General features: G+C 38.9%; 1 protein-coding gene, 1 long non-coding RNA gene and 1 other non-coding gene across 4 annotated transcripts; 2 read left to right on the top strand and 1 right to left on the bottom strand.

Annotated features, from left to right (window-relative positions):
* Nucleotides 1-1,961: 1,961 nt before the first annotated feature.
* Nucleotides 1,962-7,575, bottom strand: LOC130933416 (uncharacterized). 2 transcript variants are annotated; one of them, XR_009067706.1, is made up of 7 exons: nt 7,232-7,575; nt 6,488-6,679; nt 5,664-5,711; nt 5,314-5,447; nt 4,461-4,547; nt 2,388-3,518; nt 1,968-1,998 (listed from the first exon to the last, which is right to left on the bottom strand). It is a non-coding gene; the product is annotated as an uncharacterized LOC130933416 (long non-coding RNA). The 2 variants fall into 2 exon arrangements; XR_009067705.1 differs by having other exon boundaries at nt 1,962-3,518.
* An 11,595-nt stretch (nt 7,576-19,170) lies between these two features.
* LOC130934146 (uncharacterized) lies at nt 19,171-20,776 on the top strand. The gene is made up of 2 exons (XM_057863734.1): nt 19,171-20,655; nt 20,765-20,776. The coding sequence occupies exons 1-2, from the start codon at nt 19,171-19,173 to the stop codon at nt 20,774-20,776; spliced, it is 1,497 nt and encodes a 498-aa protein (XP_057719717.1).
* A 24,784-nt stretch (nt 20,777-45,560) lies between these two features.
* On the top strand, nt 45,561-45,668 carry LOC130937665 (small nucleolar RNA R71). Its single transcript, XR_009068872.1, has one exon. It is a non-coding gene; the product is annotated as a small nucleolar RNA R71 (small nucleolar RNA).
* Nucleotides 45,669-72,089: the final 26,421 nt, after the last annotated feature.

Raw genomic sequence — 72,089 nt, 5'->3', positions numbered from 1 at the left:
TATTAATAATTGTTATTTTTAATTTGAAAAAGTAGTGATATATATAAAAATCTATTATACAGTATATAAGACTATTTCATTTTTTATTTATAGAGGCCAAAATAATTTTATTGTTTTTCTAGCTGGTATTAGAAAATTTTACTTAAATATAAAAGTTATTATATTTATATATTTAAATAAATGTTACACTCTATTACTTTTATAGAATCCAAAAAAATTAAAATTTTAATAAAAATAATTTATATTATAATTAGACAAATAACGTTTATTAATTAAGTAATATTTAGTTATATTATTAGATCCTAGTATATAGTCTGTGATAGAGTAAGTCATATACTTAATCTACTTTATTATATTTATATATAGTTTATTTATAAAAAGATTGGTATATATTTATTGAAAGGATTAATTTATTTATTATACAAAAAGATTAAGTGATTAATCTCTTTTGTTATGTTGATGTTTAATTCGATTAAAAATGATAATCTTTAATCATTATGTAAATGTGAAATTAACTATTTAAACTATTTTTTTGGTATATTTCTTATCCTTGGTGTCATTTGTTTTATAAATATATTTTATTTTTCGGTTTCTTAATCTATGTACAAAATAACTTATATATGATTGGGTTATATAATTATATTTATTTAATCATATAAATAAATTCTAATATTTTTTTATTAATTGTTTTAATGATTCGAAAATTCTAAAAACTTATTACGGAAGCAAATATTTTTTTAAACAGTCAAAATGTCAAGATTTCTTATTACTATAGTTGACAAAAATTTGTATTTTAAAATATTATTAATATAAATATACAAATATGAAAAACCACCCAATTAATCTTTTGCATTTTTACTATGAGTCAATGCAAAATTCAGTAAATTTATTTATGGCAGAGTACTCATTTATTATTACTGTAATTAAAATAGTAAAATATAATCAATTAAAATTGTTTTCCCTCACTTCCTTTATTAATATAGTTAAGAATAGTAAATAAAATAAAAAAGAAAAAAATTATGGTTAGATGCATCTTTATCATTTTATTTTTATTTTTGAATTAAATTACTAATCATTATTTATATCATTGCATTATTTTTATTGAAGCATCCACATATTTTGCATTTTAATTATATTAAGCATAAACAATTCAATTGTAGTGGTCTACTATTTGAATCAATCATCCAATAACTTAATTTCTTGGCTAAATCATTGATCACATTACTATATAAGTATCTAAGTATAATCAACCCAAATTTTTATATGCAAGAACAAATATAAAATATATATCGCAAGATATTTTTCGTGAATTTTTTCTTAGCATAAATATTTCGAAGAGCCTTCTCTTCTTTGAGAGGAATTTTTTGTAAAAAATAAAATTAGGTGAAGAAATTTTTTATTAAATTTAGACTAAAAATATGCATTATACATTATATATATTTTGTCAATTTTTTTGGTCAAAAAATAAACTTCACTTTTCTAACTCAATGTATTCTTGAGTGAACCTATTCCACTCATTCCTTTGAACATTCTTTCATGTTTAAACTTAAACTCTCTTACTATGACTTCCAAAATAAGCCTAACCCATTCTTGTAACCAACTCCTAAAGTCAAAGTGCTCTAATCACTCATGTAGTTATTTTGATTCCCTCTTCTCCTATATGTGTATTTAAAAGGGGTATTTTCTTCATGTCCTCAATTTTTTGGCTGATGGGGTGTTAGCTTGAAGAATGTGGCATTGTCTTAGAAGATAGATATGAAGGTGAAGGTGAAGATATAATACCAAAAACAGACAAACATCACAATTAACAATATTTGTTAGTGCAAGCAAAGAGATGCCAAAGAAACTCCACTGGTTTTGAACAATCCAAGAATCTCCAAACTAAAGTACATATTTTATATGGCTTTGCCAAATTTCATTTGAAAAAAAAAAAAAAAAAAACAAAAGTTTAAACACCTAATTTTGTCCTCGATTTCCTCTGCACAAATGCATCCCTCACTGTTAAATAAAAAAATATATTAATCATCACATATATATACATGTTTTGCTGGTTCAACTCGTCTTTTTCTTGCAAGTTAACGAATTATCTCATGAGTTTTAACTTGTTTTAATGACTCTAATTATAGGCAAAAGCATACATATAAACAACTTAAAATGGTTGATCATAATAGATACTATTTTACTGGTCAAAATAAAAAATCTAAGGCAAACTAAAGAGTGATAACATCTTAAAAAATAGTTAGAAGTTAAAAAATTTGAGTATATCATATCATGACATAACTGATGTTGTCCCTGTATCAATTGTTTAACATGATATTACTTATCTCAACGGTATTACTTAAGTGTTGAATGAGACAATAAAGTTGTGCAGTCAAGTTAAGCCATACCTTATTAATGTTTGAAGTTGTAAAATTCATTCATTATATCTCTAAACCAATCAAAGCAGTTTTGCTCTCTTCTAATAAAATATATGCTTCAAATGGATCCTTTCTTAAGCTATTGTATCATCTGAAACCGCTTTATCACAAATATAAAATATCAAAATTTTGGTGTTTATTTAATGGAAAAGATGATCTTCAAATTGAGTTTTAGTACTATGCAGTATAACATAAAAAAAAAATAGAAAGCAGACTACATATATAAAAGCCCCAACATGATCAATGTGTAGTAGCTACATATTTTCGAATGCTAATGAAAGTGGTGGGTGCAACACCAAAGCCAATCAGTAGACAGTATCACAATGTCATACTTTACATGGTCTTGAGAAGTGGAACCAAAAGGACCATATATACATAATTTTGGACCATGAACTGATCTCTTTATGGTATAATGGAGATATATCACATTCTTGAGGTCCATCCTCAGTTTGAAAATAATCTTGACTTTATATTTTTTTACAATTGAATAAAAAATTGAATAAAAAAATTGAGGACATATCAAAATATAAAAAAAGTACAAAAACAAAAGAACAATGCTCATCAACACCATGTAAGCAAGTACCTTGAGAATAAATCGACATAAGGTAGATATCTAACTAAAAGAAAAATGAGAAAAAAACAAAGAATGAGGTGTTAATTAAAGTGTGTTCAAAGTCATCCCTGAAGAAATTAGCCTTTTCTTAATTGGAAAAGTCACTAATTTTTTTTCCAGGAAAAGCACAATGTTTCTTTAAACCGTTGGAGCTTGTAGCATATTTAGTCGGAAAGTTGCACCAGATTTTCTTCAAAATCCTAATAATAGCTATTGTTCAAATACAGATTTTCTTGTTTTAGGAGGCAAAACAAATTTTCATTGAAAATTACTTGATAGATACTTCTTAGGAACACTAAAATATATTTCTAGTGAAGGAAATGGAATGTATGCATTTAAATTTTACCTCGCATATGTATGCTTTTAAAGGTTGGAAGTATTCCAAAGTGCTCGTGGAAATTGAGATCCAAAAGCATTATTACCTTATAAGTTTGCCAGGACTTTCAAGCCATCATGAGCAAGCTGCATTGGAATTCCCTCACTAATCCCTAAAATCACAATGAAACCATCTCATCAAAACATCATATGTTTAAGCTGCAAACAAAAAATAAACTGCTCCTGCTCATCAAAATTCAATTTAATTAAACCAAAATCTTTTCTAGTTCTTATCAATGCTTTTAAATGATGAAATATATATTTTTCAAATTTATTGGATGATACAAAAATGCCAGCAATTGACATTTTAGACAATGAAGAATAAAGAAAAGAAAAAAAAAACAACAAAGGTCGACTGTTTGAACTTTATTTTCTTTCTTAATTTCATGTTCTAATCTCTTTTTAATAAATATTTTTTTTAAGTCACAAACTTACAGGAGGAATAGAAATTGCTTCAAAGGTTATATATAAATTTAACAAAACAATAAGTTCATAGTTGCGCTTCTGTCTAGTAGCCATTGCCACAAAATTGAAGTTTGAATGAAGGAAAGCGTTGCAGCCGCAGTGGTTTGTTCATTGGTTAGCTGGGAATTGGGTTCTTCACTTCTTCCTACATTCTTATAGCTTCTGGGTCCTGCTTAATTGGTTGTTTTTGAAGTTTATCTTTATTTATAATTATCGTAATAATTAAAATTAATTTTTTACACGTTTAAAGAGAAAAGTAAAAGACAAATGTATAGAAAAAAACAAAATGTATTAATAAAATACTATAGAAATCCATAGAAGACGAAGAATATCAAGAAAAAAATAGCAAGATAGCAATTAAGAAAAATAAATTTATCCAAAATAGCTCAGGCAACAGTTATTTAATATGGCTAAAAAATTTGTGAACAATATTTTCTAATGTATTTGCACACAAAAACAACTTTTTTCAAATTTTGGATATAAACACCTCTACTAATGAAATACAATTAATTTTATGAAGAAAAAGTGAGAACAATTTTAAACAAAACAAAGGAACCCCTTTAAAGTCCATTTGAATTATAATCACTTACCTTAAGAAGAAGAGCATTACACACATACCCTAGTACTGCTTTCTCAATGCGTTTTGCATTAGACATCAAGAGATCATCTCCAACTAACTGCACAACATTGTAATGAGTGAAAATCATTCAAATAATGTTCCTTATAAATAACATCTCAATGGTAAGAAAAATATTTAATAATCTGAATTTTGAGCACAGCAGAACAGTTTTAGTTCTCACAAAGCATAAAAAGCATTTCAACCAAATTGGATCATTCATTAGTTCTGACTAAGAAACCTATACAAACAGCCACAACTTGGCACTACAATGATGTAGTGGATACTGAAAGGGTATCAAATTCTAAAGTTTACATGTTTACTCACTGAATCGAATTTGAGTTGAATTTTAACATTGTTAGCATTAGCTTGTCATTTGTCTTCATATAAGCATTTAGAATTCCACCCAGTTTAAGAATCATATTCATTGTTGAAGAGTTTCAATTTTTCAAAGAGCAAGCTAGTGCTGTAATCCAGGAAACATAGGATGATAATAAAAAAGCTCACATACTGTTTCAGATAAAAAAAAAATCATCCTCCCAACCCATATCTTATTGGTACAATTATGATAGAAACATATATACTGAAACTTGTTTAAGAAATGTTTGTATTTCTCTTCTTTCAGCATTTTTTCTAAGTGCCTAAACCTAAACTAACTGTATCTGCATTAGTCATCACCAAGACCCAGCATAATGAACAATTTAGTTCAGCTCACCAAAATTGTAAAAGACCACAATGCTACCTACCTAATACATATATGAGACCAAGAAGTAACTCAAAAATTAAATTGCCGCTGAAAATAACAGATTGGCAAAAGATAATCCTACCAATATATCTCCTACCCAAACTGAAACAGAGTTTCAGTAGTATGTGTATCCCAAAAGTTTCCCATTAATACAGAACACGCTCCCATTAATTCACCTCCAATGTTATTAAGTGAAACTGGAAGGGTATGCGCGATCTGTAGGAGAACAAATTTTAACCAAATGAAGAACAAATTTAAAAGATGAAAAACTGATCAACTACACAGAAATCTTAAATTAGTTGTACAACACAAACACAAAACCGTGAAAAAATTATCTCACAGAATTTTTTTTGCATTACTTAATGATCTTCATTGCTCCAAAATTATCTGTTATAGAATGTCCAAAACAGGAAAAAATATAAGAAGAAAAACCTGAAGAATTTTAAGTATGAGGAACACTCCCTCCTCCACTTACACTCCCTGCCAAAAATAATTATCGGATCAACTATGAGGGGAAAAAGAAAAGAAAAAAGGAAGCAGATTATACAAAAATATATAATTTTTAAAAAATAATTCAACTTTGGAGATCTATTGAAAGGAAATAAATTTTTACTCAGAAGTGTTAGATATAGCAAATTATGCAGTTAGCAAAATATTTTTGACGTCAATCATAATCTTCATAGTTCATAATAAAGAGAAATCAAGAACATTTCCATTTGATCAAGTAATGACAACAAAAGTGATTAAAAGCAAGAAATGCCTAAAACACATAAAAATCATGCTTAAGACAATATCATAAAATTCTATAAGCAAATCATAAAATTCTATTACTATTTTATATTTTCCAAAAGCCAAACAATAGAATTCAAGAAAAACATATTAAGCTAATAAAATCAAATAAGAAAAAACTAACACAACTCATGAGTTGCATTCCTCAGTGATACCTACTAAACCCAGTGCTGGTATGAGTAGATCATATTTAATTCAGATTCCAACATGCTAACGTATGTATGATGAATCTGATCAAAATCTTGAAGCTGTACAGCCTTAGCAATTTCTTTATGATTTTTCTCGTCCTACTTTCTCTTTCTTTCTTTATGCCGGTGAACATTCCATAAGGAGAAAAGGGAAATTACATCCATTTACCAAAGGTAAGAAACCGAAAAGAATACTCAATATATATCATAGTATATATCATCACATAATAATAATATATATGGAAGCATAGAAAATAGTAAGACAAAGAAACGTGATACCTTTTAGCTGTTGCACAATATTTTAAGTTTGCTTTCTTATTTTGGAAGTTCAGCCTCATCCTTAGTCAGAGCTAATTTTGCTTTTTCAAATTCTTCCTTGTAAAGCTTGACACTGTCTTGATATGTAGCAGTCTTCTTTTTCATCGTATCCCAAACAGCTTTCCCAGTCTTCCAGCAGGTATTTGAGGCAGACTATACATTACAACAATGGAGTAAAAATAAAAAAGTGAGACAATGATAATGAAAAAAAACGAAACTCCAGTGAAAAAAGTGAGATAATCATAATCACTCTTATAATTGCTCCATTGAAACTCCAGTGTATTTGTTCCAATAGTTTTCTTAGATCAGGATTGTCTTGTTCCAATAGTTTTACAACAACTACAGCACCCTTAGCTCCAGCATTTGATGCAATTGAGTGGATAGGTGCTTGGATAATTTCTCAAAACAATTAATGATAAAGTGATCAAATAAAAGAATATACTTCTCCTTATCAACCCCACAGAGGCAAATAAGAGAGATTCTGATCTCAGGCTTCAACCCCACAGAAGGCGTTCATACCACACAAATTTATTCTTCCCCTGTTGTTCTTTTTTGGTAGAGAGACCAAAAATTGCACAAAAATTCATTACACACTTATAATCTAAATTACAATTGGAGAAGTTGCAAACTTTTTGCAGCACAAACAAAAATTCCAGGAAACCAAAAAGAAAAAGATAGGAAAGGAACATGAAGGATTTTAAGTACCTCATTTCTAGTTGAACCGAAACCACTCTCGTCAACCTCAGGGTCCAAATCCCCTATGTACAACAACGTCGTAATGATGACATTCGCAGCACCTGCTGCCCGGCTGCAAAGGAGCGGTTGTGATGCGGTTCTACAGTGGACGTGGGTTCGTCAGCACCCTCTTCTCCTTCTCCCTCCGTCGTGTTTTCTTTTCTGCTTCGTTCTGTTTTTCTCTCTCTCACCCTTAACCCTTCTTCGTTGCTGGAGGAAGTCTTTATTCTGCCAACGCCACCTATTCCATGCCAAATATTGCATTTCTGTATCTCTTCTCATTGAAGAAACAAACATATATATGAGGATGAAATAGAAAGTAGAAACAATGATTTTAAAAGTGATAGACAGCTGGAAGTGGAACAAAATGGTTTTGAATTTGAACTTCATTGAAGTTCCGCCCAATACTCTTCTATATTACAAAATTTTTAATTTTTATTATTTTATTAATTTTTGTTGTTTTACCACTTGTCAAACATTTAACCTATACACTTGTCATTATATGAGATTCAATACTTGTCAAGTAAAGACCACAACTACACTCCTATTATATATTAATAGAAATATTAATAGATAGATAGATACAAATGTCTAATTTTTCATCTTTATATATCTTACTCTGTCATTTATCTGATACCTAACATATAAGTTTCTAAATAATCAGACCTTTGTAATTTGAAGGAAAACTAATTCCATTGAAAGATTAATGTTCAATCATAAATCTTCAATTAGATATTCATATCAATATGGTAATAAAAAAAGTTATCTGAATTAAATCTTAAAACAGTACTAAATTTTTTTAAACCATACGTCTTTGAATAATCTTGCAGTTTCACCATGAATTCCAAGCTCTAACGAATGTGTGCGAGTATTAAACAATTTCAGTTGCCGGTATAATATTTACTGTTAAATCTTGATCAACATCTTCACTATAATAATTTTTTTATATATCAAGAAAATAGTAGCCAGTATATGCGAAGGATTTGAAAAACAACGTGAATAACTATATCTAAACCCATGCACGATGATTAATAAACCCAAACGGTTTGTGTTGTATTTGTATCACAAATTTTTTTTTGATTTTTTATGGTATTTCCAAACCAACAGATCAAAAACTAATTTATCGCAAATATAAGCTTTCATTTAGGGCTTGCTGCTCGCCAATAAATTACTTGTATCATAATTTTGAAATAAATGATACGGTAAGCAAAGGAGGCCCATATAGGCTCAGTTGGAGCCGACAGGAGGGTGGTATAAGTAGCGTGCGCGTGGAACTTCGTCTCTTCATCTCTTCATAGACGCCGTTGAATTATAAAAAAAACCTATCATCCTTGTCGTCTTTTTCATTTCCGAGGTCTCTTCCGATTCACTTCATTTTTTTTTCAGTCTTTTTCTTCTCTTCTTTTATTTTTCTTTTCCTTCAATATTTGTGTTGAAAAGATATAATTTTTCTGGTACATTATTTTTGTGCTCTATGGTGATAATGCCCAATGATGCAAATCTCAAAAATCAAAATGTAATGAGACAGTTATGCCGTGGTTTTAAGTTCATCGATGACCTTCCCCATCTCTCTCTCTCTCTCTCTCTCTCTCTCTCTCTCTCTCTCTCTCTTACTTTCTTTCTTTCTTTTAAATGTATACATACATACATACACACTCAAAGTTGGTGGTGGTGGTGTTGATGGTGATGGTCGTGGTGGTAGTTGTGGTGGACGCAGCTGTAGTAGTGATGACCATGAGCATGATCACAACAACAATCATACATTGTTGGAAGGCTTTTGATGAACGCCGCTGGCTTAGTAACTGTCTCTGATTATTTCGTTATAAGTAATGAGATCTGAGGGCATTTCCTACCTCTTGTTTTCTATGGCAAACCCTTTTTTGGCTTTTTGTTTCCGAAATAATATTGATTGACGCATGCAACGACAGCTTATCTACCTTTACTTTCACTGCATTATTGATCCAAATGCGCAAACTATAATATTATGATGTTTTGATTAATTTTTTTATTGTTATTTTGGTACTACTTGGATATTTGAACCCTATGGTTTCATGTAATCTAAATGGGGGGTTCTTGACCGTCATGCAATTCCAAGTAGCTTTTGTTTTGTTTGCATTTGCCTCATAGTTCAATCAATGACAACAATAGTTTGATGGTTAAACTTCTGTGACCCAAGTAGCGTAGGACTATGTGAGGGGTTTTGTGTGGTTTTATATGATGCTCTTATTTTCTTACATTACTGAGAACTGAAATTTCCTTTATTTTTAAAATTCTTTCAACTGAAATTTGTGGCAATTATTTTTCTACTTCCCAATGATGAAAGAAAAACACAGTTGAAATGCTACAAGGTTTTGTTCATAACCCGAGCAGCACCATCTCTCTCTCTCTCTCTCTCTCTCTCTCTCTCTCTCTCTGTTTATGTGTATGTGTCTGTGTGTGTGTTTGTTTATGTATATATATATATCCATCTTCGATATGCTGCTTGAAGGCTGTGAATGAAACCAGCTGCAAAAGCTGTAGATGATTTGTCATTTGTAGCTAACTATGGAATCTGAGGGCTCTGTATTCACTTTTGATGGCTAAGTTGCTACATAAAAATTGATTTCATTTTGCAAGTCCGATGAGAAATTCTGTATCCTGCCCAATGATGGAACACATTTTCTAATGAGCGGTTGCACTGATTTGTTCATAACTGGTGTGCACCACCATCTTCACCATCATCACCACCATCATCCTCAGTCTCAGTCTCAGTCTCAGTCTCATCGCAACCTTCTGCCCTCTTTGTCTCTCTGTCATTCTCTTTCTCTCTGTGTGGGTGTAGACGGTGCACGGAGATATGGATAAAGCATGCTGCAAACGCCGTATATGAATTTTCTTGTAGCTATGAGATCTGAGGGAATCTGTAGGTTCAAAATATTTTCCTTGAAATAGCCTTTATAGAATAAATTTTTCATGTATGCTGTGTGAATTGCTTGAATAAATGATAGTGTAAACAAGCTTGGATTACTATTGAGTACTTCAGTTGCATATTCTATAGTTTTAGTTTGCTGCTTCTTTTTTTGTGCGGGATAGTATAAATATGTTCCTGCTGTATTATTCTCTTTGTAGCAGAATGGATCCTTTTATATGTTGTTTTACAAAATGTAAAGGCTATATTTTGCTGTCATTTGAGTCTTTTTTATGTGCCCAGTGATGAATGCCTATTGTAAGCTGGAACTTGAACATAATTCAAAGCCTTTTCATCCCTTCTGCCTTTTTTTCCCACTGCCATCTTGCAAAATATGCTGCTACTTCTACTACTACTTCTTCTTCTTCTTCTTCTTCTTCTTCTATAGCAGTTGTTGGTGTTGTTGCAATCTTCTTCCTCCTCCTCCTCCTCTTGTCGCTCGTTCTCTTATTATTATTATTGTTATTGTTATTAGATAATGAGAAATGACAGTGGGAAAAAGATGGTGGAGGCAGGCGGTGATCACTGCCTTAATGGATGTTAACGATTTCTGAGGGCACTGTTCGTGTTCATGGTTCTTTTATTTTTTTAAAAAAATATAATTTTCCTGGTACAATATATTTATAGGTTCAAAGACGATGGTTCATGATGATGCCCAATGATGCACATGTCAAAAATATAGAGACAGTTATGCTGTGATTTTAAGTTCATCACTTTCCTTCCCCTATCTCTCTTCCTCTATCTCTCTCTCTCTCAAATGCATATACACACACACGCACTAAATTTGGTGTTGGTGCTGGTGCTTGCGATGATGATGATGATGATGAAAACTTCTATTCTGGAGGGGTTTTGATGAACGTCACTGGCTCAGTAACTGCCTTTGATTATTTATATATACTATGAGATCTGAGGGCATTTCTCTCTAGTTTTTACTCATAAATTTTTCCAATCGTTGTACCGAACTTTTACACCTTGTTTTCGATCTATAGTTTATGTACTTGGTTCAGGTCTTGTTTCCTTGGAAAAAATTAGGTTCTTTTTTCACAATTAAAACCTTTCTTTTGAAAATTGATGCATGCCGTGCATGGTCAAATTGCCTTTAGTTTGTTTGCATTTCATGTGGAAATTTTATAAAGTTATATCTTCTCCATTTAACTATTTTGCTTTAAGGAAAAATAAACATTTTTAATGTATCTTATCTTATTTTGTGGCAGGGAAGAGAGAAGAGGGGGGGGGGGGGGGGGCGGGGTGGAGTTGAGGAATTTTATGGTTCTACATGAAAATTTGATCCATATAAATCTACAATTCCAAGCTGCTTTAGTTCTGTTTGCGGTTGCCTGCTGCATAGTTCAATGACTATGTGAGGTGGTTTATGTGGCTTATTATGATTTTTGGTGCACTTGAATTTTCGTTTACTTACCTTAGTAGCTTAAACTTCCAATCATTTTACCGTGATTCTTTATGTAAAACTGTTTTGAAATAGAGGACTGAAAAGTTGTGCTTTTACTCTCTGAGGTGAAATAGTGTAACCGATAGCAAATTAATTGTTTTAAACTTATGCTCCACGATGGAAAAATCCACTATTGAATGTCTACATGGTGTTGTTCATAACTCGAGCTGCTTAATTCTCTCCCTCTCTCTCAGATACTTGCTTACTCTCTCTGTGCGTAGATTGATAGATTATAGATAGATAAATATATTATATCTCTTCCAATGGTGCTTGAAGCCTGTGAATCAAAACCGCTGCAATAGCTGTAGATGAATAATGGATTGTAATTAACTATGAACCTGAGGGCTCTGGATACAATATTTCTGTCTAAGTATCTTCGTAATTTAATTTTTGGTGCTCTATATTTTTTTATAAGTTATGGATTTGGGATATTTTGGTTAGCATTTCAACAGTGTATTGTGTTAGCCCCAAATTTATCTTTAATGCTTCTACATGCATTAAATTAATAATTCTCTACTCTGCCCAATGATGGAGGAAATTGGCTAATGAGCGGCTGCACAGCTTAATTCATAACCGGATGTGCGCAACCATCACTACAGCCATCTCCACTGCCACCTCTATCATCATCATGGCTATCTTCTACCCTCTCTCTCTCTCTCTCTCTCTCTAATGCAAATATATACACACACTCACTCAAATGTTGGCGCGGTGGTGGTTGCAGTTGAAACGGTGATGTCAAAGATGACAACGATCAGAATCTTGTTGGTAAGGCTTTTGATGCACACCACTGGCTTAGTAGCTGTCTATGATCATTAAAATTTTGTAAGCCATGAGATCTGAGGGCACTCTACATTTTTGCCCTATTATACATGGAAATTTAGGTGAAATGGTTTATTTGGTTTTGATATGATGCAGTGACTTAAATATTGCGTTAATTATCTTAGTGGCTTAAATTATTTAGTGTTTAACTTTGATTATGCATCAAAACCAAGAAAATTTAGATTTAACGGCTAAACTGAAACATTGCCCGATGATGGAACAAACACTACTGAGAGGTCACGTGATGGTTTTGTTCATAACTGGATCCTGCATCACTCTCTCTTCCTCTCACTCAGTCACTTAATCCGATTCTGTGGGGTGTGTGTGTGCGCGCACGCATATGCCGCACGTGTGTGTGTGTGTGTATATATCTCAATTATTATGTATCTTCCAGATGGTGCTTGAAGGCTATGAATGAAACCGATGGAAAAAAGCAATCGTTTATTTGTAGTTAAGTATTAAACCAGAGGGCTGTGTATTCATTTTTTCTGGTTAAGTGGCTGTATAATTGAAGGTTCTGTTTTGCTAGCTATCTCTTTGTTATTGATTTCATTTCTTGTTACTTTGCAAGGACAGTATTTATTAATATTATTATTATTGTTGTTGTTATTGTTGTTGTTATTGAGCGAAAGTCATGTGTATGTCTATCCTTCTATTTTACACTTCATTTTTTATTTTGACATTGTTTGTCCTCCTGCCCAGTGACAGAACAAACAACAAACTGACTACTGAATGGTTTCATGGCTTTGTTTATAACTGGATGTGAACCACCACCACCTTTCTCTGCATCGTCATCATGATCCTCACTGCTGGTTGTAAATTGTGCACAAAGGATGTGGATAAAGCTTGCTGCAAAAGCTGTATATGAATTTGCTCTTAGGCCATGAAATCCGAGGGTTGTGTTCTATTTTTATCTCACCTCCCCACCACCCGAAAATTAACTGGATGCAAAATCATTTTCCTAAAGAGCCTTCGTGAGACCAGATTATCAGAAAATTGAGCATTGCTCTTGTGACTTATTTTTCCTTACTCTGATCTGAACATGGCTGGATGCATTGTTTTTGTTCCTTTTTTGGAACTGCTCATTTGCATAGTTATTAGTCCTTTTTTGGCCATGGCCTTGTGCTTATACAGTCAATATTCCATAACATTAGCTTGTTTATCTAATATGCTTATACCGCATTTCTGAATTAGTGGTTTATGCTGTGTGGATGCTTAAATAAGCAATAGTTTCAAACTTGGACTACTACTGAGTAATTCAGATGCATCAGCTATAGTTAAAAGTTTGACGATGCAGCATTTGTTCCTAACCATTCCCATGTCACCTGTCTGATGAAATAAGCTACACCGCAGCAGTGGTCTAATTGTAATGCAATTATTATTCTTATTTTGATAGGAATAAAATGACAAATAAATTCGTGAGGAGTTATATTTTGTATAAATTAGCATTTAAAAAAAAAAGTATTAATAAAGTTTTTCAAGATAACAAGTGTGGACAATTTGAAAGTAGTGTGATTACATTTGCTATTTTGGGGGATTTTATTAATACTTTTTTTATGTTTAAGGACAAATCTATGTAAATCCTCATAGTTTAATTGTCACCTTATTCTTTGGATAGCATTGGATTGTAATGGAATTATTGCTCAACAACAAATTTCAATTTGGCCATCCCTATGTAGAATTGCATTTGATTTTAAATAAAATAATCTTGCGGTAGTTACATATGGGTAGAAACATAACAATAAATGCTAATGCTTGAATAACTAGAGGGCAGAGGCATTCTTGTCAAACTTAATGATTGAAGAGCCTGTGTCTTGTGACAATATTTTCTTTGGCCATGCGTGAACTTGCAGTATAAAAAAGAATGCCCATAACAATATAAGGGTGCTGATCAAAAGTTTACAATGATAGAATATTACATTAGCGATTTATAAATTATTTGTTCATTGAAATTTTTCTGTTAGAAATCTTAAGGCAATGATTAGCATAACTCAAAAAAAGAAATATGTTGAAAATAATATAGCCATTATTATTTATTTATCAACAAATTTTGAGTATATTACAATAATCTTTTTGCTATACAAATTTTAAGGAGACAGAAAGAATTTTATATTAAAAAAAAAGTTTTGCGGCAAATGAAACAGTCATGTGGCTTTATAATCATTATTAGGACAACAAATTGATGCTTAAACTCTTAAGTAATATTTAGAGTACAATTGTTCCAGAAATGCTTCGTGTCTTCATCTGATTAATTTAAGGAATAATGTCTGAAGAGTGAAGAAGATGGGTATGTTAAGTGTTTTTGTCTTGCATAAGTTTCTAATTAGGTAGATATTGACTTTAACAATAAACTGTGGCTATATATTCATCCTATTTCTTCTTCCGATTAACAAGGTCTTAAAAAAATGGAAGACATACAACAATGCAAGTGGGTGATCAGTCTATAAAAAATGCACCATATGCCTGTGGGATACACCTTTTGAAAAATATATCTAATAATGTGCATTGTAAATTTAATTAACATGTGGCTTAAGAATACAAGTTAAAATTCTTAATTAAAAAATTATTTATAAGAATATAAAATTTAATTTTCAATGTATTTGTTGTGGTTATTAAAATAAAAAATTAAAAATTTTTTACTTACTAATAATAATCTTAATTCTTAAGACACATGTGTTTATTAAATATTTAAAAATAACAAGTTTTTATTAAATCTCAAATATCAAAAAAGTTATTGATTTGGCTATTACTTTATAACTCTTTTTTTACGGCTTTGTTTTTAATGGAGGGTGGGATATTAAGTTTCTCGTCTAACTCAAGGTGTAGTAAAGTGGAGACAAAAGTTCATATTATTTGAGATTGTGTGAAAATTTCTCCTATTTGATACGAACCTAAAAAGTGATAACTCTTTTTTATTGGATTGGTGTTTCCCTATTTTTACCAGAATCATATAAAGTTGTTACTGATTTTGATTTTAATGTGACATCTTAGGTTGTTTTTTTGTCCCATATAGCTAGAACGGTAAATATGGTAGCTAATATGTTGACAAAAAAAGTGTTTTAGTATATTCAAAATAATCCTTTGTAATAAGTATGAAAGAATACAAACTCAAAACCAAAGTAATGCTCAAATCAGGGGTTAGAACTTAGAAGTTCGAATCACAGGTACGCGCAACAACGACCAGAATGATAAAGTAGAACAAAAATTGAATGAACGTTGTTTTGGCACAAAATGGGAAAAAGTCAAAATTGCAAATTCGAGAATTGAAGTGAGTTTGTCCAAGTCTATTCGAGTTCATTTAAATCCATCCAAAAATAAATTTAATGTCGAGTCAATTTGATTCTATTACCTAAAAACGTAAACTCAAAATATTCTATGAATTAACTTGAGAGTTTGACAACCATATTTGAATAGACATAATGATCCCTTTCTCTATGTCCCATAGAACAAATATAAATAAAACAAATAAATACAACGAAAGCTGGGAAAATTAAATTAGAAACTACCCCAACTAATCCATTTAAATTAGTTATGAAGTAATAAACATATAACAACTTAATAAACCTTGCATGATCAAAATTTGCTTAGTTTTTCTATTTTTCTCTATAATAATCTTTCATTATCTTTATGACATAGTAATTAATTAGGTTCTTTAGCGTAATTTTTATTTCGTAATATAATTGAAAGTTAAAATATGATATAAAAGTGAAAAAACAATATTTTTATTATTATTTTTATTTTTTACAAAAATTTAAAATATTAAAAATATATAAGTTAAATATGACAATAATTTTAATTTTTAATCTAGTACTTTTTTAAAAAGCGAATCTAACTCTTTTACCGGAGTCTAATTATTTTCTTCACTCGTTCATACAACTAACATATATATAATTTAATTTTTATAATTAAATTATTAATATAAAAATATTTTATAAAATTAATTAATTATATATTATAATTTATTTTCAAATATATTATCCAAAAAAAATTAAATACATAAATTTGATCGAATCACTGTATAAAACATTTTTATATGTATATCACATATCGTAATATATATTTGCATTAGAGTACCTACATGCTCAAAAAAAAGACGAACCATATAGCATATTAGCATATATATCTGTATAGAACGCAGCATACTGTAATAACTACAGAAGTATATATAGGGTGTGATAAAGTATGTATTACATATACATAGAATAATTAAATAATTGACAGAGTTACGAGACGTGAGCACAGAATTAGAAGAAGCTTCTTGCTTGCATATGATGGAGTAGCTGAGCCATGCATGAATCTCATCATGCATATCCATCTACCGTTGTTGATGATGCCTTCATATTTAGACGCACTTCAATTCTTTCGGTTATGATAGATATAGTGTGTGTATATATATGGAGAAGCAAAGGAGGCCTTCTCATACATAATAAAAAATTCATGAAATGCCGAATATATATTCTTATACATAATAGTTGATTAATAATTAATTTTTAGTATATATATGACATAATTAAAAATAAAAATTAATCACTATATATTTTATATTTTTAAATATATTCTGTATTTTTATATTGAGATATTTTATTCAAATAATTCATTTATATATTTAGATATATAAAAAAATCTATCATTAAATATTAATTACTCATATAAAACATATATTAGAATATAAAATATATATTAAAAATAAATTAAACATATTTATATATAAATATATAATAGTTACGTTTTGATGTATACATAATATTAAATATTATTAGAAATATAACTATTTATATATATATATATATATATATATATATATATATTTATTTATCAGTTTAAAATTTTAAAAAAATAATATCATAATATAATATCATAACTTTTTTTATGATAAAAAAATTTAGAATTTAATTTTTATTAAATTTTGAAAAAAGAAATACATAATTGAAAAAAAAAGAAAAACATGGACAAAAAATTCAAACAAACCCGAAAACCACTCTTACTCGTATTTTTTGCTGTAGAAATATGTAGTGAAAAGCTAGCAGGCTATGCACATGGTTTGATGAGATAGGAAGTAGTGGACACTACGTATATAGAAGAAGAGCCACCCTCTATAATTTGCCCCCCTTATTAATTTAATCTCGTTATTAGGGTGTTCATGAATCGGATTCGATGTGAATATCTGCGGTGTTTATTCGAATTTAATTCAAAAATTACAGATACATATAGATCTGATTCGTAAGGCTATCGAATCGGATCTAATCGGATCCACACACACTAATTAGATCAGATTACGAATTTTGTGTTGACATCTGCATATCCGATTCGCTACAAAAATAAAAAAATAAAAAAATAAATATTTTTTTATATTTTATTTCAACTAATAATTATCATATATATTGTATTATTTTAATTTATTATTTAAAAAAATATGTTTAATATTATTTTAAGAATATACATATTTAAAAAAATAAAAAAATAAAATTTATTGATTTTTTTAATAAAAATAAACTTTTAAAAATATTTTTGTGTTTTGCGGATATATTCGATATCCGATCCGATCAGATCGGATCCAAACTTAAAATATGCAGATATGAGATCCAATCCAATAATTCAAGTGCGAATCGAATCGAAATTTTGAGTATATCCAATTCGATTCTATCCCCATTCACCCTTATTCATTATATTAGCTTTAAATGTATGCAATATGGGATAAACTAAAGTTAGCTCAAACTACCCTACTATTGGAGTAGTTAGAATTTTAAGAGTTCCAAAAGTACTTTTCTAAACAATTAACGGAAAAGATTCTTTATTTAAATTGATATTAAATTAGTACTAAAATATTACACCTTTCTTTATTACTGCCTAACTTTTGGTAGAGTATGATCGTTCTTAAGTACAAATAAATTTATAATTAAATCCAAAGTATATGAATATCAGGCCCGCATATTGAATGTGTGTGTTGCATTGGTTAATTAAGTAATATTATATTTTTATTTAAAGATAATCAATAAGAGAAATCCGTCAAATAAAACAAAAAAATAAATATAATTAAAATAAAAAAGTTTGTGCAGAGATTACTTAAACTAACTACTAAAATTATATTTTGTTATGGCCTGGCCCAAGATCTCCACGGGTCAACCCGGCCCGAGCTCCACCCGACTCGGTTACGCGCCCTCCAACCGACCCGGACACGCGTCCCGTACGGCTCACACGCAGCTATGGGGCAGCGTCCTTGAGAAAATGGGCCTGTCCCCTTAAGGGGCCCACTACTGACATGTATATAAGGGGAAGACTGGCTCTTCCCCCGAGGTAGGTCACCTTTTCTCCTATCATTTTCTCCCGCCTGCACACTAGCTGACTAGAGCGTCGGAGTGTCTTTGCAGGTGGCACCCCCCTTTTTCCTTCACAACGGGAGCTCGGTTACGTGGCAAATTCGAGCTTGGCACAACCGCGAGTGAGGCGTCCTCACCCCATCCCATAACCACCCGACCTATCCGGCAACCGACCACCGAACATTGGCGCCGTCTGTGGGGACAGACCTCAATGGATGTTGTGCCGGGTCCCGGAGACCAAGGCTGAGGAGCCGGAGCGGAAGGGGCGGCCTCTGTCGCCTCACTAAGAGGACGACGAAGGTCCCCCCGACAACACACTGAACAACACACGAGGACGCGACCCTTCGGAGGAACGGGCGGCGACAGCGCCATAATAATGCAAGAGCTACGTCATAGGGTCCAGAACTTGGAGCGGCAATTGGCCGACCAGGAGCGTGACGGACGAACTACCGATCCCAGCTACACCCCATCCTCCGAAAGCCAAGAAAGAGACTCCTACCGAAGCCATTTGCGACGCACCTCCGCATCCCGAACAGAAGCGGAGAGCACCCGGGAAGAATCCCCGATTCCGAAGAGATGGAATGACACGATAATCTACTCCCGAGGCAGGGAAACGCGCCGCACAACACGAGATCGCGAAGACGGGAGGTCCAACAGGACACGACAACCTGTAATAATGGGCACCACCCCATTCCACCGATCCATCCTCGAAGTCCGGTTGCCGAAGCACTTCGACAAACCAACGGACATGAGGTACGATGGAACTCAAGACCCTCTAGAACACCTCACGGCCTTTGAAGCGAGGATGAATCTAGAGGGAGTAGGGGACGAGGTGAGGTGCCGAGCTTTCCCGGTAACCCTCGCGGGACCCGCGATCAGATGGTTTAACGGCCTCCCGCAAGGGTCCATCTACGGGTTTTCAGACATCAGTCGTGCATTCCTGGCCCAGTTTACAACACGAATAGCAAAGGCAAAGCACCCAATCAACCTTCTGGGGGTAACCCAGAGACAGGGAGAACTGACCAGAAAATACCTAGATCGGTTCAACGACGAATGCTTGGAAATCGACGGCCTAACCGATTCGATGGCCAGCCTTTGTCTGACGAACGGCCTCCTCAACGAAAACTTTCGAAAACACCTCACCACGAAGCCAGTTTGGACGATGCACGAGATCCAGACGGTAGCTAAAGAATATATAAACGATGAGAAAGTCAGCCGAGTCGTGGCCGCCAATAAACGGCAGTCCGGCTACAGCCAATCTCGGCAACACGGTAACGGAGAAAGACTGAAGGAACAAACCAGAGAGGAGGCGCCAAGCAAGGCTCCCACGTCGTTCCCCCGGGTCGGGAAATTCGCCAACTACACACCACTCTCCCTTCCCATCATGGAAGTTTATCAACAAATAGCCGAGAAGGGGATCCTGCCGAAGCCCCGACCACTCAAGGACCGTACGGGAGGAAACAAGAACCTCTATTGCGACTACCACAAGGGTTACGGTCACCAAACGCAGGACTGCTTTGACCTGAAAGATGCACTAGAACAAGCGATAAGGGAAGGCAAGCTAGCAGCATTCTCCCATCTTATCAGAGAGTCGAGGAGGCGCTATCGCGAACATGACGAAGAAGCCAAAACCCGCTCTGCAAAGCGGCGACAAGAGCTAGAAGATGGAGACCACGCCCTCACTGTGATAAACGTGGTAACGGCCAAAAACGCCGCGCCAAAATCCCGATCGGCGCACAAGAAAGATGCTAAGGTCTTGGCGGTCTCCTTCTCGGTGCTGCGAAACTCTAAGAGGCCTCCGTCCATTTCTTTCGGCCTAGAAGACAAATGGTTCGACGACATCCCGGAAAACCCTCCCATGGTCATTACGGCCAGAGTGGGAACCGGCCTCGTCAAACGCATCCTTGTCGACACAGGGGCTGATTCAAACATCATGTTCCGCAACGTATTTGATGCACTGGGGCTAATAGACGCCGATCTGACGACCCACCAACACGGGGTCATCGGATTGGGCGACCACTTCATTAAACCTGACGGAGTAATATCCCTACCGATCTCGGTAGGACAAGCCCAAGATCGAAGGTCGACGATGGCCGAGTTCGTGATCCTCCGGGATTCCACCGCCTATAACATCATCTTGGGAAGGAAGACGATAAACGATGTTGAAGCAATAATCAACACGAAGCTGCTAGTCATGAAGTTCGTTACTGATGATGGATCTATAGGGTCCATAAGAGGGGATCTCGAGACGGCGGTCGCCTGCGACAACGCCAGCCTCTCCCTAAGAAAGAAATCAAAAGAGGCGTCCGGTGTGTTCCTAGCTGACCTGGACGCCAGAGTAGATGACAAACCTAGACCGGAACCAGAAGGGGACCTGGAAAAATTCGTGATCGGCGCCACGGAGGAAAAATTCACGTTCATCAACAAGAATCTCCCACACGAGTTAAAGGGGCCCTTGATCGAAATGATAAGGGCCAATAGGGATTTGTTTGCCTGGACACCTGCCGACATGCCGGGCATAGACCCAAAAATCATGTCGCACCATCTGGCCGTCAGGTCGGAAGCACGCCCGGTAACACAACGCAGAAGAAAGATGTCGACAGAAAGGACGGAGGAAGTGGCCAGGCAGACGGCCAGCCTCCTAGAAGCAGGTTTCATACGAGAAGTAGACTACTCGACGTGGCTCTCGAATGTTGTTCTACTGAAAAAGCACAACGACAAGTGGAGAATGTGTGTAGACTACTCTGACCTTAACAAAGCATGCCCAAAGGATTGTTTCCCCCTCCCTAACATAGACGCGCTCGTCGACGCTGCGGCGGGCTACCGTTACCTGAGCTTCATGGACGCCTACTCCGGTTATAACCAGATACCGATGCACCGTCCGGATGAAGACAAGATGACGTTCATAACGCCAGGGGGAACCTTCTGCTACAAGGTGATGCCGTTCGGCCTGAAAAATGCAGGAGCAACATACCAAAGGCTGATGAACAAGATATTCCATGATCTTATAGGCAAAACAGTGGAAGTCTACATCGACGACGTCCTCGCGAAAACAACGCGACCTGACGACCTCCTAAAAGATCTGGAAAACGTATTCGCATCTCTCCGGCAACACGGCATGAGGCTGAACCCCCTCAAATGTGCCTTCGCCATGGAAGCTGGCAAGTTCCTAGGATTTATGATAACTCAAAGAGGGGTAGAAGCCAACCCGGAGAAGTGCCAGGCGATACTCCAGATGAAGAGTCCAGGATGTGTCAAGGATATCCAAAGGTTGACGGGGCGGCTGACCTCATTATCCCGGTTTCTCGGAGCATCGGCAACAAAGGCCCTGCCATTCTTTAACCTTATGAAGAAAGGGATGGCGTTCGAATGGACACCCGCATGTGAGGAAGCCTTTCAACACTTCAAGGAAATCTTGGCGGCACCACCTGTGCTCGGGAAGCCAAAGGACGGGGAGCCGCTATACCTGTACCTCGCCATAACGGGAGAAGCCCTGGCCGCAGTTCTGGTGCGGGAAGAAGGGAGGGCTCAACAGCCGGTCTATTTCATAAGCAGAGCCCTGCAAGGGGCAGAGTTAAGGTACATCAAACTGGAAAAGCTAGCTCTAGCGCTCTTGACCTCCTCACGAAGGTTAAAGCAATACTTCCAAAGTCACCAGGTTGTCGTAAGAACGGACCAAGGGATCCGACAAGTACTTCAAAAACCCGACTTGGCGGGGAGAATGATGACTTGGTCCATCGAGCTCTCCCAATACGACATACGATATGAACCCCGGCAAGCCATCAAGGCGCAGGCGATGGCAGATTTTCTGGTAGAAGTAACGGGGGATCCAACCGAAGAAACGAGCACACGGTGGAAGCTCCACGTGGATGGAGCTTCCAACCAGACATTTGGAGGTGCCGGGATCATCCTGGAAAGCCCGGTTGGAGTCGTATACGAGCAGTCGATCAGGTTCGAATTTTCCATTTCGAACAACCAGGCAGAATACGAAGCCCTTATAGGGGGCTTGTCCCTAGCAGCGGAAGTCGGAGCAACAAGGCTGGAAGTATGCAGCGATTCTCAGGTCGTCACCTCCCAGGTAAACGGGAGCTACCAAGCCAAAGTCTCGTTACTACAAAAGTACTTGGAAAGGGTCAAAAACTTAAGCCAAAAATTCGAGGAGGTCACGATCCACCACGTGCCTAGAGAAAAGAACACACGGGCAGACCTCCTATCAAAGTTGGCCAGCACTAAGCCGGGAGAAGGGAACCGGTCTCTCATCCAAGGAATGACGAGAGAGCCAGCGGTCACCTTGCACGTGACAAGGCTGGGCTCTTCATGGCTAGACCCCATCACTAGCTTCCTAGAAAATGGCAAACTCCCTGACGACGAAAAGGACGCGGCAAAACTGAGAAGGGAAGCAGCCAAATACGCCGTCATCCAAGGATAACTATTCAAGAAAGGGCTCAACCAGCCCCTATTGAAGTGCTTACACCCCGACCAAACGGACTACGTCCTCAGGGAAGTCCATGAAGGCTGCTGCGGACACCACATAGGAGGCAAGGCCCTAGCAAGAAAATTAATTCGAGCCGGATATTATTGGCCGTCAATGATGGCAGACTCCAAAGAGTTCGTCAAAAAATGCGTGAAGTGCCAAGAGAACGCCAATTTTCACAGGGCACCGACCTCCGAGTTAAGCCTGTTAACGTCCTCCCGGCCATTCTCTCAATGGGGAGTCGACCTCCTGGGACCCTTCCCTGTCGGTCCTGGGCAGGTCAAGTACCTCATAGTCGCCATTGATTACTACACCAAATGGATAGAAGCTGAACCGCTAGCTAGCATATCCTCATCCAATTGCAGAAAATTCATGTGGAGGCAGGTGATAACGTGATTCGGGATCCCAGAAGTCATCATCTCGGATAACGGCACGCAGTTTACCGACAAGAGGTTCACAGAATTCCTCGCCGGCCTAGGTATAAGACAGAGGTTCTCCTCGGTAGAACACCCACAGACAAACGGACAGGTGGAGTCCGCGAACAAGATTATCCTCTTAGGGCTGAAAAAGCGATTGGATAATAAAAAGGGTGCTTGGGCCAACGAACTAGCCTCGGTACTCTGGTCTTACCGAACAACCGAACAATCCTCCACTAAGGAGACTCCTTTCCGACTAACGTATGGGTTAGATGCGGTAATACCCGTAGAGATCGGGGAACCGAGCCCCCGGCTACTTTTGAAAGGAGTGGAGGAGGCTGTGGAAAAGGACTTGATAGACGAAGCCAGAGAAATGGCCCATTTGACAGAGACGGCGCTAAAGCAAAGAATGGCCCTACGCTACAACGCCAAAGTGCTCAAAAGGGAATTCGAACCAAGCGATCTCGTCCTGAGGCGAAACGACATCGGCCCACCGACCCCTGGAGCAGGCAAGCTGGCAGCAAACTGGGAAGGCCTCTATAGAATCAAAGAAGCAATGAGCAAAGGCGCTTTCAAGTTAGAGAGGCTTGATGGCAAGGAAGTCCCGAGAACATGGAACGCAAACAACTTGAGAAGGTTCTACTCCTGAAATGCAGGGTGACACGCCGACTAATCGAGCTAAGTGGTTAAGATGCGAATTTAAACTTTCCATTATGACCTACGGGTCCCTTATGCAATTGCCGAATAAGATATACTTGCGCAAATTTTCTCTTTTGTAAATTCTCTTTTCCAGACAACACGCTCTATCACGACACGACGACGATGCGCGGCCCCGGGACTGATCACCCCGGGACCCCTTCAAATACCGCGATAAGAAACGACTACGCAAAAAGGCCACGGTTCGTTAATATAAACGGCAACTATAAAACCAATAATGGTTAATGGAAACGATAGCACGGCCAGACGAATAAGAAAGAGTTAACTACGTTAAAACGGGCAAACGACTAAATAGTCAAATTGTTCACAAAAGCCAAAATAAAATGGCTAAACTACAAAAGTTTTAGACGGAGGGTTCATTTCTTGGGGACGTCAACAATCTTGCCGTCTTTAATGACCTTGAAAACACTGATCGCCGACGTGTCAAACTCGGGGGCAACAATTTTAACCTGAGCTTTGAGGGCCTCCTCGGTCGCCAAAATCGCACCCTTCCCTTGCTTGACGACGTCTTTATACTTTGCCTTCCATGTTGCCAGTTCGGCCTCCGCGACTTGCTTCTCTTTCTCGATTTCGGCCACCCGTTTCTGTGCCGCGCCGACCTGACTCTCCAAAGCCATTTCGCGCTCGACAAGACGTGAAACCGTGGCATCCGACTCTTCCAATTTCTTCTCAGCGGTAGTGGTCTTCTGTTCGGCAGCAGTAGCTTTCTTCTCGGCGGCGTCAAGCTTCTTTTCAGATTGGGCCAACTGCTCTCGGAGAGTCTCAACTTCACTTTTGAGCCCGTTATTAGCCTTCCCAGCGGACTCCAACCTCCTGCGGAGGGACTCCATCCCAGACAGTTCGAACTCGGCTTTCCGAGCTATCACTGCACCGCGTAAGAGGGTACGGTACATCCACCTCGCCTGTCCGGCAAGTGATGACTCGTGAAAATACTCTTCAGTACCGAGAATCAGCTGGGAGTCTATAAAGTTCCCGGCGTCAAAATTCCTCTCCATGACAGTAAGGACCCCCTCAGGACTAGACGACGCCTTCCTCTTCCTCTTGAAGCTAGGAACCTCCTCCACCTCGTCATCGGCATCAGGGTTAGGCGTCGAACCCCCAGTGCCGATAACCTCACGGAAGGGGGAAGCATGAACCGCCTGGTCGCCTTCGATCGCGGCACCTTGAGCCGAGGTGCCGGTCTCGTCGGCCGCAGCCCCTTGCTCGGAAGCAGCCTTGTCCTCCGGAGGAGCAGCAGGCTTCCCAGCAGCAGACTTCTCATTACCTTCCTCATCATCACTTCCACACAGGAAGGTTTGGAACAAGTCAGGAAGACCCGTTACCTCGGCAGACATTCCCACTGTAAAAAAGAGAGAGAGAGAGGAGGTGAAGTCGGTTAGTCGCAACGAATTATTAATAAAAGCAAGAAGATAAGAGAAGAAACAAGCAGAGGCTTCTCACAAATATAATTACGACCGGCCTCCCGGTTACCCATAAGGAGGTGAGGATTCACATGATTCCTCCCAAAGACCGCCATCAACACGTCGGCAATCTTCCTATCCACCGCTGACATGCCCTTATAGGTTACCTTGACGAAGGCATTGGACCCTGCCCCGAAACTCCAATAGGTCGGGATAAGCCGTACCCCCTCCAACGACAACCAAAAGGGATGACGACCTTTGATAGGACGGACCTTGAAATATTTGTCCTTAAACCCGTGGTAGGAGTCCTCAAACAAACCAAAAATCGTTCGACCTTGGGCAGACCGGAAAGACATGAACCCCTTTTTGTGTTTTCCCTCCTTCGAAGGGTTTGTAAGATTGAAGAAGAAAAGAAAAATATCTACGGACACCGGCAGCTCAAGATATTCACAAACCATCTCGAAACAGCGGATTGAGGCCCAACTGTTCGGATGCAACTGCGACGGCGCCACGGAAATCCGACCTAAGAGCGCCATTTGGAAGGCTGAAAACGGAATACGAACTCCAACTTGGGTAAACATGGATTTGTAGAACCAAATCCAGTCGGCAACTCGGGGATGATTGAAGTTGATCTCATACAATCGCTCGTGAGGAGCCGGGACAAAAACGTCATAATTGGCTTCCTCATCGGTTCCTCCGCACAAGTACTCGGCTTGTCGGAACTCGGTGAGCTCCTCCTCGCCCATTTGGTTAGGCGAGTCCTTCACATCGGAAACGACCCAAGCATAGGGATCGTACGCCGCGGGAGAAGGGGAAGTCCGGGAGATCGTGCGAGCCATACCTACATGGGGGGACCATCCAGTCAGTCTAGGAGATCGGTTGCTCAGGCCGAATACAGACACTACCCCCCACTACTCCCCAACTAAGGCCAAACAGAATTAAAACGCGAAAGGACCAAGGAAAAACCTACCCTGGGATGGTACTTCCCCCCTAACACATCTAACCACAACTGAGAGGCTACGCAACAACAACAAAAACCAGGCAACAAGCATGCAAGAACAAAGCATAAAGGGAAAAGAGTTCAAGAATTACCTGAATTAGTGGAAGGAGGATGAAATTGCAGATAAGAAAAGATGCGAGGGGAGAGATGTGCGAGGGCACCACAGGGGATGTTCTGAGATTTGGGAGCAAGAAGAAGGCAGAAAAGGGAAGTATGAAGAAGTGAAGAAGCATAAAACTGATTGTTTAAAAACTGCCCCCCAGGAAGCGCAAAAAACCTGGGGGCAGAATGGTCTTTTCAAACAGGGTTTTTCCACCCCATTATGAGCATTCAATGCTCGGCGCCAGAAACGATGTGGTGAAACGGTCGCTTATGCAACCAAAGGACACGCGCGTTGGGGGCATATTCCCCCCACGAGCGGCCGACCTGACGAGAACAAGTGAGATGCGAGACGACACGCCATTGATAGCTCCCACGACTACCATTGGCGCGTGGGGGCACTGTTACGGCCTGGCCCAAGATCCCCACGGGTCAACCCGGCCCGAGCTCCACCCGACCCGGTTACGCGCCCTCCAACCGACCCGGACACGCGTCCCGTACGGCTCACACGCAGCTATGGGGCAGCGTCCTTGAGAAAATGGGCCTGTCCCCATAAGGGGCCCACTACTGACATGTATATAAGGGGAAGACTGGCTCTTCCCCCGAGGTACGTCACCTTTTCTCCTATCATTTTCTCCCGCCTGCACACTAGCTGACTAGAGCGTCGGAGTGTCTTTGCAGGTGGCACCCCCCTTTTTCCTTCACAACGGGAGCTTGGTTACGTGGCAAATCCGGGCTTAGCACAACCGCGAGTGAGGCGTCCTCACCCCATCCCATAACCACTCGACCTGTCCGGCAACCGACCACCGAACATATTTTAACAATAAGGAATATATAAAATATTGAATTGAAACCCGCAGGTTTTAATAAAATTATAAAAAAATAAAAATATTATATTTGTATTTTTTAATTGATTAATTAAAAAATTATAAAATAAAATTAAATATATATAAAATATTGTCTATAAAAAATAAAAATAAATAAAGATAAGATAAAAATTTAATAGATCCTAAAACAAATAATAGATACAAAATGTTAGTTACATGATGAATAGAAAGATAAACTAGCAAAAATAATAATGATAAACCAACCATGTTGAAAAGGCCAAGTTTAATTTCATATATATATCCCAACGAGCTAACACAAAAAGTTGAATCTTGTAGACCTTATTTTTATTTGGTACATTGTAATATCAGATAATTTGTGGTCCCAAATAAACGAATTAATCCCATGCGCACGCATGCGTATATATAATAAATCGAGGTAGAAAATAAAAAAATTTGTTTCGGTTATATTATACATATGTTCGTAGTTGGTGGAGCACTATAGTTGGAGAAATTTTAATATCATCATAACCAAATGAAATGATCCTATATATATAGGTGGAATTAATTGCAGTTCAACAAAGAATTGCATTGGATTATTGAAAGACAGAATCAATCTTAATTCATCACTACTGTAATGCATGCCAATTATATGTTTTGAAAGATATATATACGACTCAACAATATTGGTGTCACTTACTTTACGCTACTTTTCATCAGCTCCACTAATATTATAGGACGAACGAATTTTAGTTTGAACAAAGAATTAAAAAATTAGAAAAAAAATTTGAAAAGAGAATTCGAGATTATAAAATTATGTATAAATTATAGTTAGACTCAGTCTTATATATTCTAAAAATAAGAGAATAGAAGACTTATCATTCATAACAATTTAGTCGAACATATCTCAATCCACTCTACTAGCAATAATAAATTCTAACAAATTTTTCGTTCATAAATTGACTAATTCGTATCTTTTTCATCCCTTTTCAAATTTAACATTGGTTTTGGAACCATTCCGAGTTTGCTCTTCGACCGCTCAAAAATGACAACAATGAGAAATTTGGTCAAAATATTTGCGATTTGCTCACTTTCTGAAATGTGGACCACATGCAATTACCTTTTGGTAAGCTTGTCTCGAATGACTTGAATATCTAGCTGAAAATGTTTTGTCTTGTCATGTAACACCGGATTATAAGCTAAGAAAACTATGCTCATATTATTACACAGAATTGTAGGAGCAGTCTGGAGCTTTATTCTAAGTTCCATCAATAGATTTGTGAACCAGCAAATGTCCCCTTCACACGCTGTCAAGATCCTGAACTCTGCTTCGGTGGAAGATATGGAGATTGTGTTTTGTTTCCTGCATGACCAGATAATTAAGTTAGTTCCCAAATATATACAATACCCAGAGATTGATTTTCGATTATCGAGGTCAGCTGCCCAATCAGAATTCGAAAACCCATATATTATGTAGTCATTGCATGTACGAAAAATTAACCCATAAGTTTTTGTTCCTTGCAGGTAGCGTAAAATTTATTTTAACAGTCTTCCAATGAGATACCAGTAGCTTGTGCATGTACTGAGTTACTTTACAAACGGCAAAAGAAAGCTTAGACCTAGTGATGGTGACATATTGTAGAGCTCCCACTACAGACCAGTATAAAGTTGGATCTTCAAAATCTTGAGATCTTAACGACAGTAGTTGAAGGGAGGAGACCATTGGAGTGGGCATGGGAGCAGCTCCTTGCATGCCAACTTTGGATAAGAAATTTGTAATATATCTTGTTTGAGATAAATGTAGTTGTCTTGTTTGAGGATGTAAGACTTCAATACCTAAAAAATAATTTAAATACCTAAGATCTTTAAGAGAGAAAATATTATACAATTTTTGTATCATGTCAGATACAGCATGAAAATCACTACCCGTAAATATAATATCATCAACATAACAAAATAAACACATAACACTTTTGTCATCATTTCTAACAAAAAGGGAAGTATCTGATTTTGTAGAGTAAAAACCAAATTTTTGTAGAGTATGGCTAAGTTTCAAAAACCACTCTTGTGAAATCACCAAAAAAAAAATCTACTCTCGTGGTGTTTGTTTGAGGCCATAAAGGCTCTTATTTAGTTTACAAAGCATGTCTGATGTATTTTAAACAAATTCTAAAGACTGTGTCATATAAATAGCTTGATGTAAATCTCCATTTAAAAATACATTATTAAAATCAAATTGGCATATCACCCAATTCCTAAATAAAGCAATAGATAGAATCACACGTACAGTGGCAGGTTTTATAACTGGACTAAAAACTTTCTTAAAATCAAAGCCTTCAGCTTGGTGGAACCCTTTTGCCACCAAGCAAACTTTGTAACGTTGTATGGTACCATCTAGGTTCTTTTTAATTGTAAAGACCCACTTGCAACTAATAATATTAGCATGAGGTGGAGGTATGACAAGAGTCCATATTTTGATGTTCATGAGGGCTTTGTATTCCTCTTTTATGGCATCATGCCATTTTGGTATTGTGAGAGCTAAAGTAGCATTCTTGGGTGGTTGTTCTTCTATATCGTTAGTGCTATGTATAGAAGTAGTATATGCTTTAGGTTTTGATATGCCACTCTTTGATCTAGTGATCATTTTATGAGTATTAGTAAGGTGTGTGCTGTTGGGAGGTAGTAGAATGTCTACTACAGAGACGGGTTGCTGCTAGGGGTGGCAAATGGGAAAGCCCGCCCTGTCCTGCCAAAAGTCCGCCCTCGAGCGGGCTGGCCCATCCCGCCTAGTGAGACGGTCCTGAAACCTCACTCCGTCCCGCCTAACAATGGGCTGGCAGGCTAAACCCGCTAAATCTCTTTTTTTTTTTACTTTTAAATATTAAACAATATATATAATTTCATAACTATTTTAATAAATTTATAATTTCTAAATTCACAAACATTAAAGTCTTTAAAATTATAAATATATAATAAATATAATCATAAACCAAGCTTTTTAAAATAAAATAATAAAACTAATATTGTCCAAAGCAAAATAAGCACTGTCCAAAACATATAATTAAACATCTACAAGTTTAGAACATAATCAATCAAACGTAAAACCTTAAATCCAGAATACTAAATTAGAATATTTTCAAAAAATGTCCCTAGCAAAAAAAAAAAACATTGGGCCCGCTAAGGAGGCCCGTCTCGCCCCGCTAAATCCCGCGGTTTAAGCGGTGCGAGTTAGGCAGGCTTTTAAAATATGGCGGTCTCAATTTTTCAACCCAACTCATCTTTTTTAGCGGGTTACGTGGACTGGCCCGGTAGATTTTGGCCCGTTTGCCACCCTTAGTTGCTGCTGTTGTATGGGTTTAGATAACGAGAATTCATCAAGGAAAAAAGTCTGATGAGATGTTAGTAGTTGTATAAGATCAAATGAGGTTGAGGATGGGATGGACGCGCGCGTGCGCATGGGAGGGGCGGGTTGTTATATGCGGTTCAATGTTGTTGTTAGGTATAGTAGGTGTTTTAGGTGGAGACAAAATTAGTTGTATAGTTGGTATGCAAGGAACTGGTGTCTGATCTAAGGATTTTGCATTGTCTGGTTTGGGGAAGAATAAACTTTGAAATGGAAATCGAAATTCATCAAAGAGATCATGTTGAGTAATATAAATTTTACTAGTAGGAGAAAGACATTTGTAACCTTTGTGTTGAATGGAATAGCCCAAGAAAACACATTTGTGTGACTTAAAATGAAATTTGGCAGTATTGTAAGGATGAAGGTGGGGTAACAAGCGCTGCCAAAGGTCTTAAAAAAGGTGTAATCAAGTTTAGCAAAGAAAAGCATTTTAACTATATATGTAGGAGTTAAAAAAGATTCATCCCAGTAGGTGAAAGGCATTTTAGCATGAGAAAGCATGGCCAAACCCATTTTAGTGATGTGGCGATGCTTCCTCTCTGCTCGTCCATTTTGTTCTGAGATGTATGGACATGATAAACGCTAAAAAATGCCATAAAGTTGAAGGTATTCTTTAAAGGAATGAGAGAGATATTCCTTACCATTATTGGATTGAAACATTTTGATGTTGTGACCTGTGAGTTTTCCATGGATGCTTTATATTGTTTAAAAGTTTCAAAAACCTGTGACTTATTTACAAGCAAATAGATACAGGTATATCTAGAGTATGCATCGATAAAAGTTACATAATATTGAAATCCAATATGAGAAATCATGGGTGCTAGATCCCAAATGTTAGAGTAAACAAGTTTTAAAGGATAATGATATGTAATTTCTGAAATAAGAAATGGTAACTTATGCATTTTTGCTTGTATGCAATGATCACAAGCAGAGTTAAAAAATATGAAGAATTGACAATTTTATTATATTTTGGAGGATTACAATTTGTAAGGACACGTTTTACAATTTTAAGAGCAGCATGTCCAAGTCTATAATGTCATAAAGTGTAAGAGGTACATGAATTTGATTTTTTAGCATTGTTAACAACAGGGGTGTGATTTTTATATGTGATAGTATTAACAAAATTGTAGATTCTTTGAGTCCTATGTCCATGTAGAAGAGTTTCTCGAGTGTGTTCATATTTGACTAAGCAATTGTGTGCATGAAATTCAAAGAATATCTGATTGTCCTCACAAAATTTACCAACACAAATTCTTTGTCAAATCAGGAGTATATAAAAGTTGATTTAAAGCAAACAAGCGATTCGAGTCTTTTGCAAGAATATATGAATTTCCAGAATATGAGATGAACATACCTGAACAATCTCCTAATCGAACCTGTTCTGGTCCATGATGTTCATGGCTCGAAACAAGATTATTCAGGTCAGAAGTGAGATGGTATGAGGCACCAGTATCTAGATGCCAAGAATCATCTGTTAACATTGATGGTGCAGCTACATATGCCTAAGGATGATGAAAGGAAGAAGAAGGTGTTGGAGGAGTGGAGGATCTTGTGGAGTTTGTAGTGGTGGAAGTCCTGGATTTTTGAGAGTTGGTAGGAGGTCAAAAACCCTGAGAATTAGATGAGGAAGGAAAGCTTTGATCGAAGTGATGATAACATGACCATGCAAGATGACCTAGTTTTCCACAAACCTGGCATTGTGGACGAGTTAAGGTGTAGGAATTGTGACCTCCTCGATTAAACCTAGCTCCTCTTCCATGCTTTCCCCCAAAATTTGTTTGTGAATAGTGTGCTTGAGCAATCATGAATTTTGGTTTGCGAAATCTTTCTAGCATATTGTCATGTGTTTGTAGTAAATTCTTAACTTCATTGAGTATGAATGATTCTGTTTTTGCAGAGACAATGGATATGAATATTTGATAATCTTCATTGAGACCCTCAATGATAATATCAATTTGTTCTTCAGTAGTGAGTGAATTTTTCAATGCTGTTAAGGAATAAAAGAGGTGTTTGAGCTTACCCATGTAATCCGTAACTGTTAACCCAGCTCTTTTGATAGTTTTGCTTTGAAATTTGAGTTGCTTAACTTTGTATCTTGCAGCCTTGGCGAAATAATCTTTAAGCTTTTCCCTTATTTTATAACAAAAGGTGTTGCTAATCATCTTGTTATTGAAATCTTGATCCATGGAGGCTAGAAGAAAAAAAAGTTAAGTTGTAATCTTCTTGTCTCCGTTGCTTGTAATTCATGGATTCAGTACTAGTGAGAGCATCAGCATCAGATTCAAATTGAGGAGGAATTGAATCATGCTTGAGATGATCTTGCAGATTTTGGCCTCTGATTGCTACAAGTACCTGTGCTTGCCATGTTTTGAATTTGTTCTTTCTCAATTTGTTGGCTATAGGATTCTGAAAAAATTTTGGAGTGAAAATTGCTGGAACAATAACAGTATTATTGTTTAGAGGGTTTGAGTTAGCAGAATCATCAGTAATGGATGAAGCCATGGATCAAGGTACCACAGCTCTTGATACCATGAACGAATTTTAGTTTGAGTAGAGAATTAGAGAACTAAGGAGAAAAAGACTGAAAAGAGAATTTGAGATTATAAAATTGTGTGTGAATTACAGCTAGGCTAAGTCTTATATAGCCCTAAGAATGAGAGAACAGAGGACTCATCATTCATAACAACCCAGCCAAACATATCTCAACCCACTCTACTAGCAAAAACAAACTCTAACAAACTTTTCTTCCACAAATTGACTAACATGTATCCTTTTAATAGGGAAAACAAAGTTATATCTCAACAACATGCATATTGAAGTGTGTTCCACACAACGCATGAATATTGAAAAATTTAAGATGAAGTGTACAATAAGATACATGTATCTTGATATATAATTTTGAAAACTTTTGAGATTAGATTATCATCATATGTAATATGCTCGGACCCAGCCCAATAAGGGCTGGAAGTCCAACATACGGACTGCCGACCCAACGGGTCCTTGACCCGTACACGTCCAACGGAGCTTCAACCCGTACAAGAAGGTGACCCACGTATCGTTTCTCTCCTGGATGAAAATCTGGAGAGCTAGCAGAAGCTTCCAAAAGGACGGGCATGAGTCAAAGGGCCCACCTGAGCACGAGGTATAAATGGGAAGGGACCTATCCTTCTCGAGAGGCCTGTCACTTTTAGCCTAATTAGCTACTTCATCGTACAGACTCTTACTTTAGCAATAGAATGTCCTTGCAGGTGGCCCCACCCACCAACCCACCGACGACTGGGACAACACCTCTCCGTAAAGCTCACGCACAGGTCCAGAAACACCCACGATCAACCCGTTGCTCTCAACCCAACGTCCATTTGATCTACTACTCTAGCGAGCAACCGCACGTTGGTGCCGTCTGTGGCTGACGTGACAATGGAGTTCATTCCTCGTACGGAGGAAGTACGAGCAAAGGGAGGAACCCACTTGTGGAGTAGGGTTAGTTCGGGGACCTCACAGGAACGTCCGAGATCCCCGTCGTACCAGGGCGACACCCATGCCCGGTCTCCTGAGAAACACCCGTTTGGTGGTACTGGGAGCGGTATCTCTTGAATTATGCAAGAATTTAGACACAGAGTGCAAAACTTGGAGAGAAAACTGGTAGCGAGGGACCGCTATCATTCCGAACACAGCCGAGACTCTCGTCCGAGCCTGTCACGAACCCGATCTTCCACAAAGAGGTTGGAAGACCGTAAGAAGATTCCTAGGAGGGATGACGAGTGTGACAGAACTGACACTCGGTCCCTCACCTACACCCATGACAGTTCAGAGGACTGTGGGGACCGAAAAAAGACAGAGAAAAAAATGGCGAGATCCCGTTATAATGAGAGCTATTCCTTTCCACCCATCTATCCTCAAGGTTTGCCTGTCGAAGAAATTTGACAAGCTAATTGGCATGAGGTATGATGGGACCAAAGACCCACAAGAGTATCTAACGTCTTTTGAGGCCAGAATGAACTTTGAGGGCGTGGGTGACGCCGTCAGAAGCCTAGCGTTCCCTGTAACCCTGGCGGGTCCGATAATCTGCTGGTTCAATGCGCTTTTGCAAGGGTCCATTACAGCCTTTGCAGACATCACGCAAAAGTTTCTGGCACGATTCACCACTCGGATAGCTAAGGCCAAGCACCCAATTAACTTGCTCGGAGTGACTCAATGTGTTGGCGAGTCGACGAGAAAGTTTCTGGACCAGTTCAATGATGAATGCTTGGAGATCGACAACTTGACGGATTTCGTAGCAAGCCTATGTCTGACCAACAGTTTGGTGAACGAGGATATCAGGAAGCACCTCTCCACCAGACCCATGTGGATGATGCAAGAGATCTAAAGTGATGCACGGGAGTACATCAATGACGAACGGGTCAGTCAAGTGGTAGCCGCCAATAAATGGCAGTTACCCAATCAACCAGCTCATCAAACTAGCAACACTAAAGACCTAAAGAAGTGTCGAGAGAGGATACATTTGGAAAATCTTTCAAGCTATTTTTCCGAGTGGGTAAGTTCACCAATTACACCCTCTAACTGCACCCATTGTTAAGGTCTATCAACAGATTATGGTAAAAGACATATTGGCCAAGCCAAGGCAGCTCAAGGACAGGACTGGAGGGAACAAAAGCCCTTACTATGATTACTACAAAGGTTTCAGCCACAAAATGTAAGACTGTTTTGATTTGAAGGATTATTTGGGGCAAGCTATTTAAGAAGAAAAGTTAGCAGATTTCTCTCAGTTCATCTGGGAACCTAGAAGGAGAGAAATAGAATGATCCGAGGAAGATTAGAGCCGAGCTGTGAAGCCCAGGCAAAGGCTTCCCGACAAAACAGACACCGCCACGAACATCATATTTTGGAATGTGTTCGACGCCCTAGGGCTCAAAGAGTGTGACCTCAAAAGCGATCGTCACGGGGTTTGTCACACTCCCGATCTGCATTGGATCAGGGGAGAATAGGGAGTTAGCGATGACAGAGTTCGTGGTCCTGAAGGATTTCACGGCGTACAACGTCATCCTAGGCAGGAGAACCATTAATGAGCTGTCGACCATCATTTGCACGAAACTCCTTACGATGAAATTTATGACGGACAGCAGATCTGTAAGGTTGGTCCGGGGAGACTTGGAAATGGAGGTTGCCCATGACAACGCCAGGCTATCACTCGGAAAGAGTCAAAAGAAGCAACTAGAGTGTTTTTGGTAGACTTGGATGCGAGAGTTGACGAAAAACTAAGGTCAGAGCCGCAAGGAGACTTGGAGAAATTTCGGGTAGGGGATATGGAAGATAAGTTTATGTTTGGAGAAATTCCAGGGGTAGACCCCGACTTCATGTCACACTGTTTAGCCGTGAAACTTGAAGCCAAACTAGTTGCACAACGGAAGAGGAAAATGTCACCGAAAAGAGCTGATAAGGTAGCCACAGAAATGGCTATCCTGTTGGAAGCCGGTTTGATCAGAGAACTAGACTACTCAACGTGGCTCTCAAATGTGGTACTTATAAAGAAAGCGAATGGAAAGTGAATGATGTGCGTCAACTACTTAGATCTCAATAAGGCGTGTCCCAAAGATTCATTCCCCCTTCCCAATATTGATGCCCTAGTAGACGCGGCAGCGGGATACTGATTTTTTAGCTTCATGGATGCTTACTCGGGGTACAACTAGATCCCGATGCACCGAGCTGACGAAAATAAAACGGCATTTCTAATGCCAACATGGACTTATTGCTACAAAGTCATGTCGTACAGACTAAAGAATGCAGTAGTGACCTACCAAAGATTAATGGAAAAAAATCTTCAAGGACCATACCGGTAAGTCAATAGATGTTTATGTGGATGATATTTTGGTAAAGACGGACATCGAGTAATTTGGTAACTGACCTAGAATTTGTTTTCGATTGATTCCAGAGACACAATATGAGGCTGAACCCCTGAAGTGTGCATGCGCCATGGAAGTAGAAAGGTTCCTTAGATTCATGATCACACAAAGAGGAGTAGAGGCCAACCCGGATAAGTGCGAAGCCGTTCTCTGAATGAGATGTCTTGGTTGTATGAAGGATGTTCAAAGGCTGGCTGGAAGGTTGATGGCTTTATCACGGTTCCTCGATGTGTCAGCAGTGAAGGTGCTACCTTTTTTCAACCTAATAAAGAAGGGAATGACCTTTGAATGGATCCTAGAATGCAAGAAAGCTTTCAGTCACTTCAAGAGAATCTTGTCGGAACCACCAATACTCGGTAAGCCAAAGGAGGGAGAGACTCTGTACCTCTATCTTGGGAGGAAGATAAGCTGCAACAGCCTGTATACTTCATAAGCAAGGTGCTCCAAGGGGAAGAGCTAAGATACACTTGGCTGGAGAAATTAGCCTACGCTTTGTTGGTCTCCTCCCAAAGGTTAAGGTAGTACTTTCAGGGGCATCCGATTACCCTTAGAACCGATCAGGTGATTAAGCAGATTCTACAGAATCCTGACCTGGAGGGACGTATGATGACTTAGGTAATAAAATTATCCCAATATGACATACAGTATGAACCTCGACATGCGATCAAAGCTCAAGCGACGGTTGATTTCCTAATTGAAGTAACTGGAGATGCTCCCGGGAATCCGAACACACGGTGGAAACCCCTTGTTGATAGAGCGTCCAACCAAACATTCGGAGGAGCCACGATCATTTTAGAAAACTCAGAAGGAATGACTTATGAGCAATTTATCAAGTTTGAATTCCCAGTTTCAAACCACCAAGCTGAGTATGAGGTCCTGATAGGCGGCTTAACTTTAGCCAGGGAGGTCAAAGTAACAAAGATGGAGGTTAAATAGTGACTCTCAGGTCGTAACCTCACAAGTAAGCGAGACCTATCAAGCTAAAGACCCAATGTTGCAAAAGTATCTGGAAAAAGTGAAGCAGTTATGCTAAGTATGCAGTAATACAGGGATAACTATACAAAAGAGGACTTAATCAGGCCCTACTAAAGTGCCTACGCCCTAACCAGATGACTACGTCTTAAGCGAAGTCTACGAAGGATGTTGCGGCCAAAACATTGGCGGGGATATCTTTAGCTCGTAAGCTCGTCAGAGCTGGATACTATTGGCCTTCTATGAAGACGGATGCCCGAGAGTTCGTGAAAAAGTGCAGAAAGTGCTAAGAAAATGCAAATTTCCACAAGGCGCTAGCAGAAGAGCTGAGTTCCATGCTGGTCTCAGGCCTTTTTCACAGTGGGGAATTGACCTCTTGGGGCCATTCCTGGTGGCCCCAGGTCAAGTCAAGTACCTCATTGTGGCTATTGACTATTTCACTAAGTGTGTGAAAGTGAAATCGTTGGCTAGTATCTAGTCTGCGAATTGTCGGAAGTTCCTCTAAAGGCAAGTAATTGCTAGGTTTGTGATACTATAGATCGTTGTGTCGGACAATGAGACACAATTTCCTGACCAAAAATTTGGAAAGTTCTTAGTAGGACTGGGACTCAAACATAGGTTTCCCTCTACGGAGCACCCCCAGAGTAACGGGCAAGCCGAGGCGACGAACAAAGTTATCCTCAGTAGGTTAAAGAAGCATTTTGATCAATGAAAGGGCTCCTGGATAGACGAGTTAGCCTCTGTCTTATGGTCCAATTAGACAACACCATAATCTTCCACCAGAAAAATGCCTTTCCGGCTTACTTATGGCATTGATGCGGTTATTTCAGTAGATGTGGTCATTCTAGTAGAGCGGAGAACCAAGTCCAAGATTACTCCTAGGAGGGACTAGTGAAGCCATTGAAAAAGACTTGATAGATGAGACAAGGGATATGACTCATTTGTTGGTGACAGCTCTGAAACAGAGGATAGTGCTGCATTACAATCACAGCTAACTCCCAGTTGGGAAGACCTTACAGAGTAAGAGAAGTGCTCAGGAAAGGTGCCTACAAGTTGGAATGGCTAGATGGAAAAGAGGTCCCGAGGACTTGAAATGTGACAAATCTTAAGAAGTTCTACTCTTGAATGACCAACGACCTACCGATCAGATGGTTATCTTTTACCTTTATTTTTATTCACTTTGTCATCTGTTTTGTTTTTCTCTTCTTTATATTTACTTTGTTACAAGAATTTTTGTTCCATTATTGATAAACAAGAATTAAAGAGGGGGTACTATTTCCCCTTGCCCTCAAAGCGAGGTGACTGCAAGGGTTTTAACGAGGCCCATTGGTGCGCAAAATTGTGATCACTACAACTTCGCACAACTAACCAGCAAGTGCACTGGGTCGTCCAAGTAATAAACCTTACGCGAGTAAGGGTCGATCCCACGGAGATTGTTGGTATGAAGCAAGCTATGGTCACCTTGTAAATCTTAGTCAGGCAGACTCAAATGGGTATAGATGATGAATAAAACATAAAGATAAAGATAGAGATACTTATGTATTCCATTGGTGAGAACTTCAGATAAGCGTATGAAGATGCTTTGTCCCTTCCGTCTCTCTGCTTTCATACTGTCTTCATCCAATACTTCTTACTCCTTTCCATGGCAAGCTTATGCAAGGGTTTCACCGTTGTCAGTGGCTACCTCCCATCCTCTCAGTGGAAATGTTCAACGCACCCTGTCACGGCACGGCTATCCAGCTGTCGGCTCTCGATCGGGCCGGAATAGAATCCAGTGATTCTTTTGCGTCTGTCACTAACGCCCCGCCCTCAGGAGTTTGAAGCACGTCACAGTCACTCAATCATTGAATCCTACTCAGAATACCACAGACAAGGTTAGACCTTCCGGATTCTCTTGAATGCCGCCATTAGTTCTTGCCTATACCACGAAGACTCTGATCTCACGGAATGGCTGGCTGCTTTGTCAGGCGAGCGCTCGGTTGTCAGGCGATCAACCATGCATCGTGTATCAGGAATTCAAGAGATATTCACCCAATCTAAGGTAGAACGGAGGTGGTTGTCAGTCACACGTTCATAGGTGAGAATGATGATGAGTGTCACGGATCATCACATTCATCAAGTTGAAGAACAAGTGATATCTTGGAACAAGAACAAGCGGAATTGAATAGAAGAACAATAGTAATTGCATTAATACTCGAGGTACAGCAGAGCTCCACACCTTAATCTATGGTGTGTAGAAACTCCACCGTTGAAAATACATAAGAACAAGAGTGATCATTGGCTTCGGTCCCAAAGAGGGCACCAGAAGAACCAAGATGAAAATACAATAGTCAAAGGTCTACTTATAGGGAACTAGTAGCTTAAGAATTACAAAGATGAGTAAATGTCATAAAAATCCACTTCCGGGCCCACTTGGTGTGTGCTTGGGCTGAGCAATGAAGCATTTTTCGTGTAGAGACTCTTCTTGGAGTTAAACGCCAGCTTTTATGCCAGTTTGGGCGTTTAACTCCCATTTTGGTGCCAGTTCCGGCGTTTAACGCTGGGAATTCTGAAGGTGACTTTGAACGCCGGTTTGGGCCATCAAATCTTGGGCAAAGTATGGACTATCATATATTGCTGGAAAGCCCAGGATGTCTACTTTCCAACGCCGTTGAGAGCGCGCCAATTGAACTTCTATAGCTCCAGAAAATCCACTTCGAGTGCAGGGAGGTCAGAATCCAACAGCATCTGCAGTCCTTTTCAGTCTCTGAATCAGATTTTTGCTCAGGTCCCTCAATTTCAGCCAGAAAATACCTGAAATCACAGAAAAATACACAAACTCATAGTAAAGTCCAGAAAAGTGAATTTTAACTAAAAACTAATAAAAATATACTAAAAACTAACTGGATCATACTAAAAACATACTAAAAACAATGCCAAAAAGCGTATAAATTATCCGCTCATCACAACACCAAACTTAAATTGTTGCTTGTCCCCAAGCAACTGAAAATCAAATAAGATAAAAAGAAGAGAATATGTAATGAATTCCAAAATCATCTATGAAGATCAGTATTAATTAGATGAGCGGGGCTTTTAGCTTTTTGCCTCTGAATAGTTTTGGCATCTCACTTTATCCTTTGAAATTCAGAATGATTGGCTTCTTTAGGAACTCAGAATCCAGATAGTGTCATTGATTCTCCTAGTTAAGTATGATGATTCTTGAACACAGCTACTTATTGAGTCTTGGCCGTGGCCCAAAGCACTCTGTCTTCCAGTATTACCACCGGATACATACATGCCACAGACACATAATTGGGTGAACCTTTTCAGATTGTGACTCAGCTTTGCTAAAGTCCCCAATTAGAGGTGTCCAGGGTTCTTAAGCACACTCTTTTTGCCTTGGATCACAACTTTATTTCTTTCTTTTTCTTTCTTTTTCTCTTTCCCCTTTTTTTTTCGTTTTTCTCCTTTTTTTTTTGTATTCACTGCTTTTTCTTGCTTCAAGAATCATTTTAATGATTTTTCAGATCCTCAGTAACATGTCTCCTTTTTCATCATTCTTTCAAGAGCCAACATTCATGAACCACAAATTCAAAAGACATATGCACTGTTCAAGCATACATTCAGAAAACAAAAAGTATTACCACCACATCAAAATAATTAAACTGTTATAAAATTCAAAATTCATGCAATTCTTTTCTTTTTCAATTAAGAACACTTTTTTTTATTTAAGAGAGGTGATGGATTCATAGGACATTCATAACTTTAAGGCATAGACACTAAGACACTAATGATCATAAGACACAAACATGGATAAACATAAGCATAAATTTCGAAAAAAACAAGAAAATAAAGAACAAGGAGATTAAAGAACGGGTCCACCTCAGTGATGGCGGCTTGTTCTTCCTCTTGAAGATCTTATGGAGTGCTTGAGCTCCTCAATGTCTCTTCCTTGTCTTTGTTGCTCCTCTCTCATGATTCTTTGATCTTCTCTAATTTCATGGAGGAGGATGGAATGTTCTTGGTGCTCCACCCTTAGTTGTCCCATGTTGGAACTCAATTCTCCTAGGGTGGTGTTAATTTGCTCCCAATAGTCTTGTGGAGGAAAGTGCATCCCTTGAGGCATCTCAGGGATCTCATGATGAGAGGGGTCTCTTGTTTGCTCCATCCTTTTCTTAGTGATGGGTTTGTCCTCATCAATGAGGATGTCTCCTTCTATGTCAACTCCTACTGAATAACAGAGGTGACAAATGAGATGAGGAAAGGCTAACCTTGCTAAGGTAGAGGACTTGTCTGCCACCTTATAGAGTTCTTGGGCTATAACCTCATGAACTTCTACTTCTTCTCCAATCATGATGCTATGGATCATGATGGCCCGGTCTAGAGTAACTTCAGACCGGTTGCTAGTGGGAATGATTGAGCGTTGGATAAACTCCAACCATCCTCTAGCCACGGGCTTGAGGTCATGCCTTCTTAATTGAACCGGCTTCCCTCTTGAATCTCTCTTCCATTGGGCGCCCTCTTCACAGATGTCAGTGAGGACTTGGTCCAACCTTTGATCAAAGTTGACCCTTCTAGTGTAAGGATGTTCATCTCCTTGCATCATAGGCAAGTTGAATGCCAACCTTACATTTTTCGGACTAAAATCTAAGTATTTCCCCCGAACCATTGTAAGCCAATTCTTCGGGATCGGGTTCACACTTTGATCATGGCTCTTGGTGATCCATGCATTGGCATAGAACTCTTGAACCATTAAGATTCCGACTTGTTAAATGGGGTTGGTAAGAACTTCCCAACCTCTTCTTCGGATCTCATGTCGGATCTCTGGATATTCACTCTTTTTGAGTGAAAAAGGGACCTCGGGGATCACCTTCTTCAAGGCCACAACTTCATAGAAGTGGTCTTGATGCACCCTTGAGATGAATCTCTCCATCTCCCATGACTCGGAGGTGGAAGCTTTTGCCTTCCCTTTCCTCTTTCTAGAGGTTTCTCCAGCCTTGGATGCCATAAATGGTTATGGAAAAACAAGAAGCAATGCTTTTACCACACCAAACTTAAAAGGTTTGCTCGTCCTCGAGCAAAAGAAGAAAGAAGAGAGTAGAAGAAGAAGAAATGAGGAAGAAGGGAATGGCTTTGTGTTCAGCCAAAGAGGGGGAGAAGTGGTGTTTAGGTTGTGTGAAAATGAAGGAGTGAAGAAGGGTTTATATAGGAGAGGGGGGCTCATGGTTCGGTCATGTATGGGTGGGTTTGGGAGGGAAAGTGGTTTGAATTTGAAGGGTGAGGTAGGTGGAGTTTTATGAAGGATGGATGTGAGTGGTGAAGAGAAAGATGGGATTTGATAGGTGAAGGGTTTTTTTTTTTTGGGAAGAGGTGTTGAGGTGATTGGTGAATGGGTGAAGAAGAAAGAGGGTGGTGGGGTTGGTGGGGATCCTGTGGGGTCCACAGATCCTGAGGTGTCAAGGAAAAGTCATCCCTGCACCAAGTGGCAAGAAAATTTGCGTTTTGTGCCAAATCTAGCGTTAAACGCCGGGCTGGTGCCCATTTCTGGCGTTTAACGCCAGGTTCTTGCCCTTTTCTGGCGTTTAACGCCAGTCTGGTGCCCCTTTCTGGCGTTAAACGCCCAGAATGGTGCCAGACTGGGCGTTAAACGCCCAACTGCTAGCCTTACTGGCGTTTAAACGCCAGCAACATCTTCCTCCAGGGTGTGCTGTTTTTCTTTCTGTTTTTCATTCTGTTTTTGCTTTTTCAATTGATTTTGTGACTTCTCATGATCATCAACCTACAGAAAACATAAAATAACAAAGGGAAATAGATAAAATATAGTAAGATTGGGTTGCCTCCCAACAAGCGCTTCTTTAATGTCAATAGCTTGACAGTGGGCTCTCATGGAGCCTCACAGATGCTCAGAGCAATGTTGGAACCTCCCAACACCAAACTTAGAGTTTGACTGTGGGGGTTCAACACCAAACTTAGAGTTTGGTTGTGGCCTCCCAACACCAAACTTAGAGTTTGACTGTGGGGGCTCTGTTTGACTCTGTCTTGAGAGAAGCTCTTTATGCTTCCTCTCCATGGTGACAGAGGGATATCCTTGAGCCTTAAACACAAAGGACTCCTCATTCACTTGAATGATCAGTTCACCTCTATCAACATCAATCATAGCCTTTGTTGTGGCTAGGAAGGGTCTGCCAAGGATGATGGCTTCATCCATGCACTTCCCAGTCTCTAGGACTATGAAATCAGCAGGGATGTAATGGTCTTCAATTTTCACCAGAACATCCTCTACAAGTCCATAAGCTTGTTTTCTTGAATTGTCTGCCATCTCTAGTGAGATTCTTGCAGCTTGCACCTCAAAGATCCCTAGCTTCTCCATTACAGAGAGAGGCATGAGGTTTACACTTGACCCTAAGTCACACAGAGCCTTCTTGAAGGTCATGGTGCCTATGGTACAAGGTATTGAAAACTTCCCAGGATCTTGTCTCTTTTGAGGTAATTTCTGCTTAGACAAGTCATCTAGTTCTTTGGTGAGCAAAGGAGGTTTGTTCTCCCAAGTCTCATTTCCAAATAACTTGTCATTTAGCTTCATGATTGCTCCAAGGTATTTAGCAACTTGCTCTTCAGTGACATACTCATCCTCTTCAGAGGAAGAATACTCATCAGAGCTCATGAATGGCAGAAGTAGGTCCAATGGAATCTCTATGGTCTCATTTTGAGCCTCAGATTCCCATGGTTCCTCATTGGGGAACCCAGTGGAGGCTAGTGCACGCCCATTGAGGTCTTCCTCAGTGGCGTTCACTTCCTCTCCTTCCTCTCCAAATTCGGCCATGTTGATGGCCTTGCACTCTCCTTTTGGATTTTCTTCTGTATTGCTTGGAAGAGTACTAGGAGGGAGTTCAGTAACTTTCTTGCTCAGTTGTCCCACTTGTGCCTCCAAATTTCTAATGGAGGACCTTGTTTCAGTCATAAAACTTTGAGTGGTTTTGATCAGATCAGAGGCCATGGTCGCAAAGTCAGAGGTGTTCTGCTTAGAATTCTCTGTCTGTTGCTGAGAAGATGATGGAAAAGGCTTGCCATTGCTAAACCTGTTTCTTCAACCATTATTGTTGTTGAAACCTTGTTGAGGTCTCTGTTGATCCTTCCATGAGAAATTTGGGTGATTTCTCCATGAAGAATTATAGGTGTTTCCATAGGGTTCTCCCATGTAATTCACCTCTTCCATTGAAGGGTTCTCAGGATCATAAGCTTCTTCTTCAAATGAAGCATCCTTAGTACTGCCAGGTGCATTTTGCATTCCAGACAGACTTTGAGAAATAAAATTGACTTGCTGAGTCAATATTTTGTTCTGAGCTAATATGGCATTCAGAGTATCAATCTCAAGAACTCCTTTCTTCTGACTTGTCCCATTGTTCACAGGATTCCTTTCAGAAGTATACATGAATTGGTTATTTGCAACCATTTCAATTAGCTCTTGAGCTTCTGTAGGCGTCTTCTTCAGATGAAGAGATCCTCCAGCAGAGCTATCCAAAGACATCTTGGATAGTTCAGACAGACCATCATAGAAAATACCTATGATGCTCCATTCAGAAAGCATGTCAGAAGGACATTTTCTGATCAATTGTTTGTATCTTTCCCAAGCTTCATAGAGGGATTCACCTTTCTTCTGTCTGAAGGTTTGGACTTCCACTCTAAGCTTACTCAATTTTTGAGGTGGAAAGAACTTTGCCAAGAAGGCATTAACTAGCTTTTTCCAAGAGTTCAGGCTGTCTTTAGGTTGTAAGTCCAACCATATCCTAGCTCTGTCTCTTACAGCAAAAGGGAATAGCATAAGTCTGTAGACCTCAGGGTCAACCCCATTAGTCTTGACAGTGTCACAGATTTGCAAGAATTCAACTAAGAACTGATGAGGATCTTCCAATGGAAGTCCATGGAACTTGCAATTCTGTTGCATTAGAGAAACTAATTGAGGCTTAAGCTCAAAGTTGTTTGCTCCAATGGCAGGGATAGAGATGCTTCTCCCATAGAAGTCGGGAGTAGGTGCAGTAAAGTCACCCAGCACCTTCCTTGCATTGTTTGCATTGTTGTTGTTTTCGGCTGCCATGTCTTCTTCTTCTTTGAAGATTTCTGTTAGGTCCTCTACAGAGAGTTGTGCCTTAGCTTCTCTTAGCTTTCGCTTCAAGGTCCTTTCAGGTTCAGGGTCAGCTTCAACAAGAATGCCTTTGTCTTTGTTCCTGCTCATATGAAAGAGAAGAGAACAAGAAAATATGGAATCCTCTATGTCACAGTATAGAGATTCCTTGAGGTGTCAGAAGAAAAGAAAAATAGAAGGAAGAAGTAGAGAATTCGAACTTAGTGAGATAGAGTTCGAATTGTGCATTGAGGAGGAGTGTTACTCTATAAATAGAAGGATGTGAGAAGAGGGGAAGAAATTTTCGAAAATTAAGTTAAAAAAATTTTAAGAACATTTTGAAAAATTGATTGATAATTTTCGAAAACTAAAAGTGGGAAAGAAATCAAGTGATTTTTGAAAAAAAAAATATGATTGAAAACTATTTTTGAAAAAGATGTGGTTGAAAAGATATGTTTGAAAAATTATGCTTTTAAAGAGATATGATTGAAAAGATATGATTTGAAAACAATTTTAAAAAGATTTGATTTTAAAATTAATGACTTGGCTAACAAGAAAAGATATGATTCAAACATTAAACATTTCTCAACAGAAAAGGCAACATACTTAAAATGTTCAATCAAATCATTAATTGTTAGCAAGTATCTTTGAAAAAGGAAAGAAATTGATTTTGAAAACATTTGATTGAAAGGATTTGATTTGAAAAAGATTTGATTTTGAAAAACTTTGAAAACTTGAAAAAAATTGATTTGAAAACAAAATCTTCCCTCTTGTGCCATCCTGGCGTTAAACGCCCAGAATGGTGCACATTCTGGCGTTTAACGCCCAATGCACTACCTTTTTGGGCGTTAAACGCCCAACCAGGCACCCTGGCTGGCGTTTAAACGCCAGTCTGTCCTTCTTCACTGGGCGTTTTGAACGCCCAGCTTTTTCTGTGTAATTCCTCTGCTGCATGTTCTGAATCTTCAGTTCCCTGTACTATTGACTTGAAAATAGAACCAAGATCAATGCATGCAAGACACCAAACTTAAAATGAGACACTAGACTCAACAAGAAACATAAAATCTTTTTTTGGTTTTTTATGATTTTGTAATTTTTTTGTGGTTTTTTCGAAAATTATATGAAAATAGAAAATAAAGGTTTCAGAATTCTTAATTAGAATTCCAGGAATCATTGCAATGCTAGTCTAAGACTCCGGTCCAGGAATTAGACATGGCTTCACAGCCAGCCAAGCTTTCAAAGAAAGCTTCGGTCCAAAACACTAGACATGGCAAATGCCAGCCAAGCCTTAGCAGATCATTGCTCCAATAGCAAGATTGATAGAAATCAACAAGCTCTTGTGATGATAAGTTGAAACCTCGGTCCAATAAGATTAGACATGGCTTCACAGCCAGCCAGACTTTAACAGATCATCATGAAACTCTAGAACTCATTCTTAAGAACTCTAAAAAAAAAATACCTAATCTAAGCAACAAGATGAACGGTCAGTTGTCCATACACGAAACAATCCCCGGCAACGGCGCCAAAAACTTGGTGCGCGAAATTGTGATCACTACAACTTCGCACAACTAACCAGCAAGTGCACTGGGTCGTCCAAGTAATAAACCTTACGCGAGTAAGGGTCGATCCCACGGAGATTGTTGGTATGAAGCAAGCTATGGTCACCTTGTAAATCTTAGTCAGGCAGACTCAAATGGGTATAGATGATGAATAAAACATAAAGATAAAGATAGAGATACTTATGTATTCCATTGGTGAGAACTTCAGATAAGCGTATGAAGATGCTTTGTCCCTTCCGTCTCTCTGCTTTCCTACTGTCTTCATCCAATCCTTCTTACTCCTTTCCATGGCAAGCTTATGCAAGGGTTTCACCGTTGTCAGTGGCTACCTCCCATCCTCTCATTGGAAATGTTCAACGCACCCTGTCACGGCACGGCTATCCAACTGTCGGTTCTCGATCGGGCCGGAATAGAATCCAGTGATTCTTTTGTGTCTGTCACTAACGCCCCGCCCTCAGGAGTTTGAAGCACGTCACAGTCACTCAATCATTGAATCCTACTCAGAATACCACAGACAAGGTTAGACCTTCCGGATTCTCTTGAATGCCGCCATCAGTTCTTGCCTATACCACGAAGACTCTGATCTCACGGAATGGCTGGCTCGTTTGTCAGGCGAGCGCTCGGTTGTCAGGCGATCAACCATGCATCGTGTATCAGGAATCCAAGAGATATTCACCCAATCTAAGGTAGAACGGAGGTGGTTGTCAGTCACACGTTCATAGGTGAGAATGATGATGAGTTTCACGGATCATCACATTCATCAAGTTGAAGAACAAGTGATATCTTGGAACAAGAACAAGCGGAATTGAATAGAAGAACAATAGTAATTGCATTAATACTCGAGGTACAGCAGAGCTCCACACCTTAATCTATGGTGTGTAGAAACTCCACCGTTGAAAATACATAAGAACAAGAGTGATCATTGGCTTCGGTCCCAAAGAGGGCACCAGAAGAACCAAGATGAAAATACAATAGTCAAAGGTCCTACTTATAGGGAACTAGTAGCTTAAGAATTACAAAGATGAGTAAATGTCATAAAAATCCACTTCCGGGCCCACTTGGTGTGTGCTTGGGCTGAGCAATGAAGCATTTTTCGTGTAGAGACTCTTCTTGGAGTTAAACGCCAGCTTTTATGCCATTTTGGGCGTTTAACTCCCATTTTGGTGCCAGTTCCGGCGTTTAACGCTGGGAATTTTGAAGGTGACTTTGAACGCCGGTTTGGGCCATCAAATCTTGGGCAAAGTATAGACTATCATATATTGCTGGAAAGCCCAGGATGTCTACTTTCCAACGCCGTTGAGAGCGCGCCAATTGGGCTTCTATAGCTCCAGAAAATCCACTTCGAGTGCAGGGAGGTCAGAATCCAACAGCATCTGCAGTCCTTTTCAGTCTCTGAATCAGATTTTTGCTCAGGTCCCTCAATTTCAGCCAGAAAATACCTGAAATCACAGAAAAATACACAAACTCATAGTAAAGTCCAGAAAAGTGAATTTTAACTAAAAACTAATAAAAATATACTAAAAACTAACTGGATCATACTAAAAACATACTAAAAACAATGCCAAAAAGCGTATAAATTATCCGCTCATCACCCATTATTGATAAACAATTGCATTGTTATGGCTAAAATCATTTTGGTTGATTTGTTCTCATTGCTCACAACGTTTTCCGGGACTGATCACCCCGGGTACCATAACACATTAAGCAGATATCCATTACACAACGACTTGATGGCCAAATGAGGAACAATAGTGATTAAAGAAACCAAGACATGATTCTAACTACGAATCGAAAACGTTAAAATGGTAGTTTAAAAAGGGCATCGCATCGGCCTGAAAAATGAAGTTCAAAATGCGCAAAGGCCCTTTTTCCGGCCTAGCGATAAGTAACAAATAGGAAATTGTTCAAGTTACGAAATATGGCACAACATCAGCCCAATAGGTAAAAGGTACAAGCCTATAAATACAAAAAAAAATTACAAGTGATATGGTTCTTTACTTCCTTGGGAAGTCCACGATCTTCCCATCTTGAATCATTTTGAAGGCCCCAATCGCCAAGGTGTTGAAGTCAAGAGCAAGAAGGGAGTCTTGGGCCTTGATCACCTCCTCGGTAGCTGTAATGGCTTCTTAGGAGTCCTTAATAATTTGCTTTAGGGGTGTTATTGGTTCGGTTTGGTTTGGTTTTAGACCAAAAACCAACCGAACCGACATGTTCGGTTCCTATAGACACACAACCGTTCGGTTTATTATTTTTACAACAACTGAACCGAACCGAACTGAATCAACAGCAGTTTGGTTCGGTCGGTTTTTTTGGTTTTTAATTTCTAATGAGCAAAATATAAATCACAATAACTAGAGGTTCAAAATAATTAATAAACTAAAATAATAAGAGTAAAACATTAAAATGGTTAGGGGTTGGGGATTTTTGTTGTTAGGTTAAAGATTAAAATGGTTAAAACATTGAAACAGATGTATATGTTTGGTTCGATTTGGTTCGGTTTGGTTTCTATCAAGTCAACCGAAAACCAAACCTAACCGATCGGTTTTGTCAGAAAAAACAAAAAAAACCAATTTTTTCGGTTTTTAAATCGGTTGTTGTAATTTTTGGTTCGGTTTGCGATAATTTTCAGTCCGAATCGGTAACTTACACCCGTAATTTGCTTATTCTTCTTCTTCATGGCCATGGTTTCTTGCCGAGCAGTGTCTACCATCTTCCCGGTCTTGGCCAGCTTCTCCTCCAGCTCCTTCATTTTTCCCTCGGCCGTGGCAACCCGGCTTAGAGCCTCATTAAGTTGACGGGAAAGTAAGAGATCCCGGTCTACAAGGCGATTGATCTCGTCAGTGCTCTCTTTAGATTTCTTTTCCTCCTTGTCAAGCCGGGTCTTCAGGGACTCCTCTAGGGTTTTTATATTGGCAATGTCTCTTTGGGTAGCTCTAAGCTTTCCTTTCAAGACTTGACCATGCGCCATCAGCAGTTCAACCTTTCTAGCTCTGGAGGCTGCCCGGAGGAGGCTCCAATAATCCATCTTGCCTGGGCGGCCAAGTCCTCTTCCCAGAAGATGTCCACGGTGTCAGGAAGAAGTTGGGAGTCAATAAAGAATCCAACATCAAAGTTCTTCTCTGTATCAGAAAGAACCTTCTCCAAACCAGAGTTTGTTTTCTTTTCTTCAGATTGGTGATAACAATCACCTCGGGATTAGTCTTAATCGTTGCCCGTTTACCCCGATCGTCTTTGTCGGTAGCAGGGTTCTCGACGGGATTCTCAGGAGGTACTTCGGTTGGAGGGTGCGATTGAGCTTCACCCTCACCGACAACCTGGGCCTCAGGCTTGATGGAAGGGGTTACTGAATTGTCATCACTACTACCATCTCCATCGGCGAAGTGATGGGTCATCAAGCTAGATAAGGTCGTGTTCTTGGTAGCCATTTCGACTACAAGAAGCAAGAAAAAGCAAAATAGAATCCAAGTTAGAAAACACAAAAAATATTCACATCAAATTGGGAGCAAAATAGTAAGCAAGTCGGGAGAGCAGGAATAAACAAAAGCAATCTTACCTACACACTCGCAACCAGATTTCTGGTCGCCCATTAACAAATGAGGGTTAAGATTCTTAGAACAAAAAATCGTCAATAAAATGTCGGTGACCTATAGGTTCTCCCGACCTAGCGCATCGTAGGTCATCTTGATCAGGTAATTGGCGTCAACACCGAAACTCCAATAGGTTAGTGTTCATACCCTGGGTCAAGCTGTCCGACCCGGGATGTTTAGCGACAAGCCGACCGACCTCTTCAGGCCAAATGCCCGACCTCTTCAGGTCAGGCTATCCGACCTCTTTTCAAAGAGCTCGGCCAAATGCCCGACCTCTTCTCAAAGAGCTCGGCCAAATGCCCGACCTCTTCTCAAAGAGCTCGGCCAAATGCCCGACCTCTTCTCAAAGAGCTCGGCCAAATGCCCGACCTCTTCTCAAAGAGCTCGGCCAAATGCCCGACCTCTTCTCAAAGAGCTCGGCCAACTCGCCAAAGGAGCCCAAAGCAGGCCCAAAACGAAGGAACATAGCCCAATCTAAAGGCGGCTAAAGCCCAGAAAGATAAAGGCGGTTCCCTTGAAGATAAGATGACCTCACTTAAAGATAAGATAAAGATAAGATAAGATAACTAACTTATCTTATCTAAGAAGGTCACTTCCCACCATTATAAATACACTGGAGCACCCAGGTATAACTCATACTCTGATTCTACATAAAACCTGTTTAATACCCATGCTAACTTAAGCATCGGAGTCTCTTGCAGGTACCCCCCACCCTCCGGTGACGAAGGATCAGCAGTGCAGCCAGTCCAACAAGTCGGACACGATAGCTCCGGCCGTCTCCCACCAGCCGGACACGTTAGCACCAACCAGTACAGAAGATCTCGTCCGAGATCGACCTCCAGTTTCAGGTAACCCTCGGAACATTGGCGCCGTTGCCGGGGAACCTGGAAGTCATCCCATCACCATGGCGGACAACCATGACAACGACCATGATTCAGATCTAGAGGATGGAACACCGCACAAAGACGCGGATACTACACCAAAAGATACTCTTCAACCCACCAAAGGCGAGAATCCGCCAAAAGAGGAGGCTATGGAGGCACTTCAAGATCGCTTAAAGCAACTCCCAAAAAAAAAAAAGGTGGAACATCAACAAGAAGCTGAGAGAGACCTACGAAGGGAAGTTAGGTGATGCCACGAGTTAAAGGACAAGCTCCTAAAACTCGAAGCAGATCTCAAGGCCAAAACAACTCGATCCGGTCACGAAGACAGCCCCTACAAAGATCAAGACCCATTCACCAAAGATATCATGAAAGCTAAAATCCAAAAGGACTTCAAGGCTCCCGACATGATCCCGTACGGCGGCACATTGGATCCAAGCCATCATCTCAGTACCACGGGACAAGGATAAAGAGTCCAAGAAAAGAGAAGATCAATCGGAGAAGATCCCACCACCTCGCCCAATCAAAAGAAAAAAGGAGAAAGAGGTCGGGCGAGTTGAAGGTCCACCTCACACCAAAGAGGTCGGACGAGTTGAAGGTCCACCTCACACGGAAGAGGTCGGGCGAGTTAAGGTCCACCTCACACCGAAGAGGTCGGGCGAGTTGAAGGTCCACCTCACACCAAAGAGGTCGGACGAGTTGAAGGTCCACCTCACACGGAAGAGGTCGGGCGAGTTAAGGTCCACCTCACAACAAAGAGGTCGGACAAGTTGAAGGTCCACCTCACACTGAAGATGTCGGGCGAGTTTAAGCTCCACCTCACACCAAAGAGGTCGGACAAGTTGAAGGTCCACCTCACACCAAAGAGGTCGGACAAGTTGAAGGTCCACCTCACACTAAAGAGGTCGGGCGAGTTAAGGTCCACCTCACACCAAAGAGGTCGGACAAGTTGAAAGGTCCACCTCACACTAAGAGGTCGGGCGAGTTAAGGTCCACCTCACACCAAAGAGGTCGGGCAAGTTGAAGGTCCACCTCACACTAAAGAGGTCGGGCGAGTTAAGGTCCACCTCATACCAAAGAGGTCGGACAAGTTGAAGGTCCACCTCACACCGAAGATGTCGGGCGAGTTTAAGGTCCACCTCACACCAAAGAGGTCGGACAAATTGAAGGTCCACCTCACACCGAAGATATCGGACGGATTGAAGGCCCACCGCACACCAAAGAGGTTGGACGAGTTGAAGGTCCACCTCACACCAAAGAGGTCGGACGAGTTGAACATCCACCTCACACCAAAGAGGTCGGACGAGTTGAAAAAGACAACGGAGTACGAACAAGCCTTCCGAGATTTCAAAATTCTTGGGGCAACCACCCACTCTTTCCAGACCACGAGAAAGTGAAGAACTCATTACACCTCACAGTGGGAAGTCAGGCAATAGCCTCAGCACTAGTCAGAGAAGATGAAAGTGGGCAACAACCCGTCTACTTCATCAGCAAAGCTCTACAAGGGACCGAACTAAACCATCAACAGATAGAAAAAGTTTGCCTACACCCTCATACTCACCTCTCGATGACTCCACCCATACTCTCAAGCTCACACTATCAAGAGTTCGGACCAACCAGCCCATAAAAGGCATCCTACAGAAAACAAACTTAGCTGGAAAAATCCTACAGAGGATAGCTCGGATAATTGAGAGACCTTGGACAAAACCAGAGAACATCTCGGACAATCCGGGGGACTCTGGACAAAAACAGAAAATAGCTCGGACAAATCGGGGAAAATAAAGTCTGACACGTAGAATGCCCGAGCTAATGCAGCCAGCACCAACAACTCGGACAATTCGGGGATATGAGGTCCGACACATACCCTGAGAGCAGAATGCCCGAGCTGATGCATTTTCAAAACTAGCCAACCAAGGGGCAATAACAGAAGCCTCATCCGAGCTACATTACAAGACCACAACAAATCGGTCTCGAAGGCGGTATAAGGGATGTACTCAGGGTCAGCCACAGTAACACGCATTTAAACTATGAAATCCAGCTAATCAGACACGCTGTCCGGGATCTTAGTAGACATCTCAAAGACATAGGTCGACTATGGAATTACTACCAAACAACTCGGGCAAATAAGGAAACAACTCGGACAATAACAGTAAAACATAAAGTGACAGACGTGGCAGTAAAAGGGAAACCCCAGGACTCACACAAAAGTCCAAAGGGCACCCTTTGGAGGCAACAACAGAGCAAAAACCCAAATACAAAGTCAAAGCTTTACATCAAAAAGCATGCCAACTTCCACATTGCCCCACCAGAGGAGCTCATCAGTGTAACATCACCTTGGCCGTTCGCAAAGAGGGGACTCGACCTCCTTGGACTATTTTTCCAAGGATCGGGACAAGTCAAGTTCCTCATTTTAGGGGAGGATTACTTCACAAAATGGATTGAGGCAGAGCCCCTAGCTAATGCCACTGCTCAAAGAAGTCAGAAATTCTTGTACAAGAACATTATTACAAGGTTTGGGGTTTCTTACTCCATCACCACAAACAATGACACTCAATTCACGGACACAGGTTTCAAGAAAAGAGTGGCTAACTTGAAAATAAAGCACCAATTCACATCCGTAGAACACCCACAAGCCAATGGACAAGCAGAAGCTGCCAACAAAGTCATACTAGCTAGGTTAAAACGGAGACTAAAAGGACACAAAGGGAGCTTGGGCTGAAGAGCTCCCACAAGTCCTATGGGCATATCGGACAACTCCACACTTCACCACGGGGGAATCACCCTTCCGATTGATTTACGAAATGGAGGCAATGATCCCAGTAGAGATCGAAGAAGGATCCCCCAAGAATGATCTTCTACAATGAAGAGGTCAAACTCCCAAAACCAAAGGAAAGAACTCGACCTACTTCCAAGAGTCCGAGAGAGAGCTCCGATCAAGGAAGAGGCGTTAAAACGTCGAATGGCCTCAAGATACAATCAGAAGGTAGTACAGCGAAGCTTTGCCAACAACAACCTTATCCTAATCCGAAATGATATCGGAACAACTCGACCTGGAGAAGGAAAGCTAGCACCCAACTGGAAAGGACCGTACCAAGTTGTTTAGAAGAACTGGGGAAAGGTTGCTACAGACTGCCCGAACTTGAAGGGCAAGAGCTACCAAGGTCATGGCATGCCTGCAATCTAAAAAAGGGCGCCAGGCCGAGATCCAAAAAGATTGCCCGACCTAGAAAGGTAAGTACTAAACATGTACACACTCTTATCTTTATATTATTGTTTAAAAGATTGCAGATTCCCTAAAAAGTTTCCTACCAAGACGCCCGACTACGGCAGGTCGGCAAGGTGAAACACCAAAATCATCGCCCGATCACGACAAGGTCGGCAAGGTGAAACACCAAAATCATCACCCGATCACGACAAAGTCGGCAAGATGAAAACCAAATTCATCGTCCGATTATAAAGCAACAGATCGGCAGAAAGTGAAAAACAATTTCACTGCACGGTCACGATAAAGATAACCGTCCGATAAAGGTGAAAATGCAATTCACCCAAAGGACGAGCTAGAGATGCCAACCACTTTCTACAAATCGGCAAAGATGAACACAGAATAATGCAAGAAGTTATCGAAAGTGATCCAAAAAAGAACCTGACGAGGTCTTACGGATTGCTAAAATAGTAACTGAAAGACTGGCCGATGTTGAGAAGTCGGACCAAGTCAACCCAAGTTATCAGCAAATCCCTGAAAGAGACCTGGCAAAGGTCCAAGAAAGAGGATTACGAAATAACTTAGAAGAGATCGACATAAAGAAGTCGGTCTCCTACAACGGACAAGTTATAAAAGTAATCCCTGAAAGAGATCTGACAAAGGTCCAAGAAAGAGGATTACAAAAATAACTTGGAGAAGGGACTGACGTAAAGAAGTCGTCCCATAAACAAAAAGTTATAAAAAGTAATCCCTGAAAGAGACCTGACAGAGGTCCAATAAAGAGGATTACTAGAAATAACTTAGAAGCGACCGACATGAAGAAGTCGGCCCAAAGCTACAGCTTAGAACAAACAAGAAAAAGTCGGACCAACAAAAGCTACAGCTTGGACCGACAAGAAGAAGTCGGACCAACGAAAACCACAGCTTGGACCGACAAGAAGTCGGACCAACGAAAGCTACAGCTCGTCGACACGAGAAATTGGACCAACGAAAAGCGTGCGCTAAAAGGGACATAGCTTTGCCCAAAAAGCCACGGCTCCATGACAAGGCTATCAAAATTGTTCAGACCAACTAAAAAGGTTCTACCAAAGAACACTAAAAAGTCGTCGGACAAGTTAGCCCCAAGGACCACCTCAACCAAGCAGAAAGTGGACAAAACCAGCAGTGATCAAAAGAGGTCGGACAACAAAATACCGACACTCTACAAAGATCCACAAAGGGGACAAAGACATCTCGCAACGGGCCAGAGGAATGCCAGGAATGCTTTGCCAAAAGGTACGAAGTCTTGAAAAAAGACACTACTTAAAAAGCAAAAGCACAAATCAAAACGGCGCTAAAAAGTCATCCAAACAGACTATAAAAGGTTTCCCATCAGAAACTATACCTAAAAAGTTGTTGGATTATGACTAAAAAGCCCGAACAGTGAAGACAAACAAGTCGGAAGAAGGCTGAAAAGACCTCTCAACAAACTAAAAAAGGCAATGCCAAACTCGCACAAGATAAAACTACTCAAGATCGACCAAAGTCAGGATGCTTGAGTACGACTTCCCCCAAAGAGAGCACGATCTCACGGAAAGATCGAACTCAAGCAGGGGCAAAGTCGTACAGGTCGACGTCAGCCAAGAAGAGGCGCAAGTACAATCTCAAAAAAGAACAAGCCAAAAGGTTAAGAAAAAACCTTAAGGCTCAAAAGTGCTTAGCTAAAAAGGGATACAACTCCACTCAAAGAAGGCACAATCTCAAACAGGGCTACGTACGTCATCCGAGACTAAAAAGGTTCTATACAAAAGAACACTAAAAAGTCATCAGACAAGTCACTAAGAGTCCGGATATCAAGCCGCAAGGATAACTTCACCAAAGCAGAGGGTTGTCAACACAAAAGCAAGGCGTGATCCAGAAGGCAAGGGTAGAAAACCCACACTACTACTTAAAAGAGGACGGACTGTGAAGTACCAAACCTCTAGAAAATCTGCAAAAGATTGCAAATCAATGAAGAAACAAGCAAGACAGATGCTTGAGCACTACTTCCAAAGAGATCGAAGCTCTGAAAAGCACGATCTCATGGAAAGATCGAACTCAAGCAGGGGCACTGTTCATACCCTGGGTCAAGCTGTCCGACCCGGGATGTTTAGCGACAAGCCGACCGACCTCTTCAGGCCAAATGCCCGACCTCTTCAGGTCAGGCTATCCGACCTCTTCTCAAAGAGCTCGGCCAAATGCCCGACCTCTTCTCAAAGAGCTCGGCCAAATGCCCGACCTCTTCTCAAAGAGCTCGGCCAAATGCCCGACCTCTTCTCAAAGAGCTCGGCCAACTCGCCAAAGGAGCCCAAAGCAGGCCCAAAACGAAGGAACATAGCCCAATCTAAAGGCGGCTAAAGCCCAGAAAGATAAAGGCGGTTCCCTTGAAGATAAGATGACCTCACTTAAAGATAAGATAAAGATAAGATAAGATAACTAACTTATCTTATCTAAGAAGGTCACTTCCCACCATTATAAATACACTGGAGCACCCAGGTATAACTCATACTCTGATTCTACATAAAACCTGTTTAATACCCATGCTAACTTAAGCATCGGAGTCTCTTGCAGGTACCCCCCACCCTCCGGTGACGAAGGATCAGCAGTGCAGCCAGTCCAACAAGTCGGACACGATAGCTCCGGCCGTCTCCCACCAGCCGGACACGTTAGCACCAACCAGTACAGAAGATCTCGTCCGAGATCGACCTCCAGTTTCAGGTAACCCTCGGAACAGTTAGTATTCGCCTTTCCCCTTCAAGAGTGAGCCAAAAAGGGTGACAATCCTTTGTCGGCCTCACCTTAAAATAGGTTTCTATAAATCCGTGAAACAAATCTTTGAAAAGCCCAAGGATCTGCCAATTTTGAATTTCCCGAAAGGAAAAGGTATCCCTTTTGATGCTTTCCTTTGCGGGAGGGATTGGTGGGTAAGAAAAAATAATGGAACACATTAATGGAGGCTGGGAGCTCCAGATATTCGCACACCATCTTCAAAGCACCAGATGGCTGCCCAGCTGTTTGGGTGGAGCTGTGACGGGGTGATGTCACATCGGTTTAGGAGGGCCATGATGAAAGGTGAGAAAGGAACACGAACACCCAACGAGGTGAACATGGGCTTGTACACCCACATCCAGTCAAGAACCCATGGAGACGACAAATTTAATTGGCATATGCGTTTTCGGGATCTTGAAACGAGCTCATTGTAGTTCGTGTCTCCTCTAGGCCACCTCCACACAATGCCCTAAAGTTACGGAACTCTTGCAATTCCTCCTAGGTTATTTTAGACACCGTGCTCGTGACATCGGTAGTAACCTAGGCGTAACAATCAACAGGGTTTCGTGCCGCAGGTTGCTGCGCTATACCTACAGTAGGGGAACCACTTAAGTCAACACAGGAAGTCAGAAACTCGAAAAAAATGTAAACTGAACTACATTTTGCTACATCACTATCCTATGTTATTTTGCACTAATTTAGGCCTAAATCCAAGGAAAAGAACACCTATGGTACCCCCCTAAGGTCTAGCTAATAACAGTGAGTTCTATTCAAGTAAGAAATAGACACGGCAAAAATAACGAACAACGATAGCAATAACAGAAGCAAACACAACAATCAACAGTGAAAGAGGTATAAAATTGGGCAAAACATCCATGAAATGATCACTTACCAATAGATGAAGCAGGAGCAAGTGATGGATGGGAGGCAAATGTGGTGAAACTCACAGCAAGCAAGGAGCAGAATGTGGATTGTGAAGTGGTAGGGGCGAAAGAGAATGAAGAAGTTATGAAAGAAAATGTGAAACGAAGAAGTTGTGAAAATGAAAGGAATGCTAAATGGTAACCGTAAGGGGGGGAGCGCGAAAAGACAAGGGTAAAATGGACTTTTTCCTTCGCTTTCAAATCAGTCATAAAGAGCATTAAATGATCTCTGTACGGATATCAAAACGACGCCCCAAGTAACGGTTGGGGTCAGCTCACGCGCATTAAGAGCGTGGATCTCGTCAGCAGATCCATGAGCAGACGGGAACCACTACCCGGGAAGACGCCAGTAACTCAAACGTGCCAATCGCGAGCCTCACGACTTGCCATGTTAAGGGCACTGTTTCAGCCCATTTGAATAAGGGCAGGAGGTCCAACATACGCACTGCCGACTCGACGGATCCTTGACCCGTACACGTTCGACGGGGCTTTGATCCGCACAAGAAGGTGGCCCGCGTATCGTTTCTCTCCTGGATGAAAACTTGGATAGCTAGCAGAAACTTCCAAAGAGACGAGTCCGAGTCAAAGGACCCACCCAAACATAAGGTATAAATGGGGAAGGACCTATCCCTCCCCAGAGGTACGTCAGTTTTACTCTAATTAGCCGCCTCACCATACAGACTTTTACTTTAGCATAAGAGTATCCTTGCAAGTAGTCCCACCTACCGACCCACCGATAATTGGGACAACACCTCTCCATAAAGCTCGCGTCTAGGTCCAGAAACACTCTCGTTCAACCCGCTGTCCTCGACCTGACGTCCATCCAATCCACTACTCTAGCGAGCAACCGAACATAATAAATAATAGATAATATAGATGTAGCATATAATAATATATAATTTCAACCTCCATGTGTTTGTTACGTAAATAAATGATATGAAAATTATTTATTATTTTTATTTTTTGCATGTGTTTGTCACATAAATAAATGTATAAATTAATGCTACGGAGAAGAAAGTAGTTAAAACTTAACAAACCACAAAAGCTTTGGTTAACCAACCAACCTACACAAACAAGCCCCACATTATTAGTTCCATTATCTGACATTATTGTATATAATTAAGAGTATAAAAATCTAATGTTCCTACTTCAACTATATGGAACGATTTTTGGAATATTGTCGGTCGCCACATGTTATTGCTTATGTGAGGTTTAGTTTGTCAATCATGCTTCAATGATATGTTATACTCCTATCATTGATTGGATAAGAAAAATTATATTTACAATATATATATATACAAAACATAAACTCTTCGAAATATAGGTAGCGTTTGCTTGCGAGACCGAGACTAAGACTGAGAGACAGTGACTTAGAGATAGGAACTAAAAAAAATCTCACTATTGTGTTTGGCGTAGAAGTGTACATGACTAAATTATGTCTCAGTATCCTGTTTGGTTTGAATTAAAACTAGAGACTGAAATGGTTAAATTTTCAAAAATACCATTAACTTCTATTTTTCAGAAATGTAATTTGGTGTCCTAACCCACTCCAGACTCCTTCTTGTCTCCTCTCCCCAAATCCTCCGGTCTTCTCCGTTGCTAGTAGCAACGTCAAGGATCCCGAGCGACGACAGCACGTCTGTCTGCCTACAGCGGTTCATAACAGCATCTTTAAGCCTCTAACTAAGGTGTCGTTGTTGCGTTTTGCATTCCTTTGGGTCTACGCCACCACCATCGCTACCTTCTCGGAGTTGTGTCTCTCTCCTTGGGTCTCTGTCTCTCAACAGACCTGGTAAATTCGTGAAGTTTGATGTTGATATTTGGTATAACATTTGTCTAAAACTTAATCTGATTTGGTATAGCCATCAATGTATGCATGTTATTTCAATTGCTTTTCTTCACATAATTATTTGATTATTAATTTTTGCTTTTATACAGGCCTAAATTAATGAATTTATAGTCTCTATATTTTTATATATATTTACACAATTGAATTTATAGAAGAGTGATAGGGATGAAATGAATAAACCGATGGATATATATATATATGCAGTAAAAATGTGTTAATAGAAAATTATGGCAGTGGAAGGTATTTTATAACTTGACTTTGAGTCTTTTCAGAATAGATAAGAATGAATAAGATAATAATTGGTGATGATGATGATGATGAGCATGTTTGTTTCATATTTGGTACTTTCCATTGCTAATTATATTAACTAATCATTAACATTAGGAGCAGTAGTATTAACAGAAGTTGAAATATTGCATTCATGTAGAACGTTAATCACAATTTGATAGCTAGATAACCAAGTAATGACTTATTAGAATAATAGTAATAAATATGAGATGTCTTATATATTGAGGAGAGCTGATAGAATGAAGTATATATTGAGGATTATAATTCATTGTGACAACTACTTTTTGGGTCTACTACTTGAAGAGGAACAAAGGAGATTATGAGATATCTTATCCAATCCATAATTAGTTACATTCTAATTATATTAACATTAACTAATTTTGCATATCTTAACCTAATTACCATCAAAGGTGTTTGAAACTTGCTTCTTCTCTCTCTCAGTTCGAGATTTTCCATGGTAATGTTATGAATTTTTTTTATTAGTTTAATAACTTCTCAAAATTATTTCTTCCTTCTTTGATAACTTATGTAATTGTTTAAATAAGCTCTACAAAAGATAAAATCATTAAAAAATTAGTTGTGCTTTCTACAATTTTAATAAATTGCTAATTATATTTGTACATAATTACTTATTAGAAAATAATGACCAACCACCTCACTTGTTCATGTTAACTTGCAATCTATTTAATATTAAATGAGATATGAACATTATATCCCTATTTATTATAAAAATATGATCTTAATCTTACTTTAAATCTGATTTGGCCTTTAGGTTCCATGGCATATACACATAGAAAATCTACAAGTGGTTCCTACGGTAGCGGTAATATAACGGACGACCGTTTTTATGAGTGTGGTATAAGAGCTCCGTTACAAGTCTCAAACAGCATTGCCAACCCGAGTAGAAAGTATTATGCCTGTCCTATAAGATAATGTGGATGGTTTAGATGGGTAGGTCCGTCTAATCAATGTCCAACTATCCAACATTTTGAAGTTGCAGATAATCGCTCTTGTGATTTGAATGAGTTGAAAAACGGTATAATGATGTTGTATTTATGAAATTGTTAGCGTTATTTCAATTTTTTGTTTTTGTAGTTTGTATTGTCCTGATGATAGTATTGTTGTTTAAGTTGTAGTTTGACATTTGAATTGAAACTGGCAAATGACAAATTTTATAAATTAGTTTGCTTTAATGAAATTCCAAAAACTACCTAACGGCCGTCTGGAGTGAATTTGATAGTACTAATACCTTGGCTATGACCTTTGTATGTATGAATGCATCCCTTCATTGTTAAGATCCCCTTGTATGTATGTATGTATGTATGAATGCATCTCTTCATAGTAGAAAGTATTGTTAAGATCATGAGTTTGCTGCCACAAACAATAACATAAGTTGCAACACAATGCACATGACTCTTCTTAAACTAACTAATGATCCACTAGTAGACATAATCCAAAATACCATAGAAACAACAGCAGCAACCAAACTAACCATTAATACAAGTGGTTTCCCAATTGTCCATAGATTGACATTTTAATCATCCCTTCCTGTTGCGAAAAGGCAGCATGCCTTCTTTCCTATCCTTAAACAATTCACATTGCTTGAATGAGCCACAAATTCCTTTGCAGTTCATTGGCTAAGGAAAGCATATTATCATTACCATCAAATATCTACACTCATTCACTCCCTCTTCCCCACTAAAAAATCTCCAAGAAACGATACAAAGCTCAAATCTTTACACCCACTTACTTTGCATTTCCTAATAAGCATTTTCACAAGCCAAAAGACAGAATGATATTCCTCTTTATATTATATTGAAATAGACCAAACATTTTTTCCTCTTTACAGGATCCTAAATTCCAGCAACAAAATCAAAAATTAAAATAACAGTCAACTTATATTGAAATGTTTTGTGCTCAATAACACAATTAAAACTAAAATATGGTACTAAGCATCAACGCACCTACTCAATACATACCAAAAGAAAAGCAATACCAAAATATCTAGACAAATGTATACCAAATATAAGTTGTACCTTAAACCATCTAATGTATAACCATCTAATGCATACTAAAACCCTATAATTCCAACATAATATACTAAGCCAAATCCACATAACAAGTTTTGATGACATGACAATTTCACATGGAATGCATAAGGGCAATCTTCTGTGAATCTGACAAGCCCCAGAAATGAGCACACACATTCGAACTCTCAATAAACTTTAACACTACCTTTACCACCTCGTCATCACCAAACCTAAGTTGTGTAAGCTTCTCACCTACCTTAAACTTCTCATTCACTCCAACGATGGCATCAGCAGGTAGTTGGGCATTCTTTCTTTGGTCAGCGGAAGATTGCTGGGTATGGTTAGCCTTTCTCTCTAAAACATTAGCTTTCTTTCTCTTCTTCCCATAACGCCTTGTGCTTCCTCCACTCGCACCAGTTTCAGAATGTGAGGCTTGTCGTTGCACTGCTTGCTCTCCGTCGATGTCTGAATTTGAAGACAGTTCAGAGTTATCAAATTCAATTGCTTGGTCTTTAGTCTCTTCATTAACCTGTTCCTCTACATCAAAACCACTAACTGCACCTGTTCCCGTGGCTCTATCCTTACCGAATGTACTCTTCAGCCAGTAAAACAGAGAAAAGGGCTTATCAAGACTATAGAACTTGGTTGGATGTGCCTGCAAAAACAAAAATAGGATTGTAGTTAGTATATACAAAAAAAAAAAGATACAAGTCATTTAAGTAGGAACAACATCACACAGACCTTCAACCATGTATCAAGGACATTTTTGTAGTCAATCTTGACACATTGTTTTTCATGATTCCAGCCAAATCCACTGCATGCAAGCATCTCAGTGGCATACTGATACTTCTCCTTCAACCGCTTATACTTATTCTTGCAGTGTTTCGCGGTTAGGGTACACCCAGGAAAGGCTTCCAGTATCTTCAGAGCTAGTTTCTCAAAAGTTTTAGATTTGAATTGACCACAATCAACCTTCTGACCATCTACAACAAACTCCTCTATGAAGCCAACAAAAGCATTAGTCTCTTCATCACTCCATATGCATTTGTTGTCCATTATCACCTAACAAAATTAACATAAATAACCATAAACAAATACAACAAGTGTAAACCCTAAACCACAAACAAATACAATTATGGTAAACAGCCATAAACAGTTGTAATAGTCACAAACATTTTTAATAACCACAAAAAAATAGTTGCTATTACAATATTTCCCTTCACAACAAATCTTATAAACTAAAATGCAGCTATTACAACATAAATTAATCGATGACAACGCTCATTACACTGCTACAACACAAATTAAGATATTACTATTTCATACGACTAGTTTGCCACTCTTCATATATCTCAATTGCTATGTTATCATGTTAGTGTGTCCGCTCGTTTGTGTTTTCAACCACATCAATCATTTCATCCTGTGCTTTATCTCCATTAGGCAAAAATTCCTCCAATATGCTACCTTGCTCTTCCGGATCCATATCCATACTCTTTCGAATAAAGTTTTGCAGCAAACAACAAGCAATAATTATTTGACTGTGTTTTTAGAGAATAAAAGCTAGGGCTTCTTAAGAATGGCCATCTCTTCCTGAGGCAACAAAAGCATCGCTTAATAATATTCCCGACAGAAGAATGAACCCTATTAAAATATTCTTGGTAATTGCGAGGTGCACGTGCTCCTTAGGCCCACTCTCTAACATGATATCGAGTGTCTCTGTACGGTACTAGAAACTCAGGACTATTTGTATAACCAGCATCAACTAAATAGTAATTACCTATAGATAAGTAATACAAACAATGTAAGCTTAACTATCGTGAACTCAAGCTATATTTATAGGCTTAAATCCAAAGATGGCATAATTACCGTAGGGTATCTTAAGACTATTACGACGAGTGATTGCATATTGAAGTACCCATGAATCAGATGCCGATCCCTCCCATCCACGGAGTACATAAATAAATCCTATCTCCCGGTTACACACTCCTAAGACATTGGTACAGATTTTACCCTTTCTTGTTTGATATCTTGACTTTTCGAACTCGGAGACTGTCACCTCTATATAAGTGTCGTCTAATGCTCCCAAGCAATCCTATAATCCATAGAAAGTTATGATACTTCGATATAAAATTCTTTAGGCTTAAAAACAAATCATACACATAATCGATTAAGCTATACCTTAAACCTTCTCCATGTGGGGTCAACACAATCCTCTTCAACTGGTGTGGCCTTGGTATACAAAATGCTTTGAATACGTATAACAACCTTTAAAATCTTATTGAAATACTTAATAACTGTTTCTCTGGACCTACAAAATCTAACCTATAGACTATGGTTTTTTTTGTGATGCGCTAAGATAATTAAGAAAGTTGCAACTTGCTCCGGCAAACTTACATGACCATCCTTTTTAAGTCTTCCTTGAACTTGGAGCAACTCACACAAATTAACAAAGGCATTTGTGTTCATTCTCAACTCCCAAATACAATTCCATCACCCTTGCCAATAATACACTCTAAAGCCTCACGTCTAATTCTACTATTCATTCTTCCGCCTAACGACAGTTGCCCACTACTTCTATCCCTAAAGTAAACAAATAATGTAAGAACAAAGAACAATATCAAATATTCATGCTTGGATCTCAACTCTTCATAAAAAGACACGTATTACTTGATAATTTTTTATCGCTCTATTTCTTCCTAGCAAAGTCATTTCATTAAAAAATGCATAAACATTCAACTTAATCTAACACTTCTCATGCAAACTCTTCTTTATCGTCTTAGAACCAAAAAGAAGAATAAAAAACTAGAAATAAAATACATGTAACTCTATTTACTTCTCAATTTTATTTTAGTTTCAATTAGAAATCAAAATAAGAAATATAATAGAAACACAATAGAAATGGTAATAACGATTAATCTCTCTCATTTCATAAACTGAAAGTAATTTTTTTCCCTTTAACCAAATCAAAGTCTTCCAAAAAGTAAAAAGAATAGAAGCTAATGATTAATGAGAGGAAATTAGTTCCTCTATCATTGCATATAGATTTAAAATGTGAAGTGGTTGAGACTTGAGACAAATAATCAGCATAACTCCATAAAAATTCGGAAGCAACTTTATATATTTTCTTCCAATATTTATAAACATCATCTCAGCCAAAATACTTATTGCAATAACGAAGCCTTATGAATGAAGAAAAAGCTAATTGTGCCGTCACAGACCTAAGCCATATCAAGCATAATTATACGAGAAATTTAAAGGAGACATAACATGAAAAAGCAAGTAAATTGATATAAATCGAGCAACTAAATTTGAACTATATTACAACACTTTTAACATTATATAAAACAAACTTTCTACTCTATTTTTTCAACAAAGCAACTAAATCTGAACTATATATTACACACTAGGCAAAGAATTTCTTCAACTTCAGTGCTAGTACTTCACACCATTAAGAAAATAATGACAAACTAAGCGAAATAGTAAGTTGTCTCTTTTCAAACTTTAATTTTTTCAAATCAAATTAACCAAACAAAACAAAAGCTTAAGAGGTTCTGAGTACAAATACACCTTTCAAACACACAAAAATTTGATTTAAGCATTACACAACAGTAATTGAATATCATGAGAAGAGAAAAGTCCTATTGCTAGGTCACGGCCAAATCCACAGATTAGGGCACGACAAAAAAATGAACAGAATCAGTAAATTAAACAACATTTGGCTACAGCTAACCTAGGTCACAGTAGCTAGGACGACGAGATGGTGGTTGACGTCGACAACAACAGGGGAGAGGTGGCAGCTTGGTTCTTCGATTGTTGTCCTATGAAGGAGAAAACAAGGAGATGAGAACATGAGCCTCCGAAGATAAACTTGAAAACGACGACTCACTTACATAGCGGTGGCTATGCTAGCGGCGACGAGGTGATTGTTCTTAAACTGGTGATGCAGAGGCTGCAGTGATGTCCTTGAAGAAGAATGAGAAGATGAAGGAGTCACAAGAGTTAACAATGAAGCCCTGATTTACATTAGGGTAATGTTTGAATTATTGAATTAGAATGCGGGATAATTTAGGTACAAATTATAATTAAAATTTCTATCTTCGTCGCCACAATTTTCAGTCTCCAATGTCCCTACTTTTTGGATGTACTGAAATTTTGAAGACGGAGACAGAAATTTAAGTACCAGTCTCCGGCTCAACAAACAAAATACATTCTTCGAACCAGATTTTATTTTTCTTTTCTTCGGATTGGTGATAACAATCACCTCGGGATCAATCTCAATCATTGCCCTTTTACCCCGATCATCTTCGTCGGTAGCAGGGTTCTCGACGGGATTCTCGGGAGGTACTTCCGTTGGAGGGCGCGATTGAGCTTCACCCTCACCGACAACCTAGGCCCCAGGCTCGACGAAAAGGGTTGCTGAATTGTCGTTGCTACTACCATCTTCATTGGGGAAGAGATGGGTCATCAAGTGAGATAAGGTCATGTTCCCGGCAGCCGTTACGACTACAAGAAGCAAGAAAAAAGCAAAATAGAAGCCAAGTTAGAAAACACTAAAAATAAACACATCAAATTGGGAGCGAAACAGTAAGTAAGTCGAGAGAGCGGGAATAAATGAAAGCAATCTTACCCACACACTCACGACCAGATTCCCGGTCGTCCATCAATAAATGAGGGTTAAGATTCTTAGAATGAAAAATCCTTAATAAAACGCCAACGATCTGTTGGTTTTCCCGACCTAACGCATCGTATGTCATCTTGATCAGGTAATTGGCGCTAGCACCGAAATTCCAGTAGGTCGGTATCCGCCTTTCCCCTTCAAGAGTGGGCCAAAAAGGGTGACAACCCTATGCCAGCCTCACCTTAAAATATGTTTCTTTAAATCCGTGAAACGAATCTTCGAAAAGCCCAAAGATTTGTCGGTTTTAAACAGCCCGAAAGGAATTTTTGGTGCTTTATTTTGCTGGAGGGGTTGGTGAGTAACAAAAAATAAAGGAACACATTAACGGGGACTGGGAGCTCCAGATATTCGCACACCATCTCAAAGCACCGGATGGCTGTCCGGCTATTTGGGTGGAGCTATGACGAGGTGATGTCACATCAGTTTAAGAAGCCATGATGAAAGGTGGGAAGGGAAGACGAACACTCAACGAGGTGAGCATGGGCTTGTACACTGACATCCAGTCAGGAACCCATGCAGACAACAAGTTTAATAGGCATATGCGTTCTCGAACTCTCGGAACAAACATGCTGTAGTTTGCCTCCTCTGGGCCACCCCCATACAACGCCCCAGAGTTACGAAACTCTTGCAATTTCTCCTGAGTTATTTTAGATGCCGTGCTTGTCATGTCGGTAGTAATCCAGGCGTAATGATCTACGGGGTTTTGTGCCGTGGGTTGCTGCATCATACCTACAGTGGGGACACCACTTAAGTCAACACGAAAAGTCAGAAACTTAAAAAAATGTAAATTGAACTACATTTTGTTACGTCACTATCCTATGTTATTTTGCACTAATTCAGGCCTAAATCCACGGAAAAAAAATCTATGGTACCCCCCTAAGATCTAGCTAATAACAGTGAGTTCTATTAAAGTAAGAAATATACACGGCAAAAACAACGAACAACGATTGCAATAACAGAAGAAAACGCAACAATCAACAATGAAAAAGGTATAAAAATGGGCAAAATATGCATGAAAGGATCATTTACCAATAGATGAAGCAGGAGTAAGTGATGGATGGGAGGCAAATATGGTGAAAATCACAGCAAGCAAGGAGTAGAATGTAGATTGTGAAGTTGTAGGGGCGAAAGAGAATGAAAAAGTTATTAAAGAAAATGTGAAATGAAGAAGTTGTGAAAATAAAAGGAATGCTAAATGGTAATCATAAGGGGGAGCGCGGAAAGAAAAGTGTAAAACAGACATTTTCCTTTGCTTTCAAATCAGTCATAAAGAGAATGCTCTTTGGACGGATATCAAAATGACACCCCAAGTAACGGTTGGCGGCAGCTCACGCGCACTAAGAGCGTGGATCTCGTCAGCAGATCCACGAGCAGAAAGGAACCACTACCCGGGAAGACGCCAGTAACTCGAACGTGTCAATCGCGAGCCTCATGACTTGCCATGTTGGGGGCACTGTTTCGGCCCATGCCAATAAGTGGTGGAGGTCCAATATACAGACTTCCGACCCGACAGATCCTTGACTCGTACACGTTCGACGTGGCTTCAACCCGCACAAGCAGGTGACCTGCGTATCATTTCTCTCTTGGATGAATCCTAGTTAGCAGAAGCTTCCATAGGAACGGGCTCGAGTTAAAGGGCCTACCCAAGCATGAGATATAAATGGGGAGGGACCTACCCATCCCCAAAGGTACGTCACTTTTACCCTAATTAGCCGCCTCATCATACAGACTCTTACTTTAGTATTGGAGTGTCCTTGCAGGTGGCCCCACCTACCGACCCACCGACAATTGGGACAACACCTCTCTGTAAAGCTCATGTCCAAGTCCAGAAACACCCTTGATCAACCCGCTGCTCTCGACCCGACGTCCATCCGATCCACTACTCTACTGATCAATCGAACATAATAAATAATAGATAATATAGATGAATCATATAATAATATTTAATTTCAACCTCCATGTGTTTGTTACATAAATAAATGATATGAAAATTATTTATTATTTTTATTTTTTGCATATGTATTTGTCACATAAACAAATGTATAAATTAAAGCTGTGGAGAAGAAAGTAGTTAAAACTTAACAAACCACAAAAACTTTGGTTAACCAACTAACCTACACAAACAAGACCCACATTATTAGTGCCCTTCTCTGACATTATTATTGTATATAATTAATTAAGAGTATAAAAATTTAATATTCCTACTTCAACTATATGGAACGATTCTTGGAATATTGTCGGTCGCCACATATTATTGCTTATGTGAGGTTTAATTTGTCAATCATACTTCAATGATATGTTATATTTTTATTATTGATTGAATAAAAAAAATTATATTTACAATATATGTACACAAACATAAACCCTTCGAAATATAAAGTCTAAAAAGGAGAAAAGAATTAACCTAACTAAATCAACTAAATAATTTTTCAAATATAGGAAGGCTGTCAAACGGGTCATTTAGTCCCATCCTAGTTAAGTTTGTTTAAGTCGTTTAATCTATTTAAATTCGCTTTATTTATAGGTCATAATTTTTTTAGTCTTGACCGTTTATGATTGGGTTTATAGGTTAAATGGATTAACCCATTTATCATTTTATTTTTTAAAAAATAATTCAATAAAAAATATCACTTTTAAGTTAAAACCCTTAAATAAACAATTTTTTTTTTAGTTTATGTGTTGAGTTTTCAGGTTGGACCATGAAAAATATTGGCCAACAATGTTAATTTTTATGAAAAAATATAAAAAAAAATTAAACAGATCGTCCGTTTAGTCACGGACTAACCTGTTTAACCTGTAATTTTTTTCGGGTTAATCAGTCTTAGTCTATTTAGCCCAAAATTTTAACAAACTTAATTTTAAAAACAACGTTCGTCTGTTTAAACGCGTAAATAGACTGAACCAATGAATTTAGCCCATTTTAACTATCTTAAAATATAGTGTCTAATGCATATTAGATATTCAAAAACAAATATAGTAAGTGACAAATAAATATGTTTAGAATGGAGATAGTCCTATCAGTCCAAAACCAAAATGTGAAATTGTATAGTTTAATTTGTTTTTCTTTTAAGTCCCGTTTCTGTATCTAGGCTGTGTTTGTTTTTAAGAACATGACAAGACATGACATTGAGAATAAGATACAAATGACAGAGTGACAAAATTTTGTGTTCTTATATTATATTTGGTGATAAACTAGAACAAACTATGAAAATTCAATTTATTCTCATTTTTTTCGTCCAAAAAACTTAAGAAGAAAAATATAATAAATAAAATATAATTATAAGAAATTAAGAAAAATAATAAAAGAAAAAATAAAAAATAAGTTGTATTTTTTGTTAGTGTCTCTGTATTCTTTCTGTCAAGATAGACACAAAATACACTAATTCAGTATCTCTGGACATAATGTCTCTGTCCATGTTTTATTTGTCAAATACGATTTTGTGTCTTTATATCCCTATCTCAATGTCCCATTCCTATAAATAAATCCCGCCTAAAAGAATGGTATTTCTTTCAATAACTATAACTATATACATGTAAATATATAAAGTTTTATTAAACATAATTAACTAATATCTTTAAACAAAACTATATCAACCAATTTTATTATCAAACCTGGACTGATATGGTCGTTTGAATTGGAAATTCGGTCATTTGATCATCAATTCGAGGTAAATAATCATTTAAATCGAACAAACAATTAATCCCAGTGAAATTTAGTCAAATTCAATCAAAACTAGTTAAAACTGATTCGGCCAAATTCGATAAAATCTGATTAAACTAAAAAAAATATTATTTTTATACATGATACTTTTTATTAAATGTATTACATAAATAAACAAATTATATTTACAAATTTAAAGAAAAAATAATATTTTATTACTTACAATATATTTCTTATTTTTATGATTATTATTTATTTTTTTATAAATACTTAAAGAGTGTAATAAATATAAATTTATAAATATTTAAAGAGTGTAATAAATATAAACTAATTAATGAGTTATTAAAGTTTAAAAATATTAATAAATTTAATACAAAATAAAACTAAAGAAAAAAGATATTTATAATGAAAATAAGTAAATTAAATTTTATATAATTATTAATTATGATCGAGTCAATCAGTTCAACTTGTGATTCACCAATTAAACCAGTAATCTAATAGTTTGACCACTTCGATTACCGATTTAATTCTGATAACCATAGTT

The sequence above is a fragment of the Arachis stenosperma genome, chromosome 6, assembly GCF_014773155.1.
Source record: "Arachis stenosperma cultivar V10309 chromosome 6, arast.V10309.gnm1.PFL2, whole genome shotgun sequence".
NCBI lineage: Eukaryota > Viridiplantae > Streptophyta > Magnoliopsida > Fabales > Fabaceae > Arachis > Arachis stenosperma.
The sequence above is the reverse complement of the archived record's forward strand: the minus strand, read 5'-3'. Positions and strand labels throughout refer to the sequence as shown.

What these genes read in the sequence shown, in the direction of transcription:
- LOC130934146 (XM_057863734.1), top strand. Translation starts at nt 19,171, where the DNA reads ATGCAAGAGCTACGTCATAGGGTCCAGAACTTGGAGCGGCAATTGGCC.